Source organism: Leptodactylus fuscus, chromosome 1, assembly GCF_031893055.1.
Source record: "Leptodactylus fuscus isolate aLepFus1 chromosome 1, aLepFus1.hap2, whole genome shotgun sequence".
In the NCBI taxonomy this organism is placed as follows: Eukaryota; Metazoa; Chordata; class Amphibia; order Anura; family Leptodactylidae; genus Leptodactylus; species Leptodactylus fuscus.
In genome coordinates, this window is record NC_134265.1 from 337921338 (window position 1) to 337993426 (window position 72089).

General features: G+C 44.6%; 3 protein-coding genes across 4 annotated transcripts in view; 2 read left to right on the forward strand and 1 right to left on the reverse strand.

The window, feature by feature from the left end:
* The first annotated feature begins 801 nt into the window (after positions 1–801).
* On the forward strand, positions 802–36690 carry KLB (klotho beta). The gene is made up of 5 exons (XM_075266462.1): positions 802–1631; positions 13010–13520; positions 14873–15141; positions 17786–18929; positions 36106–36690. The coding sequence occupies exons 1-5, from the start codon at positions 897–899 to the stop codon at positions 36507–36509; spliced, it is 3063 nt and encodes a 1020-aa protein (XP_075122563.1). The 5' UTR covers positions 802–896; the 3' UTR covers positions 36510–36690.
* A 20609-nt stretch (positions 36691–57299) lies between these two features.
* Positions 57300–64527, reverse strand: RPL9 (ribosomal protein L9). 2 transcript variants are annotated; one of them, XM_075261383.1, is made up of 8 exons: positions 64507–64527; positions 63214–63260; positions 63023–63138; positions 62173–62268; positions 60983–61115; positions 59161–59241; positions 58216–58325; positions 57300–57359 (listed from the first exon to the last, which is right to left on the reverse strand). In XM_075261383.1, exons 2-7 carry the CDS (start codon positions 63257–63259, stop codon positions 58219–58221), a joined length of 579 nt encoding a protein of 192 aa, XP_075117484.1. In that variant the 5' UTR covers position 63260; positions 64507–64527; the 3' UTR covers positions 57300–57359; positions 58216–58218. The 2 variants fall into 2 exon arrangements, with proteins under 2 accessions (XP_075117484.1, XP_075117482.1); XM_075261381.1 differs by lacking the exon at positions 64507–64527 and adding an exon at positions 64402–64425.
* Positions 64528–65092: 565 nt separating this feature from the next.
* The window catches only part of LIAS (lipoic acid synthetase), a 14251-nt gene continuing 7254 nt past the window's right edge, over positions 65093–72089 (forward strand). The window contains exons 1-6 of the mRNA XM_075261393.1: positions 65093–65339; positions 66382–66548; positions 68209–68302; positions 68630–68710; positions 70893–71049; positions 71789–71846. Coding sequence (XP_075117494.1) covers positions 65289–65339; positions 66382–66548; positions 68209–68302; positions 68630–68710; positions 70893–71049; positions 71789–71846 — 608 coding nt within the window. The 5' untranslated portion in view covers positions 65093–65288. The remainder of the gene's footprint in view (positions 65340–66381; positions 66549–68208; positions 68303–68629; positions 68711–70892; positions 71050–71788; positions 71847–72089) is intronic.

Consider the following 72089-nt stretch of genomic DNA (forward strand, 5'->3'; position numbering starts at 1 on the left):
AAAGTGTATGAATCCCTTCTGTACCCCTTTAGTCATACTGAAGTGATCAAGGCTTCAATAGGATTTAGGCTTTATATAAAATGTTGCAAAATGTTTCTGTTATCTCACTCCTGTAGGTGGGGTCATCTCTAAACATAGTTCAAGATGCAGCAAATGTATCAATGTTGTGCAACATTTTGATAAATATTATCTTTTCAGCAATCGTGACGTCAAAAATACCACACATAATGTAAATGCACCCTAATGTTAACAATAATAAGCATTTCTGACAAAAGTTTCTGGGAAAGCTGTGTGACAACCAATTTGCCCTTTCACCAATCTGGGAAAGATTGTCCTGTTTGCAAAAGAGGGGTATATAAGAAAATCCTGCATTTTTACCAAAAGGACAGAGGAAAACCCAAAGCCTATTATAGATTTTTTTGGCTGATTTGTGTGAATGTGATCTGCCCAAGACTGTGGTTGGTTTATGCAAAATGCATATTTTGTATAAGGCTTGGCTTGTATGCCAGTTTTAGTCTGCAGTTGGAGTCTTCTGGCACCTAGAGGGTTAAGCAGTATTAATTCCAACAGAGGCATACAGTATAGCCTGAGCTCAGTACAGTGATAGGTAACATCTCAGCCCAATATAAAAGCAAATGAAGTACTCAATAGCTGGTGCAAGGACACACCACCCCCCTCCTTCAGCGACCCCTCCTGGGCTCACAGTTCAAGCTAATCATTGACAGGACTTTTACAATCCAGTTCTATAGAGCAGCTGAGATAAGACAGTCCTGCTCCTGGAGCACAAGACAGCTGGAGGAGCTCTGGGATCTCATCATTCTCCCTGCAGCAGCTGAATGGAAGCTTCTCCATCCTTACACATGAAAGGAACCCCATAGGAGATCAGGGGGGACATAATGGCTGAATTTTGGCTGAAGGGTTATTACTGGATTTTATTGATTTGGACAAGAGAAGTCATTGGAAGTCCTGGAGAAGGTATACAAGTCTGGGAAAGACTCAGCCAAGTGAACCCTTTAAATGAAAGTCAGCTGTTTGCCCATGGGACATTCCCTCCTGACTTTCTTTGGGGTGTGGGCAGCTCATCATTGCAGATAGAAGATGACCACTCCAATAGGGGACCTTCTGTGTGGGACCACTTTCTGAAGACCCAACAGTCTTCCAGAGGCATCTCCACCATGGACCCTCCTGCAGACGTCTCAGACAGTTTCTCAAGCAAGGAGATGCCGGCTCTGGAGTTTTTAGGGGTGCATTTTTACCATTTTTCCATTTCTTGGCCGAGACTGTTCCCACAAGGAAATAGTGACCATAGCGAGCAGGGTGTGCGCTACTACAACCGCACCATCAATATGCTGCTCAAGAAGGGCATTCAGCCAGTGATCACTCTTTACCACTGGGACCTACCTGTGCCCATACAGGAAAAGTATGGTGGCTGGGCAAACCAGAGTATCATCCATCTGTTTAATTACTATGCCAGGTTTTGCTTCCAAAAGTTTGGGGATCGGGTCAAGTATTGGATCACCATGCACAACCCTTATCTGATTGCCTGGCATGGATATGGCACTGGGATGAATGCCCCCTGGATTAAGGAAGGTGATGCAGCCGTGTCTAGAGTGGCCCATAACCTGATCAAGGTAAAGAACTGGGCGCATGCAATGAATGCTATCGTGTCATTATTGATCTGTAGGGAATCAATGTATCAAGTACTAAGTCTCTAAAATTAATCAGAAACATTTGCAAATATTTTACAGTAAATAGTATTATGTTATACCATCTAAATTGGCACTGCTATGACGTATATGATATTACCATATTGTAATCGGCCAGGGTTACATCTTATGTAGGGATGTCCGTAACCCTATAGAAATAAGCAGGTGATGACTTTGGCACTTCATTCCTTTACCCAGGGCTATCTGCTGGTCTAAGGTTAGAAGAATATTCAATATTATCATATGAATAAATCAGCTCACAGTTAACTTAATCTTTTATGTAATTTTTGTTATTTTTTGATTTTGTGCACTTTGATTTTAGATGGAGAAATGATCCCGCACATTGATAGCGTCGGATTTCCCTACAATAACTTTCTGTTCCTTGTAATTTCTATAGCTGGCCGTAAATCGCTAACAATGCAAATAGTTTTATCATCACTAAGGATAATTGCTTTGTCTGAGACGAATGGTTACAACCAATGGAAGACGTATGTGCAATATTTGTCTTTCACTCTTCAGAATTCTTCATGGCCTTTATCTTACTATTGTGCAAGAAAAATACGTATCAGCCAAAGCATGATAAATCACATGACGCAGACGATTTTTCATGGGAAAAAAAAATCAATCTTAGGGAACAGCCGCACATAGCGCATACGCTGTGGAGATCCCTGATTTGTGGATGGAAAATCTGCAGTTTAGTACAGAAGTGGATGACGTAAAGAAATGGATGAGGTTACTAAAAATGTAAAAAAATAAAAGTACAAATTATCAGGTTGCCAATCATATAAAATGCAAAACTTGCTAAGTCTTGAATAGAACATTACCTCTTATGTGTATACATATTGTGTGGTTATTGCAGATATCTGTACGTGCGCTCGATGCCAAGTAGTGCAATGTAGTCAAACATGCCAAATCCCTCTGAATACTGAAACTGCCCTGAAAGTGCTCAGTTTGGGATTTGCCGCTGTCTCTAAGGTGACCGCACTCGGCTATATATGTTGCATGCTTTATTTTGGCCACATTCTTGATGTATCCATTGTTAGTGTGGACAATAAGGACTAGCTGTCACAGGGTCATCCATCTCTGACAGTGCTCACACAAGCTGGGCAGGTGCGTAAACTGCTTAGGGTATGTTCATGAGATTGTGCCTGTCCAGATTTAGGAGATAATATGGTGTTATCCCACAGAACACTTATATTCTGCAAAGCATAAAATATGCATTTTTAAAGTTCATTTTGCAATATATAATAGATAGATAGATAGATAGATAGATAGATAGATAGATAAATGATAGATAGATAGATAGATAGATAGATAGATAGATAGATAGGAGATAGATAGATAGATAGATAGATAGATAGATAGATAGATAGATAGGAGATAGATAGATAGATAGATAGATAGATAGATAGATAGATAGGAGATAGATAGATAGATAGATAGATAGATAGATAGATAGGAGATAGATAGATAGATAGATAGATAGATAGATAGATAGGAGATAGATAGATAGATAGGAGATAGATAGATAGATAGATAGATAGATAGATAGATAGATAGATAGATAGATAGGAGATAGAAAGATAGATAGATAGATAGATAGATAGATAGGAGATAGATAGATAGATAGATAGATAGATAGATAGGAGATAGATAGATAGATAGATAGATAGATAGATAGGAGATAGATAGATAGATAGTAGATAGATAGACAGATAATAGATAGATAGATAGATAGATAGATAGGAGATAGAAAGATAGATAGATAGATAGATAGATAGATAGATATGAGATAGATAGATAGATAGATAGATAGATAGGAGATAGATAGATAGATAGTAGATAGATAGATAGATAAATAGATAGGAGATAGATAGATATTGTCTATTTTCTGCGCCACATTATCAAGAGAGAGAAAAGAGTTGTTATTTTTTTTATGTAGATTGTGAGCCCTATATAGGGATACACATATAGGGATCACAATGTACATTTTTTTCCTATCAGTATGTCTTTGTAGAATGGGAGGAAATCCACGCAAAGACGGGGAGAACATGCAAACTCCTTGCAGATGTTGCTCCTGGCGGGATTCGAACTCCAGTGCTGCATGGCTGCAGTGCTAACCACTGAGCCACCATGTTGCCCAAGAGTTGTTATATTTCCTGATTGGAGTGATCCCGGAAACAAGTTATAATAACATATTATATTATATTATATTACATACCAGTCAACCATAACATGACCGTTGACTACCTTGTGATAATGGCACCTTCCAGAAAGTGAGATATATAAGAGCGTGTTCACATGGAGGAATGTGATTGGGCTGAAAAAAATGTGCTTCAAGAAATATGTTCCAAAATCTGGTAAAAAGCTCCATTTCTGCTCCCATTCATTTCAATTGGAGCGTTAACCAGAATCGGCCTAAGGAATAAGCAAGGTGCTTTAAAAGTCTTTGAAGGGTAGGATGGTTGGGGGGGGCACCCCAGAATTATAGTATTTGGGTGCCTGAGGCACCTCATTCTGATACCAGCTGGGTAAGAGCATCTCCAAAATGGCAGGTCTTGTGGGATGTTCTGTGGGTAGGACCTGCCAAAAACGGTCCAAGCAAAGAAACCAGTAATGCTTGTGGAAAATGAAGGCTAGCCCATCAGGTCTGATCCCAGAATCTGTCCTGTACTACTGTCTGCACACGCACAGTCCTGGCCTGGTTTCCACTTACAAATCCTGATACAAAATGCCAACCGAATCCGCATTGTGTGAATGAGGCCTAATGTCTCTTTCTTAAAGGAATGCGGTATATGCCTTGTCATCTCTGCTTACATATTCCATTAATTATTACTCTTTTCAATACCCTGCAGCTGTTGTATCCTTGACTTTTGGATCTTGTATGTGCGTGTGTATGTGGGTTGTACTTACTACAGATACTTGTTCCAAGTTTGCTACGATAGGGCTAGCGCTAACCAGTCTCAGCTAAGACTAGTACGGATATAATTTTAAAGGGGTTTTCTGGGCTAAGCTGTTTGACGACCTTTCCTAATGATAGGTCATCAATATCAGATCTGTGGGTGCTTCACACCTAACACTTACAGGTCAGCAGCTGACTCTCAGAGAATGGAGCAGGAAGCAGACAGCAAGCAAAGGGTAGCTGATCTGCAATACCCTGTATGGCCACTACACAAGAGAAAAGAGCTGACCTCAATGACTTATAATTAGGATTGGTCATCAATATTTTTAGCCCCAAAAACACTTTAAGGCTGGGGCTACATGTGACGTCAACTCAGTTTGGCCACAGTGTTTTACACTCCCTGCTTTCTAGTGAATCCCATCCACACATTGCGGAAAAATATGTGTAGCGGAAATATGTTGCAAATATGTTGCGGTTTTGTTAATTGCAGCATGTCAGTTATACCTACGGAAAAATCGACGGCTTCCTTATTGGTGTAATGGAAGCAGAATATCCGCAGCGTGAAAAACTGCGATGTACAGCACAATATATGGACAGTGAGACTCAGGCGTACATCACTTTGGTCAGAGGTCTCTGCATCTGCCATACGTTATATACTGTTTCTGGGTTCTTCTTCTGGCAGAGGTTCTTGCTTCAAGTGACCGCTAAGGCCAATCAGCGGCCTACAGAAAAGACACAGGATATCACTCTGAGGCTGCTTATTGGCCTCAATGGTCACTTGAGGTGAGGACTTCTGCCAGAAGTTATTCTGCTTCTCTACTGGGCAACAGGATTCAGGACATTAGCCATTGGCATTCTGCTACAAGGTGGTTACACTAGTAAAACCTAGTAAGGCTGAGGCCCCAAGTTGCAGAAACGCAGCTTTTTTTTGTTGCATGGTTTTTTTGATCCAAAGCCAGGAGGGGATTGAGCAGATGGTAGAATGATAAGAACTTCCTAGATATTTCCCATTCCTTTAGTAGCCATTCTTGGCTTAGGCTCAAAAAAACACAACAGAATCAGTTTTTTTTTTCTTAATTATTCTTTTTCCATTTTTCTCTAATTATTTGCAGCTATTAGGTCTGTAAAGCAGACGACACAGAACATTCATCAGTTTCAAAGCCTCAGTCTTGTTCCTATATGTGTGTTACATGTTCTCTGCAGCAATGGCCTACAGGCTGCACCACTGCAAGCAAGATAGCTGGTATCTATGAACCTTGAGTGCACACCTGTCATATAAGAGACATTCTCATTGCAGTATGCGCTGTTCCTTTGACTCCAGGGGAAGTATAATGTTCCAAGGCAGTGGTTCACACAGGGTTTTTTGGTCCAAGTGGTTCACTTGGGCCTAATCTGGAACGAAATTCTGCAACTGGATGCTGGATCTTATGTGATAAGACAGATTTTGATTGTAAGTAAAGGTGTCGTTGAGTTTCTTAGAATAGGCCATCAATATCAGATCTGCAGGGGTCCAACACTTGGGACCGCCACAGATCACCAATAATGAGGGAGCACGAGAGAGCTGTGCAAACTGTAATGGCGAGTGTAGGTACAGCAGTGCTGCCCCATTGACCCCTACAGATCTAATATTGATGGCCTATCCTAAGAATAGGCTATCAATCTTAGAAACCCAATAACCCCTTTAACAGCAGGTAAAAAATGCAGATAAAGAATTGCAAGGATCTGGTGCCAGAACAGTTCCACTGAAGTTCATTTTCCCAGAGTAGATCATGGAGATAAGACGCTGCATTTTCTCTGCTATCGCTTTTTTCTTGTCCACATACCTTCCAGGCTCACAGCTGTCAGTCCTACATCACCATCTTTGTATCAAGGGGTTGTCAGTGAGCAATGGGCTAGGACTCCTGGCCTTCCCCTCACAGCTACATATGAAGGGAGGCAATGAGAAGATTCTTGACATTTCTGGACCCCTAGACGACCATGGATTATATAATTCAAGATGTTTCTACCTATACAAGGAGCAATGGATTTGAATTACTAAATATTTTAAAGCTGTTGTATGTGATTTTAAGAAAATTGCCAATGTGTGGATAAGTTGATAAAAAAACCATAAACTTACATATGCAATTCCCTGACGCTTCAGTGCCATCGCTCCTGTGGTCCCCAATGGTCTCTGCTTGTTCTGTAATGATGATGTTATATACTGTACATCCACCTTCTGCAACCAAACATTGACTATACTCTACATGCTAACATGCATGCCCTTAGGTGTTTCTGCAAACCAGGTGTTAATCTATAGGGAGCTACCTTCCAATAGATGACGTTAGGAGCAAATTCCTCTTTTTCACCAATGCGGTCTTATTTGTACTACTTACCCAGAATTCTTAGTAGGACATGCTTGACGTAATAAGTCCCTATACCAGTCTCTCCCTAATGACAAAAACCCTGGACCAATTCTTTAATAGCCATTTTCCCCAAAATCAAGTAATCTCCCGAAAAATGAGTCATTGATTTTTGTTCCTTGAAGTTGGTATATCTTACCTTTTATCTGTTTTTGGAAAATTTGGAGCGAAAACACATCCCTCCCACAATCCTGAATGGTATATTACATTGTAATAAATTTTTACTTGTTGACACTGAGTTTTTTTGCATGTAAAAAATATCAATCACTGTCTGCTGACCGTGCCTGAGCCCAATTAACATATTGGGTGCTGAAACTAATAACACAGATTGCTTAAGTATAGTGGGGGTTCGGCTGAATCCACACAGGGTTTTTTGGACCAGATTTTGACAGAATCCGCCTCAGAATCCTGCTCAAAAAAACGCCTCCCGGAATCCGCGGCGCGACACTCCCTCCTGACGAGGCCCATTCATTTGGGCCTAATCCAGAGCGGAATGCTGCGACTATCAGAATGCAACAAATGTCAGAATGCCGCGACTGTTGGAATGCTGTGACTGTTGGAATGCTGCGACAGTCGCAGCTAGCGGCGGGGGGCCTTTTTTGATCCAGATTCTGAGGCGGCTTCCCGCATCAAAATCCGGTCCAAAAAACCCCGTGTGAACCCAGCCACCCAGCCTTACAGAGAAAGTTACAACTGCACCAGAATCAGTGGACCAGAGACCATTAAAGAAAGCAAAGAGCTGGAGTTGGTGAAGGTGGTAGTAATGGAAAAATACCAGGAAACTTCCATACCCCGAGCATGCTGCAATACTAAAAGTAAACAAAACTCCAGGAAACACCAAAAACAAAGCGGCAGAGTGTTTACTGTATTTTATATCTCAAAATAAACTTTCATGTAATATCTGCCTGCACAATTTTGGGGTGATAAAACATTTGTAAACATATCAGGAAATACACCATGGAAAATGCAATATTTTTGCAAAAAAAAATTCTTCATTTATACTAGTATATTTGGTGGTCTTTATTCTTTTATGGAATACTGTGTATTCAATTTCCAAGTCTAGTAGGAAATTCCATACCCATAGCATACTGGGGGAATATTCATCAAGATCGGTGTATTCCTTTGCACCAGCGGAGGGCGCTCTTAATGTATGATGAGGGAATTAGGTACTTTTGTAGCATAATTATTAGAGATGAGTGAGTACTGTTTGGATCAGCCGATCCGAACAGCACGCTCGCATAGAAATGAATGGACGTAGCCGGCACGCGGGGGGGTTAAGCGGCCGGCCGCCGTCAAAGCGGAAGTACCAGGTGCTTCCATTCATTTCTATGGAGTGTGCTGTTCGGATCGGCTGATCCCAACAGTACTCGCTCATCGCTAATAATTATGGTCCCTCCCAGTTGGAGAAAAGTGCACAAAAACGCCACCTGCGACTATTTTGGTTGCAAGTGGCGTTCAATTGATGCAAATCACTGATTTTTTTTTTCTAATCACTACTTTTTGATGGAAGCGATTTGATGCATTTTCCACCACAGTATGTTTAAATAAATAAATTTTAAAAAAACACAACCAAAATGTCAAATTACAAATGAACGAAAATTGTGTTTCTCTTAAAATACTCTTTGTAAAACCAGCCACAATGTATCTTATCTAATTTAATTGTGATAGTAGATAGTGGTATATCCTACTACGTAGAGAACGTGATCGTGTGTAATACGTGTCAGTGGTTTTAGATTAACTACCAAACTCATTGGCAAAAGAAGTGACTCTACTGCAGGGAACATGCCAGCTGTAATGTCACACCACAGCCGCGCTCGCTATCGATCCGGTTTCTTTCAGGCAGGTAAACATTTAGCTTTGATAAGGAGAAGTGATATGGTAGGCAGTATAACTGATTATATAGAAAGCATTTACCCTTACCATTTGTATTTTTTTATGCTTTAAGTATTAAATTTTTTTGTAATGACTGTTTTTCTATTTTTCAACTTTCAAATTTCTCACAAATTTTTTTTTAAATCTATGTAAAAGACTACTTCTTTGAGTAGACCAACGCCTTATGCAGACCAGAATTTCCATATATCATATCATATTATTTTATGATTTAGGCTGGTCAGTAGGGGGAGCAATAGCTGGGGGGCCAATCTGCTGTTCTGGGTTTCTTCCAATCCCCATACTACACAGTGTATCGAGTAACAGATAGCTCTGTGCCCCATATAGTGGCTGGATACCTCAACTGTATCTTTGTTCCCACAGTGGAATAGGCTATATATATATATATATATATATATATATATATATATATATACATATATATATACAGTCCTATGAAAAAGTTTGGGCACCCCTATTAATCTTAATCATTTTTAGTTCTAAATATTTTGGTGTTTGCAACAGCCATTTCAGTTTGATATATCTAATAACTGATGGACACAGTAATATTTCAGGATTGAAATGAGGTTTATTGTACTAACAGAAAATGTGCAATATGCATTAAACCAAAATTTGACCGGTGCAAAAGTATGGGCACCCTTATCATTTTATTGATTTGAATTCCCCTAACTACTTTTTACTGACTTACTGAAGCACAAAATTGGTTTTGTAACCTCAGTGAGCTTTGAACTTCATAGCCAGATGTATCCAATCATAAGAAAAGGTATTTAAGGTGGCCAATTGCAAGTTGATCTCCTATTTGAATCTCCTCTGAAGAGTGGCATCATGGGCTACTCAAAACAACTCTCAAATGATCTGAAAACAAAGATTGTTCAACATAGTTGTTCAGGGGAAGGATACAAAAAGTTGTCTCAGAGATTTAACCTGTCAGTTTCCACTGTGAGGAACATAGTAAGGAAATGGAAGACCACAGGGACAGTTCTTGTTAAGCCCAGAAGTGGCAGGCCAAGAAAAATATCAGAAAGGCAGAGAAGAAGAATGGTGAGAACAGTCAAGGACAATCCACAGACCACCTCCAAAGAGCTGCAGCATCATCTTGCTGCAGATGGTGTCACTGTGCATCGGTCAACTATACAGCGCACTTTGCACAAATAGAAGCTGTATGGGAGAGTGATGAGAAAGAAGCCGTTTCTGCACGTACGCCACAAATAGAGTTGCCTGAGGTATGAAAAAGCACATTTGGACAAGGCAGCTTCATTTTGGAAACAAAAATTGAGTTGTTTGGTTATAAAAAAAAGGCGTTATGCATGGCGTCCAAAAAGAAACAGCATTCCAAGAAAAACACATGCTACCCACTGTAAAATTTGGTGGAGGTTCCATCATGCTTTGGGGCTGTGTGGCCAATGCCGGCATCGGGAATCTTGTTAAAGTTGAGAGTCGCATGGATTCCACTCAGTATCAGCAGATTCTTGAGAATAATGTTCAAGAATCTGTGACGAAGTTGAAGTTACGCCGGGGATGGATATTTCAGCAAGACAATGATCCAAAACACCGCTCCAAATCCTCAGGCATTCATGCAGAGGAACAATTACAATGTTCTGGAATGGCCATCCCAGTCCCCAGACCTGAATATCATTGAACATCTGTGGGATGATTTGAAGCGGGCTGTCCATGCTCGGCGACCATCTAACTTAACTGAACTTGAATTGATTGTCCAAAATGCCTTTATCCAGGATCCAGGAACTGATTAAAAGCTACAGGAAGCGACTAGAGGCTGTTATCTTTGCAAAAGGAGGATCTACTAAATATTAATGTCACTTTTCTGTTGAGGTGCCCATACTTTTGCACCGGTCAAATTTTGGTTTAATGCATATTGCACATTTTCTGTTAGTACAATAAACCTCATTTCAATCCTGAAATATTACTGTGTCCATCAGTTATTAGATATATCAAACTGAAATGGCTGTTATAAACACCAAAATATTTAGAACTAAAAATGATTAAGATTAATAGGGGTGCCCAAACTTTTTCATAGGACTGTATATACATATATATCCCGGACTACACCTGTAAGGCTGGTCTTACACGACCGTAATGATTCTACGGTCCGCATGTTGCTGATCAGCAACACTAGTTGCTGATCGGAACATACACTCCGCAGATGTCCGTGTCCTGCCGCACTCGCCCATAGAGTTCTATGGGCTAGTCCGTGCAGTGCCGCAATTCATGGGCATTACGGACATGTTCTAAAAATTGCAGACCACGGTTGCAGCCCGGCCACGCCACAGATAAAATATCCGGTGGTGTAAGAGGCCACATTGAATATAATGTGTCCGCAATTGAAAACCCTCAATTGCGGACTTACATTAAGGTCGTGTAAGACCAGCCTAAGAGGAACACCCCTTAGTAGAAAACTTTGCAATATAAGATTGGATGATTGTTTCAGAGATTTCACTGTGTCCACCCCTACTGTAGCTCAATTTTGTCTAAAGACTCCAATTTCTCATAAACCAATACAATATTACAATATATCAGCAGAACCAGTGACAGGAAGCAATGCACGACACATCCACATTATATGTATATATATAATAGACATCTTGTGACAGAGTATCACTCATTATTGTGTTTTGACAAGCTGATCACTTCATGACACCCATATCTGGACATGTCCATCCAAGAGGGAACGTTAGGAAGGACACGTCTCTATATAAAAAAGGCAAGAGGGTCTCCATTCTACACAAAGCCCACCCTACTACTCCATACTACAGAACCTAGACCCTCCATGTGCCATCATACCGCACTCTATAAAAAAGTACTCTAGAAACCATGATACATAATAGAGAATCCATTGGAGCATGGCACAGTCTTTCCCTAGAAATTTGATATCAAATTGACGCTAGGGTGCGCCATAGACTTCTCTTCTACAGCTGCCAGTGTGTATTGGGCCATAATATGATGTCCATTTTTTTCAGTATTTTGGGGGTCATCGGTTGTGGGACCTGGGCAGTCTCCTGCACTCTTAATGGAGGATATCTTCTAGTCATAAGCCTCTTACCCTTGTACATTACCATATTAAATCATGTGAGTTTTAATCTCGCCAGTAATATATAATAAGTCATGTAATAATCTGATTGTAATTGCCAGCACAGGAGATAATCGGCTTCCTTAGTTAATCCATGTGATTGTTTTTCTCCTGGAACAATAGAATATCAGATTTCTCATTATACCGGAGCTCTGTGACATTTTTGGCAGGCCTAATGTTTTGGTTGTTATTGCGATGAATGTCGTCATTTGCTTCTTTAGACTCATTAGTACTATCCTAGGACTTCCATACATCTCCATGGATATCTCTATGAGCTAGGCTATATGTACACAGCTTTATTATGTTATTGGTTAAGTATTGTCCTGTCAGTCTATTACTCTAGGTTCACACTAGCATTCGGGCATCCATCCCAGATTCTGCTTAAAGGGATTCTACCATTAAAACCCCTTTTTTTGTGGATAAGACGTTGGAATAGCCTTTAGAAAGGCTATTCGTCTCTTACCTTTAGATGTGATCTCCGCTGCGCCGTTCCTTAGAAATACCATTTTTTACCGGTATGTAAATGAGTAATCTGGCAAGGATGGGGGTGGGCCCAAGCGCTGAAAATGTGATGGGGGCGTCCCCACTGCAGCTTGAGAACACGATCCTGCGACGCCTCTATCTTCGGCTGGATCCTCCCCTTCTCTGTCGTCTTCCTCCTGCATCACCTCCGACGCCTACGCAGTTGGTTCTGCCAGTGAGACACCAGCAGAGCCTTTCTAAAGGCTATTCCGACGTCTTATCCACAAAAAAAGAGGTTTTAATGGTAGAATCCCTTTAAAATCGGCAGAGAGCTCCCCCAATTTCAGTATAAGATCGACGGAAACCTGGCTGACCCCATTATAGTCTCGGGGTCCGTGGGTTTCCATATGCAGATAGGGTTTCCATTTTTTGGGTCCCCAAGAGGACCCGAAGGCTGGAAACTCGATCCTTAGTCTGTTATTTCATTTTACCCAATATTGCACTATCCACACTATATACGGTTTGTATCTGCAGGTTGAGTAACAAAGTTATATTGTTGTTTCAGGCTCATGCTGCAGTCTGGCATACCTATAACACACATTTCCGGCCATCTCAGAAGGGATATCTGTCCGTGACATTGGGATCTCACTGGCTAGAACCAGATAAAAAACATATTGACTCGTCAACAATTAACCTGTGTCAAGAATCCATGGACAACGTACTTGGGCGCTTCGCAAAACCTATTCATATTGATGGAGACTACCCAGAAAGTCTGAAGAGAAAACATGGCCCCATCCTTCCCAGGTTTTCTGAGTCAGAAAAGGCTTATATTAAAGGGACAGCCGACTTCTTTGCCTTCTCCTTTGGACCTAATAACTTTAAGAGGTCAAATGATATCAGCAAGTCGGTCCGCGTCTTACTTCATTTAAGAGGAGTGTTGAACTGGATCAAGATGGAATATAACAATCCCAAGATCCTGATAATGGAGAATGGATGGTTCTCAAACAGCAACATCCAAACAGAAGATACCACAACAGTCTACATCATGAAGAAGTTTATCAATGATATCCTTCAGGGTAAGATATCCGCTGCCTTAATACCATCCATTGCATTCAATTTTATTTAAAGGCAACCTGCCTCAACTTTTTCCACCATGATATTATAAAAGGAAAGGTTATAAGTCTCCAACAAGCATAACATATTATTAAAGGATCCATATATGACCATTAAAGCAATGATTGATCTGTTTTCTAATAGATCCCAATGAATGCTAACATATCCCATTGTCTTATATTCATCCTTGCCAACTAAGGATTGGTCATGTTGAAATCCAACTACCCAATCTTGCCAACTAAGGATTGGTCATGTTGAAATCCAACTACCCAATCTTGCCAACTAAGGATTGGTCATGTTGAAATCCAACTACCCAATCTTGCCAACTAAGGATTGGTCATGTTGAAATCCAACTACCCAATCTTGCCAACTAAGGATTGGTCATGTTGAAATCCAACTACCCAATCTTGCTAATTAAGGATTGGTCATGTTGAAATCCAACTACCCAATCTTGCCAACTAAGGATTGGTCATGTTGAAATCCAACTACCCAATCTTGCCAACTAAGGATTGGTCATGTTGAAATCCAACTACCCAATCTTGCCAACTAAGGATTGGTCATGTTGAAATCCAACTACCCAATCTTGCCAACTAAGGATTGGTCATGTTGAAATCCAACAACCCAATCTTGCCAACTAAGGATTGGTCATGTTGAAATTCAACTACCCAATCTTGCCAGCTAAGGATTGGTCATGTTGAAATCCAACTACCCAATCTTGCCAACTAAGGATTGGTCATGTTGAAATCCAACTACCCAATCTTGCCAACTAAGGATTGGTCATGTTGAAATCCAACTACCCAATCTTGCTAATTAAGGATTGGTCATGTTGAAATCCAACTACCCAATCTTGCCAACTAAGGATTGGTCATGTTGAAATCCAACTACCCAATCTTGCCAACTAAGGATTGGTCATGTTGAAATCCAACTACCTGATCTTGTAAACTAAGGATTGGTCATGTTGAAATCCAACTACCTGATCTTGTAAACTAAGGATTGGTCATGTTGAAATCCAACTACCCAATCTTGTCAACTAAGCATTGGTCATGTTGAAATCCAACTACCCAATCTTGCCAACTAAGGATTGGTCATGTTGAAATCCAACACCCTGATCTTTCTTACCTATGACATCAGAGATGGGAGGCCCTATACATACAAGAAAATGCAGATACATAATACTGTATTAACATAAAATTGTTGCCATTTACTTTTTCGTATTTACTTTTTGAAAGCATTCACCGGTCTTTGCCAATGTAAAATTTCACATGAAATAACTGGAGCTTATTACTAACTAGTTCTTATCCTTAACTCCCAACAGCTATTAAATATGATGATCTAAAGGTCTTCGGCTACACCGCCTGGTCCTTGGTGGACAGCTTTGAATGGCAAGAAGGCTACAAAATAAGACGTGGCTTGTTCTACGTAGATTTCGCCAACAAGAACAAAGTGATAACTCCCAAGTCCTCTGCCTTATACTTTAAACAAATCATACAACAGAATGGGTTTCCAGATGAGGCGCCAGAACCAACATTTCAAGGACAGTTTCCATGTGACTTCTCCTGGGGGATTACAGATTCAGTGCTAAAGGTAAATATAGCGACTGATGATACCATGGTAGCTCGTACAGTAGTAAACCTATATCCATACAGATGAATTAGGTAACACCTCTGGCTTACAGCTTTAAGCCTATAGCAGTACAATAGAATTGTCATCGACTCTGCCTCCCTGTAATGATAATGAACAGAGATGAGCGAGCGGCATTCGATCGGATATCAGGCTGTTCGAGATGATCGATTCAAGTCGAACACCAGGTGGCATACTCACCTAAAATTCGATTCCCCTCCCACCTTCCCTGGCGCTTTTTTTGCACCAATAACTGCGCAGGGGAGGTGGGACAGGAACTACGACAACAGAGGCATCGAAAAAAAATCGGAAAAAGTAATTGGCTGGCTAAATCAGGTGACCTCCAATTTATACAAATAGTGGATTTAATATCCGGTTCATATGAGACTGTGAACTATGTGACTGTGAGACAGGGATAGATCTACAGGAAGGGTTAGCTAGGGATTACTTTTATTTAGGTGGGAATGTCACTCACGCAGCTCTTTGGGACTCTATCTGGTCGGGATCCCTGTCAGCTTGCGATATGCACGAGTTGACTTTTTCCCATAGGAATGCATTGACCAGCGTTGATTGGCCGAATGCCATACAGAGTACAGCATTCGGCCAATCAACACTGGTTCTGCCGGAGGCTCGTTTGTGAGGAGGCAGAGTCTAAGATCAGACCAGAATGGAGACTGCTATGGACCTGCTGTTAGATTCTGCCTCCTCCGGCAGAACCAGCGTTGATTGGCCGAATGCTGTACTCTGTATGGCATTCGGCCAATCAATGCTGGTCAATGCATTCCTATGCCGAGATGTAGCAGTGCTGGCTGTGCGCTCAGCACTGCTACACCGGAGATGAAGCAGAGCTGAGTGTGTGCTGAACCCTGCTGCACACTCAGCTCTGCTGAGATGCAGCAAAGCTGAGTGTGCAGCAGGGTTCAGCGCACACTCAGCTCTGCTACATCTCTGATGCAGCAGAGCTGAGTGTGCAGCAGGGTTCAGCACATCTCTGATGCAGCAGAGTTGACTGTGCAGCAGGGTTCAGCGCATCTCTGATGCAGCAGAGCTGAGTGTGCAGCAGGGTTCAGTGCATCTCTGATGCAGCAGAGCTGAGTGTGCAGCAGGGTTCAGCGCACACTCAGCTCTGTTACATCTCTGATGCAGCATAGCTGAGTGTGCAGCAGGGTTCAGCGCATCTCTGATGCAGCAGAGCTGAGTGTGCAGCACAGTTCAGTGCATCTCTGATGTAGCAGAGCTGAGTGTGCAGTAGGGTTTAGTGCATCTCTGATGCAGCAGAGCTGAGTGTGCAGTAGGGTTTAGTGCATCTCTGATGCAGCAGAGCTGAGTGTGCAGCAGGGTTCACATCTCCAGTGTAGCAATGCTGGCCGTGCGCTCAGCTCGGGTGCATCTCCGGTGTATAAGAGCTGAGTGCACAGCCAGCACTGCTACATCTCGGCATAGGAATGCATTGACCAGCGTTGATTGGCCGAATGCTGTACTCTGTATGGCATTCGGCCAATCACCGCTCGTCAATGCATTCCTATGGGAAAAAGTCAGCTCCCGCATATCGCAAGCTGACAGGGATCCCGACGTAATACAGTGACTTGGGCATGTTAGATGCCCCCAGACATGCTTCCCCTGCTGTCCCAGTTGCATTCCAGGGTGTTAGCATCATTTCCTGGGGTGTCATAGTGAACTTGGTGACCCTCCTGAGTCGAATAGTGGTTTCCCCCTAAATGAGTATTTATTCCCCATAGACTATAATGGGGTTCGATCAGGGGTGAACCTTCCCCTTTCGCCGCCCGAGCTAACTGCAGAAAGCCGCCCCCCCCCCCCTGCCGGGAGGAGGGGGCGGATCGGGGCGTGGCCGGGTGGATCGGGGGCGTGGCCGAGTGAAGGGGCGGGGCTTAGCCCCGTTCGCCGGCAGAGAGTAGGCCCGGAGACTGCCTGCTCTCTGCCTGAGCGTGAGGGGAGGCTACCGGAGCAGCGCTGCTTCAGTGGCCTCCCCAAACCACCGCTCGGTGATAAGCCAGTCCAGGACAGCTTGTCCTGGACTGGCTTAGGTTAGCAAAAATGCCGCCCTCCCTGAGGCCCTGGCATAGTGCCGCCTGAAGCGCTCGCTTCAGGTCGCCTCATGGGAGGTGCGGCACTGGGTTCGATCGAACAGTCGAGTATTGAGCGACTACTCGAATCGAATTTCGAACATTTCACTGTTCACTCATCTCTAATAATGAAATGACTCCCAAATGTTCAGGCCAAGTGGGTTCCAATTTTTTAACATAAAGCATGCAAATGACGCATGGATGATGTCCAAGTGTCATCCAAGTGTCTTCCATACTCCTTTATTTTGAAATGGCAGGTTCAGATATGTTTCAATCCATTTTCATGGGACAAGATAGGACTTGCCCTGTAACTATCGGAACCTCATGTTCAGGAGGTCTTAGTCCATTCTGTCCCCATCTATGCAAGGAAGTGTACAAGTGAGTTACAGAGTGAAAACAGTTATATTGCACATTTTGGTTTTCTTTATGCAGATAGAAAACGGGCATCAAAATGTAAAAAAATATATATTTATAATAAACGCCTGATTTAGAGACTGTATAATGTTGTGTGATTCTCTTCACAGGCAGAGCAGACCCCATCATCTCCTCAGTTTGTGGATCGTAAATTATATGTATGGAACGTTACAGGCGACGGCATCCTGCATGCAATAAAAGGAGTAGAGCTAAAGACTCGGGCGGCACAATGTACCGATTTCATCACCATCAAAAAGCAACTAGCCCTACTGAAAAACATGAAAGTCAATTATTATAGGTTTGCTCTCAACTGGTCATTGATTATGCCAAAAGGTGACTTGTCCATCATTAACCGAGAAGTTCTGAGATATTATCGTTGCATGATAACTGAGGCTTCCAAACTCGGAATCCAGACCATGCTAACCATGTATTATCCAACACATGGGTCTTTAAGTCTTCCTGGGCCACTGGTAGGACATGGAGGCTGGTTAAACAGAACCATTACCCAGGCTTTTAGTGACTATGCCAAGCTGTGCTTTCACGAATTTGGTGATCTGGTAAAACAGTGGATTACCATTAATGAACCAAACCGTCTAAGCCAATATTACCATAACAGCAGTAACAACAGCTACCAAGCGGTGCACAATGCACTCCTAGCCCATGCCACAGCATGGCATTTGTATGACAAGATCTATAGACCCCATCAACATGGTCAGATATCTGTATCTTTGCATACAGACTGGGCTGAGCCTGCAAATCCCTTCCTACATTCCCACACCGAAGCTGCAGAGAGGTTCCTGCAGTTTGACATTGCTTGGATTGCCGAGCCAATCTTTGGTTCGGGTGACTATCCTAGGCTCATGCGACAATACATTACCACCAAAAACCAGAAGGGAATGTCTAAGTCTTTTTTGCCCTATTTCACAGAAGAAGAAAGAAAAATGGTGAAAGGTACGGCTGACTTTTTTGCCATGAATCATTTCACCACTAGATTGGTGATTCACGAGCCAAAGAATGATAGCAGGTTTGAATCAGATCGCGACATTCACTTTCTGTCAGATGCGACATGTCTAATGTCATTCAACGGACTTGCAGTTGTACCACATGGGATAAGACGACTCCTGAACTGGATCAGGAAGAACTATGGAAACATTCCAATTTATGTTACAGCAAATGGAGTGGACGACAAAGCAATAGATAATGACGAACATAGAATATATTACCTGCAGAAATATAGCCAGCAGGTATTACAAGGTGAGTGGTCTTTGCAGTTATACTCTCAATAACTAGACAATATACCAAGTGTCAGCTATAATACTTATGCCTCACATTCTGGTACATACCATTCTTCTATCATCTTGTAAGAACAGAAGAGGATAGTATACCTAGGTACAGAGATGGGGGAGGATAGTATACCTAGGTACAGATATAGGGGAGGATAGTATACCTAGGTACAGAGATGGAGGAGGATAGTATACCTAGGTACAGAGATGGAGGAGGATAGTATACCTAGGTACAGAGCTGGGGAAGGATAGTATACCTAGGTACAGAGCTGGGGAAGGATAGTATACCTAGGTACAGAGATGGGGAGGATAGTATACCTAGGTACAGAGATGGGGAAGGATAGTATACCTAGGTACAGATATGGGGAAGGATAGTATACCTAGGTACAGAGCTGGGGAAGGATAGTATACCTAGGTACAGAGATGGGGGAGGATAGTATACCTAGGTACAGATATGGGGGAGGATAGTATACCTAGGTACAGAGATGGGGAGGATAGTATACCTAGGTACAGAGCTGGGGAAGGATAGTATACCTAGGTACAGAGATGGGGAGGATAGTATACCTAGGTACAGAGATGGGGAAGGATAGTATACCTAGGTGCAGAGATGGGGGAGGATAGTATACCTAGGTACAGATATGGGGGAGGATAGTATACCTAGGTACAGAGCTGGGGGAGGATAGTATACCTAGGTACAGAGATGGGGGAGGATAGTATACCTAGGTACAGAGATGGGGGAGGATAGTATACCTAGGTACAGAGCTGGGGAAGGATAGTATACCTAGGTACAGAGATGGGGAGGATAGTATACCTAGGTACAGAGATGGGGAAGGATAGTATACCTAGGTACAGATACGGGGAAGAATAGTATACCTAGGTACAGAGCTGGGGAAGGATAGTATACCTAGGTACAGAGATGGGGAGGATAGTATACCTAGGTACAGAGATGGGGGAGGATAGTATACCTAGGATAGGATAGTAGGATAGTATAGGATAGATAGGATAGGATAGTATACCTAGGTACAAAGATGGGGAAGGATAGTATACCTAGGTACAGATATAGGGGAGGATAGTATACCTAGGTACAGAGATGGAGGAGGATAGTATACCTAGGTACAGAGATGGAGGAGGATAGTATACCTAGGTACAGAGCTGGGGAAGGATAGTATACCTAGGTACAGAGATGGGGAGGATAGTATACCTAGGTACAGAGATGGGGAGGATAGTATACCTAGGTACAGAGATGGGGGAGGATAGTATACCTAGGTACAGATATGGGGGAGGATAGTATACCAAGGTACAGAGATGGGGAAGGATAGTATACCTAGGATAGGATAGTAGGATAGTATAGGATAGATAGGATAGGATAGTATACCTAGGTACAAAGATGGGGAAGGATAGTATACCTAGGTACAGATATAGGGGAGGATAGTATACCTAGGTACAGAGATGGAGGAGGATAGTATACCTAGGTACAGAGATGTAGGAGGATAGTATACCTAGGTACAGAGCTGGGGAAGGATAGTATACCTAGGTACAGAGATGGGGAGGATAGTATACCTAGGTACAGAGATGGGGAAGGATAGTATACCTAGGTACAGATATGGGGAAGGATAGTATACCAAGGTACAGAGATGGGGAAGGATAGTATACCTAGGTACAAAGATGGGGAAGGATAGTATACCTAGGTGCAGAGATGGGGAGGATAGTATACCTAGGTACAGAGATGGGGAAGGATAGTATACCTAGGTACAGAGATGGGGAAGGATAGTATACCTAGGTACAGAGATGGGGAGGATAGTATACCTAGGTACAGAGATGGGGAAGGATAGTATACCTAGGTACAGAGATGGGGAAGGATAGTATACCTAGGTACAGAGATGGGGAGGATAGTATACCTAGGTACAGAGATGGGGGAGGATAGTATACCTAGGTACAGAGATGGGGAAGGATAGTATACCTAGGTACAGAGATGGGGAGGATAGTATACCTAGGTACAGATATGGGGGAGGATAGTATACCAAGGTACAGAGATGGGGAAGGATAGTATAACTAGGTACAAAGATGGGGTAGGATAGTATACCTAGGTACAGATATAGGGGAGGATAGTATACCTAGGTACAGAGATGGAGGAGGATAGTATACCTAGGTACAGAGCTGGGGAAGGATAGTATACCTAGGTACAGAGATGGGGAGGATAGTATACCTAGGTACAGAGATGGGGAAGGATAGTATACCTAGGTACAGATATGGGGAAGGATAGTATACCAAGGTACAGAGATGGGGAAGGATAGTATACCTAGGTACAAAGATGGGGAAGGATAGTATACCTAGGTGCAGAGATGGGGAGGATAGTATACCTAGGTACAGAGATGGGGAAGGATAGTATACCTAGGTACAGAGATGGGGATGATAGTATACCTAGGTACAGAGATGGGGAGGATAGTATACCTAGGTACAGAGATGGGGAAGGATAGTATACCTAGGTACAGAGATGGGGGAGGATAGTATACCTAGGTACAGAGATGGGGAGGATAGTATACCTAGGTACAGACATGGAGGAGGATAGTATACCTAGGTACAGAGCTGGGGAAGGATAATATACCTAGGTACAGAGATAGGGAGGATAGTATACCTAGGTACAGATATGGAAGAGGATAGTATACCTAGGTACAGAGATGGGGAGGATAGTATACCTAGGTACAGAGATGGGGGAGGATAGTATACCTAGGTACAGATATGGAAGAGGATAGTATACCTAGGTACAGAGATGGGGAGGATAGTATACCTAGGTACAGAGATGGGGGAGGATAGTATACCTAGGTACAGAGATGGGGAGGATAGTATACCTAGGTACAGAGATGGGGGAGGATAGTATACCTAGGTACAGAGATGGGGGAGGATAGTATACCTAGGTACAGAGATGGGGGAGGATAGTATACCTAGGACTGCACAGACTAAACAGCGTAAAGCAAACCCTAACCTTATGCTCATCTTCAATAAAAACACCACACACGGAAGTTAAACTCAAATAGTTTGGTGGACGGGGTCGGCCACAGCTCTTTATTGATAACAACCTCTTAACGGATATCAGTAAACGTAAAGCGGTATCTCTATATATATATTACCATCATATATATATAAATTAGCATATATCTAAGCAGGCGTGGCGTGGTATGCCAGCCGTGAGACTCCCCACGAGCATGTCACCTCCACTCCCATATACACAATAAACCGCCAAGGAGGAGGCCAGTGTTTACACTGGGCTCCGACCCCCCCCCAAAAGAAACAGAGCTTGCTCGACCCCGTCTTGAAGGCCTGACAAAAAAATATCTAAACCAATGTCGTTTAGGTGCACGCCATCGGATCGCATCAATCTACGATTGTCGCCTTCCAGTTGTCTGTGGCGCACGACTACCCATCCCTTAGAACGAACGAAACGCGATAGCCGGGCATTAACTGTTCTACGCGCCTTTTCTACAGCAGCTGCATCCCTGGCACCCTGCCATGTAACTCGGGAAATCATTTCTGACCAAACTAGGATGACCTCCGAAAAATAACTAGCAATCCTTTCCATATCTGCCCTCATTAGAGTAATAAGCTCAGCAACTCTCATAACGCAAAGATCGTTCCCTCCCGCATGAATTACAAGAATCACAGGAGGAGGAGCTACTTGACCTATCGAAATGGCTTCCGGCAAGACCTGACACCACTTCAATCCACGGATTCCTCTCCATTCGACGTCCATTTCACGAAAGCCAAGGGACTTCCCCCCGGGTCTGACTTCCGCCCTCTGGGCCGCCCAAAAAACGTAACTGTGACCTAGAAAACAAATGTGAGGCCTCCGAAGACCTGTAAAGGGGAGGGAAAAATCACAACAGTTAAACCAACAATTCCGGACGAACATACCCAGCGTAGCAAGAAGACCTCCACCTGCCTATCCTCTGGACAGATTCGACTGACAAACCCGCTCTAGACGCCTCAGTGGCAGCTCCAATTCGAAAAGAGTGGGTACCATACTCGCTAGGATCAGCCCCCAGAAAAGATAAAGATTTGTTAAAGACAGACCGAAACTGAAAAGAAGTAACAGGAAAACCGGACTCGTGGACCAGAAAAGAAGAACCCTGAGCCCTCCGAGATAAGTAGTCACTAACAGACCGTACAGGACATACATCGCCGTCGACCCTCTGTAGAGGAATCCATGCTCCCTTACCTAAAGAATCCGTCTTCGATCTCCTGATACGGATACGAAGAGAGTCATTACAAAGAAGGACGTCCTCAAAAAGAAGCCCACCCGGGCGAGACCTAGAGGAAGGGACCAGCTCACCTAAACGAAGGGCCCCGAAAAAGGCCAAAGAAAAACAGGCTCCAAAAACCAAGGACTCATAACTAGAAGAACATATGCTTGGAAGAGCAGAGACAAGACGGCACAACAAAGCATACGACACCGGACGACGTGAATCCTTACAGACTACTTCCCTACGCCAACCCTTAAGGGCCTGCCGAAGAACAAAGGACTGAAACAAATTACCCCAACCCCGAAGTTGAAAATGGAAATTTAAACCAGAAATACGGCGGGACGCTACCGCAGCTGAAACACCCGAGTCACGCAACATAGACACATAACGATACACAACTTTCCACCTATCCTCCACAGAGACATCCACTCGTTCAAGATCGACACAATCACACCATTCTCTCCACGCCTTACCATAACCCGCCCACGTAGCTGTAGCTACTGAGTTCTGGACCAAGGACATCATTCTCTGGTCGGGATATCCCATAGGTAAGGGGGGCACTCCAAACCCACCTCCGATGCCTCCGGCAACAGCTCCCGAAATACCTGCCAATTAAAGCGAGATAAAGCGTCAGCAACGTTGTTCTTGCAGCCCGGGACATGACGAGCCCTGAACCAGATGTTCATCTCCAGGCATCTTAGGACCATGTGCCGGAGAAGGGACAGAACTGGGAGAGAAGAAGAAGTAAGATTGTTAATGGCATGTACTACGCTTTCGTTATCGCACCAAAAGGTAACTCGCCTATCGCGAAGAAGCGGACCCCAAAGAATGACAGAAACTACAATCGGGAACAGCTCTAATAAGGTAAGGTTCCTACATAAACCGGTTGCCGCCCACTCTGGCGGCCAAGACGAGGCGCACCACTCCCGGCCTAAAATAGCACCGAAGCCCAGGGAACCCGCGGCATCTGTATACAAGGATATGTCCTGATTGGACACTTCCAGAGATTGCATGCAGGTCCGACCATTGTATTTCTCCAAGAAGCTCAACCAGACAGATAAGTCAGATTTCAATGACCGCGTTAAACGAATTCTGTGATAAGGGGAAGAAATACCCCTAGTAGAAAGGGATAATCTGCGGGAGAAAACTCTACCCATAGGCATGACTCTACAGGTAAAGACCAATAAACCTAGCAGGGACTGCATTTGCTTCAAAGTGACCTTGGAGACCGCAAGAAAACCACGAAGCAAATCAGATAAGCGTTCCAGTTTGTCCCCCGGAAGACGGAAAACCATCGAAACGGAATCCAACTCAATACCAAGAAAAGAAAGAACAGTGGTAGGGCCAACCGTCTTCTCAGGGGACAAAGGAACACCGAAACGGGACATCAGGGACCTAAAAGAATCAAGGAGAAACTGACAGCGGGAATCGAAAGCTGGGCCAACAAAAAGAAAATCGTCCAGATAGTGTATAATGGATCTGGACTTGGTTTCATATCTCACCACCCACTCGAGAAAAGAGCTGAAAAGCTCGAAAAAGTGGCAAGATATGGAACACCCCATGGGAAGGCAAGAGTCGAAATAAAATTGACCGTCCATAGAGCAACCCAAGAGATGGTAGCATTCCGGGTGGACCGGGAGGAGACGGAAGGCCGACTCGATATCCGATTTTGCCATAAGGGCACCCGGACCCGCCACCCGGAGCAACGACACCGCCCGGTCAAAGGACACGTAAGAGACCGATGCCAAAGACCTGGAAATGCCGTCATTGACCGAAGACCCTTTCGGGTGAGACAGATGATGGATAAGACGGAATTTACCACTCTCCTTCTTGGGAACGATACCTAGGGGGGAAACTCTTAGATTGTGAAAAGGAGGAGAGGAAAACGGACCAACAATCCTACCCAAGCTAACCTCTTTATAAATTTTGTCTCGGAGAACCGACGGCAAATCACGGGCAGATTTGAGATTCCTAGAGAAATATGGCTGATCAGAAGGGATAAAAGGAATGAAAAAGCCAAAAACGAAACCATCACTCAGGACCGCGGAAGCTTCCCTGTTGGGGTAAAGTTCTAGCCATGGCTGCATCGCGGGGACGCTCACTGGAGTCTTTCCCTTCAGCGGTACCTGGAGATTTCGATCCGGGCTTGACCGGACGAGTGCATCGCAAAGCAGAATGGGCTCCTCCGCAGTGCGAGCATTCGTGCTTGTATTTACACAAGCCGAAGAACCGGCAGTGGCCTTCATTAAAAAGCCAGCAGGCTCCCGGCTTGCGAACGGCCGCCGAGCCGTGAGGAGAGGAGGGTCCGGCGGCCCCAGACTGAAAGGGCTGTTTCTGAGAAGTCATAAGGCGAAGCCAAACGTCAGTGGCCTTCACACCCCAACCCAGTGATGGCTGGAGAGCAAGGCGGCGACGGAAATCTTCGTCATACTTCCACCATGCGCTCCCTCCATGGGACTTAAATGTACTATAGATCGTGTCCATGTACAAAAATAGCTCGGAGCACCGCTCCGGATGACGCTCACCCATGACACAACCGAGGACAAAAAACGCCTGCATCCAGTTGTTCATAGTGCGCGCCACCTTTGGCTTGCGCTCTACAGGGCGATCAGAAAAAGGTCGCCTCTCACGGTCAATAGTATGTTGATCGGTAGAGATTAGCGACCAAATATCAACGAATTGATTATCCCAAATTTTTTGCTTAATTTCCATATCTAGGTGAGCCCCTAGCGGACTAACACCACAGTAAAAAGCGTCCTTGTGCAAAGCTGCTAGAGGGGGAGGGGGAGGAGGCGGAGGAGCGACCGCAGCACCAGGAGCTGCTGCAAGTAGGGCCTTAAGGGCCGGAGCAGCAGCAGCAACCTCCGAACCCGCCCCCCAAGCCCCAGCAAAATTAAACTCACCAGTAGTCTGCGGCGAAGGAGCAGGCGCAGGAGGCGGAGCAACCGCCGTGGGCACTTCAGTAACCGTGCGAGAACGACTCTCCCCACGAAACGGCTGGACAGCCGAGGAACGAGGCTCCAGCCTATGATCCCGACTGCGAGACAATCTACTGTAGCCACCAGAGCTGCAAGAGTCCTCACTTGATGACGGTGAACGCCAGCGGGAAGGCCGTGGTCTCCTCGAGCTGCGACTGTGTCGTGATGCACGCGAGCTGTGGCGAGAGCAGTGTCTATGACACCCAGCGGCTCTGCGGCTTCTATGCCCGTGCGAGCCCTGGGAAGAGGTCCCCGAGGATGACCTGGAACGGCGCACTCCACGAGACCTCTCAATAGCACCTTGGCTGGCAACCGGCGATGAAACGCCACCTAGGGAAGGATGAGCAACAAGAGCTGAAATAAGAGGGGGACCCACACCCATACTAGGGGCACTAGAATGCGCAGCATCCGCAGTAGCGGAAATTCCCTGCGCCATATGCAGCGCCGGCGGCGGCAGCTGAGACATAATAATCCCCGTAGTTACAGCAGCACCGGAAACTAACGGAGGAGCAGGGGCCATGCTGCTCGCGGGCACTATCCCAGAAGCCTCCCCCCCTCCCCCTGCAGCCTGAACTACAGGCAGCTGGCCGGGCACTACAGAGGCCGAGTTAACCCCATGCACGCCGGTTGCAGGATCATCCACCCCCGAAGAGGAACTATGGTGGCCACCCATCCCGCCGCGCACACTGCCCGGGGACGCCGACGATTCAAATAATAGAGGCGAGCCCGCGTGGACCGGAAGGCCTGCGAAAGCCCGCGAACCGGAAGTGACGTTTACGTCACCAGCCGCGGCCGCGCGCGCGCTCCCAGACTGGGAGCCGCGCGCCTCCCTAGCAACGGACAGTGCCGGCCGAACCCTGGAGGCCCCGGCTCGTCTATTACCGCAGGTAAGGGGAGAAGGGCTGGGACTAAGTCTAGCAGGGGGGCGGGACACCCGGCCAGAGCGACGCTCAGGCCGGGAACACTCACCAGGAACCGCAGGCGTCGGATCAGGCGTGAGCTGGGCTACCAAGCCCTGCAACCACCCAGGACCCTCGGTATTCATCCTGGTTTGCAGAATATTGACCAGGCTCTCGTCCGACATCCCTCAGGACACCACAGCCACAGGCAGAGAAAAACTGGAGGAAGACACTCGGTCCAAAGCTCTGCAGGGAGTCAAAGAGGCCAGGTAAAAATTAAACATAGTCTCTTATACATCAGGCTGTACCATAAATCAGCCAATTAGCAGCAGGGGGAACAGAACATAAAATAAACAAAACACAAACTCTAGTGCAAGGAGAAATAAACCCATATCCCCCACATCTCTCTTTCAAGTGGAATGCTCCAGAACAGGCTGAAGATGGCTAACAGAAGTAGCATAAAGGGGGGTTAAAATTACCAAAAAGGACGCTGTACAGTCAGGAACGCCGGCCCTATTCGGATTGGCGTTCAGTCAGTACAGAGATGGAGGAAGATAGTATACCTAGGTACAGAGATGGAGGAGGATAGTATACCTAGGTACAGAGATGGGGGAGGATAGTATACCTAGGTACAGAGATGGAGGAGGATAGTATACCTAAGTACAGACATGGAGGAGGATAGTATACCTAGGTACAGAGATGGAGGAGGATAGTATACCTAGGTACAGAGATGGGGAGGATAGTATACCTAGGTACAGAGATGGAGGAGGATAGTATACCTAGGTACAGAGATGGAGGAGGATAGTATACCTAGGTACAGAGAGGAGGAGGATAGTATACCTAGGTACAGAGATGGGGAGGATAGTATACCTAGGTACAGAGATGGAGGAGGGTAGTATACCTAGGTACAGAGATGGAGGAGGATAGTATAACTAGGTACAGAGATGGAGGAGGATAGTATACCTAGGTACAGAGATGGAGGAGGATAGTATAACTAGGTACAGAGATGGAGGAGGATAGTATACCTAAGTACAGACATGGAGGAGGATAGTATACCTAGGTACAGAGATGGAGGAGGATAGTATACCTAGGTACAGAGATGGAGGAAGATAGTATACCTAGGTACAGAGATGGGGGAGGATAGTATACCTAGGTACAGAGATGGAGGAGGATAGTATACCTAGGTACAGAGAGGAGGAGGATAGTATACCTAGGTACAGAGATGGGGAGGATAGTATACCTAGGTACAGAGATGGAGGAGGATAGTATACCTAAGTACAGACATGGAGGAGGATAGTATACCTAGGTACAGAGATGGAGGAGGATAGTATAACTAGGTACAGAGATGGAGGAGGATAGTATACCTAAGTACAGACATGGAGGAGGATAGTATACCTAGGTACAGAGATGGAGGAGGATAGTATACCTAGGTACAGAGATGGAGGAAGATAGTATACCTAGGTACAGAGATGGAGGATGATAGTATACCTAGGTACAGAGATGGGGGAGGATAGTATACCTAGGTACAGAGATGGGGGAGGATAGTATACCTAGGTACAGAGATGGAGGAGGATAGTATACCTAGGTACAGAGATGGGGAGGATAGTATACCTAGGTACAGAGATGAAGGAGGATAGTATACCTAAGTACAGACATGGAGGAGGATAGTATACCTAGGTACAGAGATGGAGGAGGATAGTATAACTAGGTACAGAGATGGATGAGGATAGTATACCTAAGTACAGACATGGAGGAGGATAGTATACCTAGGTACAGAGATGGAGGAGGATAGTATACCTAGGTACAGAGATGGAGGAGGATAGTATAACTAGGTACAGAGATGGAGGAGGATAGTATACCTAAGTACAGACATGGAGGAGGATAGTATACCTAGGTACAGAGATGGAGGAGGATAGTATACCTAGGTACAGAGATGGAGGAAGATAGTATACCTAGGTACAGAGATGGGGGAGGATAGTATACCTAGGTACAGAGATGGAGGAGGATAGTATACCTAGGTACAGAGATGGGGAGGATAGTATACCTAGGTACAGAGATGGAGGAGGATAGTATACCTAGGTACAGAGATGGGGGAGGATAGTATACCTAGGTACAGATATGGAGGAGGATAGTATACCTAGGTACAGAGATGGGGAGGATAGTATACCTAGGTACAGAGATGGAGGAGGATAGTATACCTAGGTACAGAGATGGAGGAGGATAGTATAACTAGGTACAGAGATGGAGGAGGATAGTATACCTAAGTACAGACATGGAGGAGGATAGTATACCTAGGTACAGAGATGGAGGAGGATAGTATACCTAGGTACAGAGATGGAGGAAGATAGTATACCTAGGTACAGAGATGGGGGAGGATAGTATACCTAGGTACAGAGATGGAGGAGGATAGTATACCTAGGTACAGAGATGGGGAGGATAGTATACCTAGGTACAGAGATGGGGAGGATAGTATACCTAGGTACAGAGAGGAGGAGGATAGTATACCTAGGTACAGAGATGGGGAGGATAGTATACCTAGGTACAGAGATGGAGGAGGATAGTATACCTAAGTACAGACATGGAGGAGGATAGTATACCTAGGTACAGAGATGGAGGAGGATAGTATAACTAGGTACAGAGATGGAGGAGGATAGTATACCTAAGTACAGACATGGAGGAGGATAGTATACCTAGGTACAGAGATGGAGGAGGATAGTATACCTAGGTACAGAGATGGAGGAAGATAGTATACCTAGGTACAGAGATGGAGGATGATAGTATACCTAGGTACAGAGATGGGGGAGGATAGTATACCTAGGTACAGAGATGGGGGAGGATAGTATACCTAGGTACAGAGATGGAGGAGGATAGTATACCTAGGTACAGAGATGGGGAGGATAGTATACCTAGGTACAGAGATGAAGGAGGATAGTATACCTAAGTACAGACATGGAGGAGGATAGTATACCTAGGTACAGAGATGGAGGAGGATAGTATAACTAGGTACAGAGATGGATGAGGATAGTATACCTAAGTACAGACATGGAGGAGGATAGTATACCTAGGTACAGAGATGGAGGAGGATAGTATACCTAGGTACAGAGATGGAGGAGGATAGTATACCTAGGTACAGAGATGGAGGAGGATAGTATACCTAGGTACAGAGATGGAGGAGGATAGTATACCTAGGTACAGAGATGGAGGAGGATAGTATACCTAGGTACAGAAATGGGGGAGGATAGTATACCTAGGTACAGAGATGGGGGAGGATAGTATACCTAGGTACAGAGATGGAGGAGGAAAGTATACCTAGGTACAGAGATGAGGAGGATAGTATACCTAGGTACAGAGATGGGGAGGATAGTATACCTAGGTACAGAGATGGAGGAGGATAGTATACCTAAGTACAGACATGGAGGAGGATAGTATACCTAGGTACAGAGATGGAGGAGGATAGTATACCTAGGTACAGAGATGGGGGAGGATAGTATACCTAGGTACAGAGATGGGGGAGGATAGTATACCTAGGTACAGAGATGGAGGAGGATAGTATACCTAGGTACAGAGATGGGGAGGATAGTATACCTAGGTACAGAGATGAAGGAGGATAGTATACCTAAGTACAGACATGGAGGAGGATAGTATACCTAGGTACAGAGATGGAGGAGGATAGTATAACTAGGTACAGAGATGGAGGAGGATAGTATACCTAAGTACAGACATGGAGGAGGATAGTATACCTAGGTACAGAGATGGAGGAGGATAGTATACCTAGGTACAGAGATGGAGGAGAATAGTATAACTAGGTACAGAGATGGAGGAGGATAGTATACCTAGGTACAGAGATGGAGGAGGATAGTATACCTAGGTACAGAGATGGGGAGGATAGTATACCTAGGTACAGAGATGGAGGAGGATAGTATACCTAGGTACAGAGATGGAGGAGGATCGTATACCTAGGTACACAGATGGAGGAGGATAGTATACCTAGGTGCAGAGATGAGGCAAAGATAGTACACCTAGGTACAGAGATGGGGAGGATAGTATACCTAGGTACAGAGATGGAGGAGGATAGTATACCTAGGTACAGAGATGGAGGAGGATAGTATACCTAGGTACAGAGATGGGGGAGGATAGTATACCTAGGTACAGAGATGAAGGAGGATAGTATACCTAGGTACAGAGATGAGGCAAAGATAGTATACCTAGGTACAGAGATGGGGAGGATAGTATACCTAGGTACAGAGATGGAGGAGGATAGTATACCTAGGTGAAGAGATGGGGGAGGATAGTATACCTAGGTGCAGAGATGGAGGAGGATAGTATACCTAGGTACAGACATGGAGGAGGATAGTATACCTAGGTACAGAGATGGGGAGGATAGTATACCTAGGTACAGAGATGGAGGAGGATAGTATACCTAGGTACAGAGATGGAGGAGGATAGTATAACTAGGTACAGAGATGGAGGAGGATAGTATACCTAGGTACAGACATGGAGGAGGATAGTACACCTAGGTACAGAGATGGAGGAGGATAGTATACCTAGGTACAGAGATGGAGGAAGATAGTATACCTAGGTACAGAGATGGAGGAGGATAGTATACCTAGGTACAGAGATGGGGGAGGATAGTATACCTAGGTACAGAGATGGGGGAGGATAGTATACCTAGGTACAGAGATGGGGAAGGATAGTATACCTAGGTACAGAGATGGGGAGGATAGTATACCTAGGTACAGAGATGGGGGAGGATAGTATACCTAGGTACAGAGATGGGGAGGATAGTATACCTAGGTACAGAGATGGGGGAGGATAGTATACCTAGGTGAAGAGATGGGGGAGGATAGTATACCTAGGTGCAGAGATGGAGGAGGATAGTATACCTAGGTGAAGAGATGGGGGAGGATAGTATACCTAGGTGCAGAGATGGAGGAGGATAGTATACCTAAGTACAGAGATGGAGGAGGATAGTATACCTAGGTGAAGAGATGGGGGAGGATAGTATAACTAGGTACAGAGATGGAGGAGGATAGTATACCTAGGTACAGACATGGAGGAGGATAGTACACCTAGGTACAGAGATGGGGGAGGATAGTATACCTAGGTACAGAGATGGGGAAGGATAGTATACCTAGGTACAGAGATGGGGAGGATAGTATACCTAGGTACAGAGATGGGGGAGGATAGTATACCTAGGTACAGAGATGGGGAAGGATAGTATACCTAGGTACAGAGATGGGGAGGATAGTATACCTAGGTACAGAGATGGGGGAGGATAGTATACCTAGGTACAGAGATGGGGAGGATAGTATACCTAGGTACAGAGATGGGGGAGGATAGTATACCTAGGTGAAGAGATGGGGGAGGATAGTATACCTAGGTGCAGAGATGGAGGAGGATAGTATACCTAGGTGAAGAGATGGGGGAGGATAGTATACCTAGGTGCAGAGATGGAGGAGGATAGTATACCTAAGTACAGAGATGGAGGAGGATAGTATACCTAGGTGAAGAGATGGGGGAGGATAGTATACCTAGGTGCAGAGATGGAGGAGGATAGTATACCTAGGTACAGAGATGGGGAAGGATAGTATACCTAGGTACAGAGATGGAGGAGGATAGTATACCTAGGTACAGATATGGGGGAGGATAGTATACCTAGGTACAGAGATGGGGAAGGATAGTATACCTAGGTACCGAGATGGGGAAGGATAGTATACCTAGGTACAGAGATGGGGAGGATAGTATACCTAGGTACCGAGATGGGGAAGGATAGTATACCTAGGTGCAGAGATGAGGCAAAGATAGTACACCTAGGTACAGAGATGGGGAGGATAGTATACCTAGGTACAGAGATGGAGGAGGATAGTATACCTAGGTACAGAGATGGAAGAGGATAGTATACCTAGGTGCAGAGATGAGGCAAAGATAGTATACCTAGGTACAGAGATGGAGGAGGATAGTATACCTAGGTACAGAGATGGGGGAGGATAGTATACCTAGGTACAGAGATGAAGGAGGATAGTATACCTAGGTACAGAGATGAGGCAAAGATAGTATACCTAGGTACAGAGATGGGGAGGATAGTATACCTAGGTACAGAGATGGAGGAGGATAGTATACCTAGGTGAAGAGATGGGGGAGGATAGTATACCTAGGTGCAGAGATGGAGGAGGATAGTATACCTAGGTACAGACATGGAGGAGGATAGTATACCTAGGTACAGAGATGGGGAGGATAGTATACCTAGGTACAGAGATGGAGGAGGATAGTATACCTAGGTACAGAGATGGAGGAGGATAGTATAACTAGGTACAGAGATGGAGGAGGATAGTATACCTAGGTACAGACATGGAGGAGGATAGTACACCTAGGTACAGAGATGGAGGAGGATAGTATACCTAGGTACAGAGATGGAGGAAGATAGTATACCTAGGTACAGAGATGGAGGAGGATAGTATACCTAGGTACAGAGATGGGGGAGGATAGTATACCTAGGTACAGAGATGGGGGAGGATAGTATACCTAGGTACAGAGATGGGGAAGGATAGTATACCTAGGTACAGAGATGGGGAGGATAGTATACCTAGGTACAGAGATGGGGGAGGATAGTATACCTAGGTACAGAGATGGGGAGGATAGTATACCTAGGTACAGAGATGGGGGAGGATAGTATACCTAGGTGAAGAGATGGGGGAGGATAGTATACCTAGGTGCAGAGATGGAGGAGGATAGTATACCTAGGTGAAGAGATGGGGGAGGATAGTATACCTAGGTGCAGAGATGGAGGAGGATAGTATACCTAGGTACAGAGATGGAGGAGGATAGTATACCTAGGTGAAGAGATGGGGGAGGATAGTATACCTAGGTGCAGAGATGGAGGAGGATAGTATACCTAGGTACAGAGATGGGGAAGGATAGTATACCTAGGTACAGAGATGGAGGAGGATAGTATACCTAGGTACAGATATGGGGGAGGATAGTATACCTAGGTACAGAGATGGGGAGGATAGTATACCTAGGTACAGAGATGGGGGAGGATAGTATACCTAGGTACAGAGATGAGGAGGATAGTATACCTAGGTGAAGAGATGGGGGAGGATAGTATACCTAGGTGCAGAGATGGAGGAGGATAGTATACCTAGGTACAGAGATGGGGGAGGATAATATACCTAGGTAAAGAGATGGGGAGGATAGTATACCTAGGTGCAGAGATGGAGGAGGATAGTATACCTAGGTGCAGAGATGGGGGAGGATAGTATACCTAGGTACAGAGATGGGGAGGATAGTATACCTAGGTACAGAGATGGAGGAGGATAGTATACCTAGGTACAGAGATGGGGAGGATAGTATACCTAGGTACAGAGATGGGGGAGGATAGTATACCTAGGTACAGAGATGGAGGAGGATAGTATACCTAGGTGAAGAGATGGGGGAGGATAGTTTACCTAGGTGCAGAGATGGAGGAGGATAGTATACCTAGGTACAGAGATGGGGAAGGATAGTATACCTAGGTACAGAGATGGAGGAGGATAGTATACCTAGGTACAGAGATGGGGAGGATAGTATACCTAGGTACAGAGATGGGGAGGATAGTATACCTAGGTACAGAGATGGGGGAGGATAGTATACCTAGGTACAGAGATGAGGAGGATAGTATATCTAGGTACAGAGATGGGGAGGATAGTATACCTAGGTGCAGAGATGGAGGAGGATAGTATACCTAGGTACAGAGATGGGGGAGGATAATATACCTAGGTAAAGAGATGGGGAGGATAGTATACCTAGGTGCAGAGATGGAGGAGGATAGTATACCTAGGTGCAGAGATGGAGGAGGATAGTATACCTAGGTACAGAGATGGAGGAGGATAGTATACCTAGGTACAGAGATGGAGGAGGATAGTATACCTAGGTACAGAGATGGAGGAGGATAGTATACCTAGGTACAGAGATGGGGAAGGATAGTATACCTAGGTACCGAGATGGGGAAGGATAGTATACCTAGGTACAGAGATGGGGAGGATAGTATACCTAGGTACCGAGATGGGGAAGGATAGTATACCTAGGTACAGAGATGGGGGAGGATAGTATACCTAGATACAGAGATGGGGAAGGATAGTATACCTAGGTACAGAGATGGGGGAGGATAGTATACCTAGGTACAGAGATGGGGGAGGATAGTATACCTAGGTACCGAGATGGAGGAGGATAGTATACCTAGGTACAGAGATGGGGGAGGATAGTATACCTAGGTACCGAGATGGAGGAGGATAGTATACCTAGGTACAGAGATGGGGAGGATAGTATACCTAGGTACAGAGATGGAGGAGGATAGTATACCTAGGTACAGAGATGGAGGAGGATAGTATACCTAGGTACAGAGATGGAGGAGGATAGTATACCTAGGTACAGAGATGGGGAGGATAGTATACCTAGGTACAGAGATGGGGGAAGATAGTATATCTAGGTACAGATATGGAGAAGGATAGTATACCTAGGTACAGAGATGGAGGAGGATAGTATAGTAACATCTGTATGATGTCTATATTACTTAATAACCTTAGCCACTAGACAGTGGAGTGGTTGTAGTAACTTGCCATATATTGGTCGTGTATAGTCAAAACACGGACTAGTACACCATTTAGCCAATGCCTTTCATAATAGTTAAAACATTTGTTCACGTCAGTTTTACAAAAATCTGATTAATACAACAAGAAGAGATGGATGGTATTTTGACTGCCAAGTTCCTTACAATTTCTATTCCTACGACCTAGTACTAATTTGGACCTTAGATGACCTAAAAGCACTTTAGCACCATGTACTACTATTGACCGCAGCAGGATCAACGCGTCTCTCTACCTTGGTTCAGTCCAATCTTTTCATTGTACTTTATTAATCAGATTTTTCAAAACCTGTTAAAAAGATGATAAAATTTGATACATCTAAAAACATCACACAAGATTATAAAAACTGATATGTCCAAGTATGGAAAAGTGGTTTCACTTATCCCATTCTCTCTGTGATTTGTTTTCTAGCCTACCTACAAGACAACATCAACCTGAAGGGATACTATGCATTCAAACTGATGGATAAAACCAAACCCCAGTATGGATTCTACAACTCCCCTATACACGACATGAAAGCCAAGGCCTCGGTGGACATATACCGCTCAATCATTACCGCCAATGGCTTCCCACTGGACCAAGTTAGAGATTCCTGTAAAATGAGTGAAGAGAAGTCTTGTTCGTTCTGTAAGTTCCTCGAGCAGAAGAAACCTCTCATCTTTTTTAGCTTCTGCTTGTTTTCCACGTCCACTCTTCTAATAACTGTTACAATAATCCGAAAGTACAAGCGGAAGAGGAGAAAACTCCGCTCGGTGAAACACCAGCATAACGCTTGCTTCCTCATCAAAAAGAAAGATGGTTTCAGCCAATGCTGATCTGGATTGCACCTCAATGGACTAGTTTACGATAAATTCACTCCATTCATTCTCTGAAGTCAAAGACATAGAAACTCTCAGATGTTCTTGAGCACATTCTTACAGGCGCGGCATCGCTTTGTCATATTTATATCTCTTTACTTGTGATACTAGCACAGGACCCTGATGTTGTCATGAGCAGAAGCTATACGGAAATTAATTTATGAACTCAAATTCTATTGTAAATTTTTCATTATTTAAAAAGAAAAAAAACTACCTTTCCAAATTCTTGGTATTTGTTTGACTGGTCTCTTCAGTTTTTACAGATTGGTAGCACTTTTTATGTACGTGGTGCGAATGCTGCTGGACTCGTGACTTGAGATATGAAGCACCTTAAAGGGATCCTATCATTTAAACCAAATTTTTTTCTGTTTATCAGGTTGGAATAGCCTTAAGAAAGGCTATTCATCTCCTATCTTTAGATGTCTTCTCCCTGCTGCCATTCTGTAGAAATCCTGTTTCCGCCGGTATGCAAATGAGTTCTCTCACAGCACTGGGGGCGGGATCCAGCGCTCAAAAAGCACTGGAGATGTCCCCAATACTGCGAGAGAACTCTCCAGCGCCACCTCCATCTTCTTCAGAAACGGGGTCCTCACACGTCTTCTTCCAGGGGTTGGCTTCAAACTTCTAGGCCTCGGGCCTAGGGCAAAGCCGACTGCACGTGCCTGACGGCCACAAGAAAATGGCCACTTACAATACTGTGCAAGCGACCGTTTTCTTGTGGCTGGCGGGCATGTGCAGTCGGCTTTGCCCTAGGCCCGAGGCTTAGAAGTTTGAAGCCACCGCAGGAAGAAGACACAAGGAGAAGGCGTTCCAGAAGAAGATGGAGGCAGCGCTGGAGAGTTCTTTTGCCCCCAGTGCTGTTTGAGCGCTGGGGTCCACCCCCACTGCTGCGAGAGAACTCATTTGCATACTAGCGAAAATCGGGATTTCTATGGAACGGCGGGGTAGAGAAGAAATCTAAAGATAGGAGATGAATAGTATTTCTTAAGGCTATTCCTACGTGATAAGCAGAAAAAATTTGGTTTAAATGATAGGATCCCTTTAATTATAGGGTTAATTATAAGGTGGGCAATAACACATACACACTATTTAATGGGCTGTTATTCCATTAATTTGTGTTTCTCATCCATTTCAAGCCAAGCACACCCTCATGAAAAAATTTACAACCAAATACCCCAGTGGACGAATCCTGCTCCCGTTCTCAAGTGGGGAACAACAAAATAGTGTGCATAGTGCAACAAGCAAATCTTTTGCACCTGTGGAAAACATAGAGTGAAAGTTCTGATGATCTTTTAGCTTCTATCCAGCTCAGATCATACAGTAGATCAGTAGTTATCTGTCAATTCAGCACAGAATGTGTGCTGCTATAACGGAGATCCGGTCTGTTAACCCTGACCCAATATCTTCCCAATATGTACCTGCCTATGTTTTGCAGCCACTGCGCTGCATTATTTGAAGATGGTAGGTGGTAACACTAACCGCCAGGAGCCTCAGACACCTTAGAATTCGCTACATGTGCCACTTTCAGAGCGCTGTTTATCAGCCATGGCACGTACCCCTTAGAATGTGCAGTGTACCCCTAGGAGTACACATACCACAGGTTGAGGAACATAGTGTTAGACTGACTATACACATCAGAGCACCGTCACCCAAACACTCATTTAGCCAACAACTGCTCCTTACAGTCACCTATGCACATGTATACTCAGGCCTGGTTCACATCTGAATTTGGTATTCTGTTGGGGAAATCTGCTTTGGGAATGGAATCCAATATGCATTAAAAAGCGGTTAGCTAAGAAACCACATGAACCCCATAGACTATAATGGGGTCCATGTGGTTTTTGCTCGGTTTCCTCACAAAACATGCAGAGAGAAAAGTGCTGCTTTTCTACACCTATTCAGAACATACAGTGACGAGCAAAAGGGTAACAATGTTTTGAACTTGTGACTTTCAGGCTCCATAGCTCATGATCCACTACAGCTTGGAACGCAAGACTACCATCATTTTATAGACAATCCCCTTGGCTATCTCATACATAAATTTGACTGACAACTATTTAGCATAGGATGAGTAAGGGTGCATTCAGACTACGTAACGCCGGGCGTGTATGAGAGCCGTACACGCCGGCATTACGGCAGACTGCCGAACACTTCCCATTCACTTCAATGGGAGCGCTCGTAAACGCCGCTGTTACGAGCGCTCCCATTGAAGTGAATGGGATGTGTTCGGCAGTCTGCCGTAATGCCGGCGTGTACGGCTCTCATACACGCCCGGCGTTACGTAGTCTGAATGCACCCTTATACAGATTATTGCCATGTAACTGCATTGTTACTGACTTGCTCCTAGTGATGGCAGAATCTTTTTCTTCTTGTATACTACACATTACACCCTGTTCTCACATTCTCTAATAGCCTGGCGTGGTTTTATGTTGATTCCCAAGTGGTTCAAAATAAGGATCAGCCATAAGGAAGATTTCCCAAGAAAAGAGAAACTGCATCATCTGGCTCATTGGCCAAGAAAATTACAAAATGACCTCATGTGAGTGCCATTAGAGTGGGAAGAATATGAAATGAAGTCCGTCCATAGAGGTGGTCGCCCAGGCAAAATATCAGAGTCAACAAGTCAACTCTTCACAAGTTCTATTAGTTCTGGCGCAACAAACAAAGTAGTGGTGGTGGGTTATGTGCTTTGTAATAGTAACAAGCACCGTGCGACACCCATTACACAGGTCTCGAATGGTAACCAAGCAAGAGCTTCTAGGAGCTTATACTCAACTGAGGAGAGATGAGCAGACACAGTTGATGAAACACTTGGTGTCCTTTAAGGTTTACCCTGTGATATAACTTCTCTCCGGAAACAAAGCCAGTGATCATTCAGAATCAGTTTTATAATAAATGGTATGTGGGTTATTTTATTCTTTGTTAGTGTCCGCTTGATGTATAGGCCCCAAGAAAAAAATATTCTGTGTACTTTTAAGGGTAAAATAAAACATCTAAATTCTAATCATTTCCACAGTCTGATCCTTAGCTGTGTTGGAAGCCATGTCAAAGGATCTTGAAAACTCTTTAAGACATAACTATTAAAGATGAGCGAACAGTAAAATGTTCAAGGTTCGATATCCGTTTCAAGTAGCCCCTCAATATTCGACTACTCAAATCGAATATCGAACCCTATTATAGTCTATGGGGGGAAAATGCTCGTTTCAGGGGTAGGCAACATTCGATCAAATTATACTTACCAAGTCCATGAGTGAGGGTCGGGCTGGATCCTCCAAGAAGTCTTCTCCGTGCAGCGTCCCTGCGGCATCCTCCGGCTCTTCATTCACTCTACCAGGCATCGGGCCTGGGCAGAGCCGACTGCGCATGCCCGCACTACAAGCACTACAAGCGGACATGCACAGTCGGCTCTGCCCAGGTCCGATACCTGGCAGAGTGAATGAAGAGCCAGAAGAACCAGAAGACGCCGCGGGGACGCTGCACGGAGAAGACTTCTAAAGCTAGAAGAACCAGCATTGATTGGCCGACTGTATAGCATTCGGCCAATCAATGCTGGTCCTGCATCGAACTTTTACATTCGAACAGCGAGTAGTACTCGATCGAGTACGAGTATTTCGAATACTGTAGTATTCAATCGAATACCTACTCGATCGAGTACTACTCGCTCATCTCTAATAACTATATTTAGTCTTATTGTAGTCTTACTCAGGGGCGCAGCTATAGGGGATGCAGAGGTGGCAATTGCTACTGGTCCGTGTAGCCTGAGGGGCCCAGAGAACTCTGCCACATGGTACACAAAAAAACAAATTTATTTATTTTATTTTATTTTTTTATTTTTTTTTTTGGGGGGGGTCTATTACCAGCTGCAATAGTAATGTATAGAATCTCCCATAAAATAGTTAAAAAAAAAAGAAGCTTAAAAAAATATAATAAAAAAAATAAACTAAATAAAAGTTGTAAATCCCTCCTTTCCCTAGAATACATATAAAAGTAGAAAATGACTGTGAAACACAAACACATTAGGTGTCCCTGTGTCTACTGAATATAGGGGATCTGCAGTGCTCCTGATCTGTCAGGAAAAGGTTAATAGGAGCACTGCAGATACCCTATAGTCAGCCAGACTGAATTCCAAGTGGGGCAAAAAAAAAACAGTCCTCAAGCTCAGGGAAGGGGCAGACAGACAACCAAAACACCCCCTGCCCTTCCCCAGCACCTACTGCACCCAAAAACTCCCACCATTTTAATTTTTGAAATTTTCCAGTAGCTGCTGCATTTCCCCCCCTCGGCTTATACTCGAGTCAATAAGTTTTCCCAGTCTTTTGTGGTAAAATTAGGGACCTCGGCTTATATTTGGGTCGGCTTATACTCCAGTATATATGGTAACCAGTCTATATTAGCTCGTAATGACATCTATTTTGTCCAATTTTGTGTCTCCAACAAGAAGACACCTCATGCACGGTATCTTAAAACGCCTCCATGTAAGGAACAAGGCTGCAAAATAGAAAATCAGATGCAGTAACTATAGGGATTTATATTCCCCTTTTTGGAAAGAACTTTGTCTTTGTACTTAGAGACTGTCATACAACATCCTTTAAAACCTGAATGTTTTTACTCCTCTTTTTTTTTCCAATTTTCAATTCCAATTTAAAGTAAATAAAACTTTCCTTGACTCTAATTTTCCCTTCTTTCTTACTCTTTTGAGATGGTGGAAGTTACGGTAAATAAAACAGCAAAACACTGTAGGGATTGTAGGGTTATAGGTTGGACTTGATGGACTCATGTCTTGATCCAACCTCATCTACTATATAAAGTCTATTTTATGAACTGTACTGTATTGGATGAGCCAAGTTACTGAAGCCGGGAATGTAAATGTAATAGAGTGACATGTGCATAGTTGTGATAACCTTCCCAGGTCATCTCATCTGATAACACCACCTACTGGTAGCAGGCCCATTGCAAACATCAGGAGAGATAAGATAAGTCCCCTGTGGCAGTGCACAGGACAGTAAAAGGTGGGGACTGTATCTCTCCATCATCTTCTAGTCAAGAGAAATTCCAACCAGGGCCACCAACAAATCCATCTCTGGTCTGTCGGTGTGACATGGTCCTTGTAGTCCAGTGATGTCTGCTGGTCCTACAGCTATAGAGCTGTATCTGCTCCTTGTCATGGCAGAGATTTATTAAAGGTCTGCCTCAGTCATAGCATAAATTTTTTGGCTGATGGGGTTGTAAATTTCCTGGGTTGACTGTTGGAATTCCACTTTAGGTATATGTCCCAGTGACATTCCATAGATAAGGAGGATTCTAGATAACATTGTGCTTGGTCCTCTGAGGTTATAGAACAAAAGGTGGACTGCTTACGTACATAGTATAACTAAGAGTAAATGATTCCTTAGCATGGGTCAGCTCTCACCTCTCTCTGCAATGTCCATGGATCTCGCTCTTTTTTCTCATTATACATTGGGTCGTGGTGGACTTATTTGATGCTTTGGTTGTCAGTGACATATATATGTTGCTGGTATTTCAATCTGTCTGTCTCCTTGTAACCTCTCTACTATATAGTGTCCTCTTTTGGTTAGAATCAACTGTTCTTCCCAACATAGCCAAAGCAAAATATTCTGCTCCTCCATGTCCTTTGGTTGTCCATTTATGGTCCACTTTACATAGCCAAGAGGGCAATGATCTGATCCCCATGTGCCGACAAACAGTAGTTTATGGTGTTACCAGTGCTTAAATTGATAAAAAAAAAATCTAGGGGGAACTCTGGAATAACAGATTCTTCCCCCTCCCGCCGAAGACCTTGACAGATCGACCAACGACCCCCTCCCCTGCATTCCTGTAGGGCGGCTTTTCCGTAGATATAATTGTAACAGAAAGTCAGCGGAGGAAAACTCTGTGAACTTTCTGTTCAAAGCTCTGTGGGAAGAATTGTGATGCATCCCGATGCATTTTTCCTGCAGTGCTTTAGTGCTGCTTATCGTCCTGTGGGGCCTTAGCTTGAGTCTTACTCCGCAAAAACCTGCTCCAAAATTGTCCCATGTCCTAACATCAAGGTTGAGCCTTGGGTTTGTGGTGCAGTTTTGCACACAATATTAGTCTCATACAATGGGTGAGGCTGCATGCCATTGAATCTACTGCAGAAACCATGGCAAGATTGTCACGGGGCTTCTTTTTGTCCATCACTGCTTCCCATTGGAAACAAAGACAGGCACATTAGGGCCAATTTTTGGAAAGTATTTTTGGAGTGGAAGACCACTTCAAAATTCTTTGCAAAAGCCACTGTGTGAACATGCCCTTATACTGCTGCGGGCCAGTGAATGGCAGCAATATGGGCATGCATTTACATCATTGTAAGTCTGCACTAGGGCAGACTAGGGCAGACCCCCGAGTATAATGATCGGCGGACCGGGAGAGGTAAGGGAACGTAACAAACACTGTTACTTACCTCTCCACGATCCTGCCAGGCCTCTTTCATACTTGTCTGACGTCTCTGATGTCACATGAACCCGGCCTGCGTCCCGGGTCATGTGACGTCCGACGTCATTAAAGAAGGACGAGAGCGGCGGCCGACAGCATAGGAGCCGGGGAACAGGCAAGCAACTGTTTTTTTAATGTTTTTATTCCCCCGGGTCTCCGATTATTATACTCTGGGGTCTGAAAAGACCCCAGAGTATAATGATTGTTTATGGGTGTCCAAAGTGGGACATAATACTGTGTGCAGGGGCCACTATAGGGGATAATACTGTGTGCAGGGGCCACTATGGGGGATAATACTGTGTGCAGGGGCCACTATAGGGGATAATACTGTGTGCAGGGGCCACTATGGGGGATAATACTGTGTGCAGGGGCCACTATAGGGGATAATACTGTGTGCAGGAGCCACTATGGGGGATAATACTGTGTGCAGGGGCCACTATGGGGCATAATACTGTGTGCAGGGGCCACTATTGGGGATAATATTGTGTGCAGGGACCACTATGGGGCATAATACTGTGTGCAGGGGCCACTATTGGGGATAATACTGTGTGCAGGGGACACTATAGGGGATAATACTGTGTGCAGGGGACACTATTGGGGTTAATACTGTGTGCAGGGGACTATGGGGCATAATACTGTGTGCAGGGGCCACTATTGGGGATAATACTGTGTGCAGGGGACACTATGGGGGATAATACTGTGTGCAGGGACCACTATGGGGCATAATACTGCGTGCAGGGGCCACTATTGGGGATAATACTGTGTGCAGGGGACACTATAGGGGATAATACTGTGTGCAGGGGACACTATTGGGGTTAATACTGTGTGCAGGGGCCACTATGGGGCATAATACTGTGTGCAGGGGCCACTATTGGGGATAATACTGTGTGCAGGGGACACTATGGGGGATAATACTGTTTGCAGGGGACACTATTGGGGATAATACTGTGTGCAGGGGCCACTATGGGGGATAATACTGTGTGCAGGGGCCACTATGGGGGATAATACTGTGTGCAGGGACCACTATGGGGGATAATACTGTGTGCGGGGGCCACTATGGGACATAATACTGTGTGCAGGGGCCACTATTGGGGATAATACTGTGTGCAGGGGCCACTAAGGGACATAATACTGTGTGCAGGGGCCACTAAGGGACATAATACTGTGTGCAGGGGCCACTATGGGGGATAATACTTTGTGCAGGGGCCACTATGGGGGATAATACTGTGTGCAGGGGACACTATGGGGCATAATACTGTGTGCAGGGGCCACTATTGGGGATAATACTGTGTGCAGGGGCCACTAAGGGACATAATACTGTGTGCAGGGGCCACTATGGGGGATAATACTGTGTGCAGGGGCCACTAATAGACATAATGCTGTGTGCAGGGCTTACTAAGGGACATAATAGAGTGCAGAGAAGGGTGTCGGTCGAGGTTTTCGGCGTCGGTGTCGGTTGGGGGGGGGGGGGCGCCATTCCTAGCTACGCTACTGCACTGGGGCATAATATATGGGTAGATAATATTATTTTACAGCATTTCCACTGCAACACCCTTTTTTTTTTTTTAATACCTTTTGCAATTTTGTGATCAGCTTAGAAAACCCCATATCTGCACAAAGATCTCAGACAACATTTGATACATCACAGACATGAATATTAGCTTAGTCCTATCTAGTTATTCGGAGTTAAAAAAAATCAATATGCTTATAGAAGAGACCGGGCTATGCCAGGAAATGAACAATTACGTGACTTACTCCCCCACAGATTTTATTGCCAATTAAAGTTTTTACACAACTTCCTTCCTTCCTTCCATGCCCTTAAAGCATGGTTGCTACGATCCCGTCAGCATGTAAACTGTATCTCACCTGACCTGCAGCTTACCTTGCCATTTCAATATGTCACATACTAATCCCAAATCCATGGAAACAGATACGCAGCCGGGATGTGTAATGGAAAAAGTCGAACACGATATCCCTGAAAAAAAATTGCTTTAATCTGAAGAAAAATGGTGGTAGTGAGTGTTAGGGTGAATTCACACTGAGTAAACGCTAGCTTATTCTGAACGTAAAACACGTTCAGAATAAGCGGCGTCTAAAGCAGCTCCATTCATTTCTATGGGAGCGGGGATACGAGCGCTCCCCATAGAAATGAATGGGCTGCTTCTTTCACTCCGTGCAGTCCCATTGAAGTGAATGGGGAGTGCCGGCGTATACGGCAAGCTCTGCTCATGCCGGAGCGTACACGCCGGCACTCCCCATTCACTTCAATGGGACTGCACGGAGTGAAAGAAGCAGCCCATTCATTTCTATGGGGAGCGCTCGTATCCCCGCTCCCATAGAAATGAATGGAGCTGCTTTAGACGCCGCTTATTCTGAACGTGTTTTACGTTCAGAATAAGCTAGCGTTTACTCAGTGTGAATGCACCCTTACTAATGTATTTGTCTGATGCCCTGTAGCAGAGACCCTTGTCTAACACAACATTGATTATATCAAGTGTAATGATGAGCTTGTGAAGTCTCGCCAGTGTTCACATTGCAGTAATAAAACCATGGTTATATGTACAACCTAGATAAAGCAGGACAAGATCTAGTGCCATATAGGCAATGTAACTAGTGGGCATATGACATAGGGCATACAGCTGGAAATGTAATAAAGATAAGCTTTGAGGTTTAATGGCCCGAAGTTTTGTACATAATGGGGCCCATTAGATTATTATTATTATGTTTATTCTATCTTAATCTCCCTAAGAGGAAAAATTGCTGTAAAGTAAGAATGTTCTCAAAAATAGAAGTGGTAATTAGGGTTGAGCCGATCTTGACTTTTCAGGATCGATTTTAAAATCTGATTTCCGATCATTTTTCATTCTAACCCGATCTCGATTCCAATTCCAATCTCAATGCAAGTCAATGGGATTTTTTTATTAATCGGAGATAGGATTTTGAAAGCAATCCTATTCACTATACAGCATGGAATCTAACAACTGAATGCTTTAATTGTTAGAATCTATGCTGTGTAGTGAATCACTAAGTAGCCAGAGGATTTTTTTTTTAATCCTCTGGCTACTTAGTCCCCCCTAGTGTCCACTTACCTGCAGAGATGGCTGGTCCGGTGTTCTTCTTTGCCTCGCTGCCGCTCCTCGCTGCCCCCTGCCTCCCAGGTTAGGAGAGTGTGGGCGGGTACTGGGAGGGGAGACATCACGTCTCCCCGCTCTGTACCTGCCCACACTCGCCCAAACTAATACGCAAACTACAAGCAGTAAGTGACATCACTTGTCCTATCTCTCAGGTCCATGGTTATGGTAACATTGTATAAACAATGGGAGGAAGCAGTTCACATAGCAGGCAAACAAAGCAGTATTCTTAAAGCAATATATTTAGGAAAAGTCTTCAATTACATAAGCTACCAGTATAGATAGGATGCTTGAGATGGGACAACCCCTCTAAGGACAGGCACGGAGTGTAAAACAACGCACCCGATCTCCATTTAAATGAATGCAAAATGTCACGGACACAGCTAGTGTCCGCTCCTAATGTCCGTGCAAGATTTTGAACAGACATTAGCAGCAGACACTACCTGGACACCGATGGTATTGTGAACGCCCCCTAACATTGAAGATCTTAGGATAGGTGATCAATATTAGTTCTGCAGGGGTCCGACACCTTGGGACCCCCTTCCATATCACTAGTAACCAGACAGAGCTGTACAGAAGCCTCCCAGCTCTCAGCAGATGTCATATGTCATGGGAGATAAGGATCAGGCTGTTGGATTTCATCTGCCCAATCTTTTTGTTCCAGACAGGTCTCTCAGCTGCTTTCTTCCCTCTCAGAGCTCAGTACACATGCACAGCTCAGCGAGCGCTCTTATGTATGGCAGCATTTGGCACGATAGCGGTCGGCCGAACAACCAAACAGTTATCTAAAGTGTATGTCCAGCTTTATTGTTGCCCTGCTGAACTGACTTGTGTTGTTTCCCCGGTCTACAGGACAGGCTCTGGTCTAATAGCTCTGTCCGTCTCATGCCGTTATTGATCTCTAGGACACCGGTAATCTCATACGTCAGCAATGTTATATAAAATCACTGCTAATCCCTGCAGGGAATGTTTTCTGAGGCACACAAAAGCTGAGAACATTGTGTTTACAAGGCTTTACAGCTCCGCGGAGGTACATCGTGTCCTGCAAGGCTGCAGGTGATCTTCAATTATTGGAAAAACAAAAAACATAAAACTACACCATGCAATTTCAGACCCGTGATATCCCAAAAAGATGGAGACATTGAAGATGACTACGAGCTGAGCTGCCGTAACCTGGCATGACCACTATACAGTGTAGGGGCTATCTGCTTCCGATTCTGTACACTGTATTGCTGGCGCTCCAAAATAAAAGAGAATAACTGATCAGTGGGGAATGGGTGTTGGATGATGTTGATAAATGTGAAAATCGTATCCTGATTGATGTGTGTATTATGATGTTCTGCAGCAGCTGAGGTGTGCAGTGTGAGCTTCTGCAGAAGCTGAGCAGTGGAGGCGTCTATTACAATGTACTGCAGTAGCTGGTGTGTAGTATAAGGTTCTGCAGCAGCTGAGGTGTTTAGTATGAGGTTCTGCAGCAGCTGAAGTGTGTAGAATGAGGTTCTGCAGCAGCTTAGGTGTGTAGCATGAGGTTCTGCAGCAGCTGCGGTGTGTAGTATGAGGTTCTGCAGAAGCTGAAGTGTGTAGTATGAGGTTCTGCAGCAACTGAAGTGTGTAGTATGAGGTTCTGCAGCAGCTTAGGTGTGTAGCATGAGGTTCTGCAGCAGCTGCGGTGTGTAGCATGAGGTTCTGCAGCAGCTGTGGTGTGTAGTATGAGGTTCTGCAGAAGCTGAAGTGTGTAGTATGAGGTTCTGCAGCAGCTGAGGTGTGTAGCATGAGGTTCTGCAGCAGCTGAGGTATGTAGCATGAGGTTCTGCAGAAGCTGAAGTGTGTAGTATGAGGTTCTGCAGCAGCTGCGGTGTGTGGTAGGAGGTTCTGCAGCAGCTGAAGTGCGTAGTATGAGGTTCTGCAGTAGCTGAGGTATGTAGTATGAGGTTCTGCAGCAGCTCAGGTGTGTAGCATAAGGTTCTGCAGCAGCTGAGATGTGTAGTATGAGGTTCTGCAGCAGCTGAGGTATATATTGCAATGTTCTGTAGTAGCTCAGGTGTGTAGCATGGAGTTAGGTAGAAGCGGTGCCACTGATGAAATATTGAAAAACTGCACCTAAAAATGGTGGACCAATTACTGTAAAATTTTCCTCAAAATAAAATTGCAAAGACTTTAAATACTCCACCATCTACAGTACAGATCTATTCCCTCTCCTGGGACCTCTTCCCCTCCATAATGCTCTCTCCTTTCCCCTATATGCTTTATATCGGTTATACTGTGTTATTATTGTATATGTTATACATCGCATGCCGCTGCGTCAGAAACGCCTCTACGCCCCTTCCTCATCCGTTTTTACTCTTTTTTTCTAAACTCTCCTACTGTTGTCTTCCCACCCATTCCTAAATCTACCCCCTTCCTTATTTTTTCTGACCGGATCTACCGTCCACAGTTTTGGTTTATGAAAAACTTTAAAAAAAAACTTAAAACTTAAAAAATTTTCTAATGAAAAATAGAAAAACTTATAATTTAATTCCATGGCTGCTTTAACTATAGTGCAGACTGGGCCCTATGGTAGCTTTGGGTGGGATATGTTTAGATCTTCTGATGTTCATGCGGAATTTTGATCTCTTGTTCGTGACTAGTGGTGAGTTGCGCATGCGTTTTAGGAGAATAAGACGGGTCTGTTTAATGCGTGCTAGGTGGACAAGATGGGTACAAGGTCGTCAAGTCACTATAATACTTACCTTGGTGAGATATGTCTGGACCTTTGAGCATTCATTCAGAGTTTTTTGATCTCTTGTTTGTGACTAGTGGTGAGTTACGCATGCGTTTGAGGAGAACAAGACGGGTCTGTGTAATAACCACATGCATGTGTGTTAGGTGGATAGGTTGGGTTTGTATAACTAGCACACGCATGCGCAATTGGGACTTTCGTCGCTTATTCGGCCATCTTTGTTCCTGGCAGAGAAGTTGTCTAACATAGGTCTATGTATATTATTCCGTGCAGGCTTTGGTAGTATCTATTATGCGCCTTGGCTCCTTAGGTGGGATCTTACATCATACGGATCCACCTGGGATCCAATGGGTCTTTAGTATGAGAATATGTTTGCATTGAATTAATTAATGTGGATCACGCAGCATTATGTGAATGCCAATAGTAATATCTATAGTTGGTTTCATTTAGGAACGCATGCGGCTTAAGCATGCGGTTTATGAAATCTCCATTATGCGATTTTTGTAATGAGATGATGTATGTCATTTAACCATGTTTCGTCAACAGTTATAGTAATGATATGCTATCTTTGTTGTTTGGTCCTCTATGTTTTATTTAAATTATGTGTTTTACGTGTATGTTCATTCAATCAATGTTTATTGGTCTCAGTTGTGGTTTTGTGATTTAAAGGGGGTTGGGTGTAGCATACGATCGGGCTATGACTAAGGCACGCATGTGCTGAAACGCGTCAGCCGACGTCATTTCTCTTTTGGTGTGTTCGGGGGTAGGGAGTGGTGTTCACTGATCGCATGGACAAAACTTTTTTAATGCTTCCAAAATAAAGTATCTGAATTTTATGTACGTGGATGCCGGATTCTTCTTTTCTGCCTATGGTAGCAGGGCCTCCTTGGGACTGTCTATCGTTTAGCGTGCAATGGGTCCACGCCATCGACTCCAACTAACCGGCGACCTCTGGGCAAAGATCAGTTGAATACAATGGTGAAGCAGTGAGTCGTCCATTCCCCGATTCACCATTCAGTCTGTCTGTTGCTTCCCATGTCTTGTAGCGACATCACTTACATCACGCCCGTTGCTCCCTGAAGTCTCCAGCAGCACTGACTGGAGGGGACCAGAAAGGAGACATGAACTGCGGGGGCAACCAGAAGGGGGACATTATAATATAATGTCTGAGGGGCCACAGGATGGGGGGGGGGAGCCAATTTAATGTGTAACGGGCCATTATACTGTATAGGACTGCTGCAGAGGCATTGGACTGTGTGATAGGACACTGAGGGACATTATACAGCAGTGTGTAGGGGCGTTACAATTTGTGCAGGTCGCATATGTCTAATGGGTGGTGATGGGGAGGTCCAACAATGTGAATAATTCCCACTGACCTTGGGAATAGGAGCAGCACTAAATTTGAGAAACAGGTGACCACTACATGGGAAAACGCAAAGATCTGAACCAAAACATTACCAACACCCCATTTATGTATTCTGTGGAATGTCAGGGTTTGATTTGTCCAATTGTTGTTGCAGAATAAGCTTTATTACAACACAAAAGAATACAAACACAGATTTTCTAGCTGTGTTCCACAACATTCCCTACAAGCACCCTCTGGTGACCATACATGCCTCCTCTACCGAAGTGCAATAGGAACAGATATAGACACATTGTCAACCGGCAGCATGTCCCCCAGTAATTGGTATGGAAGCCATGGACATTATGTCCTGTGGACTCAAGAGGAGATGGACCATAATCCGGCTTACCAGCTGCATCTCTGATGGTCCAGGGTTGCCTCAGTGCCTATGTGGCATGGGCAGCTTAGATGTATTGAAAAGGGGTTTTCCAGCCCCAAACTGCTTTTTCATACTGATGACATACAGATCATCTGCTGGAACAGCCTCCAAGTACCAGAAGCAGCTGATGGACAAGGAGCGCATGCAGTACCTCTCCTAGAGACAAAAGGGGAGTGATTCGGGGAAATTGCAGCACCGCTCCAGGTGTTAGACCCCGACAGTCACATACTGAAGACCTTTACCTATGAATGGGTCGTCAGTATGAAAAATCAGTTTGGGGCCAGAAAATGCCTATAGGCTGCATTAATATTCTCTTGCAAATTCAGCTTAGACTAGATTCACATCTGCACCAAGCCCTCCCCTAGCAGACTCCAATGATGGAGAGAGCTGGACTACAAATGGTCCCCCCCCCATTGACTATATTAGGGTCCGTCTGGTGTACGCCATTTTCATATTGAAATGCATGTAGAGAAGTCCTCCGTGCAGGACTTTTCTCTCTGCAAGACTCCGCCACAGATGTGTACTTGGCCTAATAGACAAAAAAGCTTTGTATCTTTCAGCATGGACCACTATGATAAATCTGCTGCATTTTTACACCTTCTAGTCTAAGTATACACTGAGTATTAGACCTGATTAGGATCCATTCTCTAAGTATCAATGAATTTTTTTATGATCCTAAAATATACAGTGTGAAGCGTCCCATGCTGTATACAGACTGCATTCTTAAAATCTACCACTGGATGTCAGTGTTGTATCTGTTCCAAAGTTTCAGCAACACAATCGCACCAGGACTGGCGGTGACCGCAAAATCCACAGATATAACATTGTCTGTAATCGGCAGTGGACTGGTGCACCGCCACTCACGTGCCAGTCAAACATCTTGGCTTGTCTTTTGGCATTGATGTAGGGTTTTTGTATTGCATATCTGACCAGACAATCCTAGTAGGTCTCTTTTGGTCTTCCAGACTATGGTTTTGACATCAGATTCCCTTCCAGGCCATTTCACAGACAATTTGAGTTCTGGATTAATATCTGATCAGTACTTAGGATAGGTCATAAATATCAGATCAGTGGAGTCTAACAGCTGTCCAAAAGAGACCACAACAATCATGTGAGTGCTGTGTCCTCTTTACTGAATACTAAACAAAGTGCCACAAGGGCCAGCTCTGTCCTGGGGGGCCCCCTGGACCCAGTACAGGTGGTGGGTGACAGAAGGACACTGTCTGTGGTGAGCTCCATAAGGGAGAACAAATCCCACCCCATGTATGAGACTGCAATAGCACTGGTCAGTATTGTAACTGCTTCACCCCAAGTGTGAGAAGGAGCTATCGCAAGTCCTTCCTTCCAACCGCGATCAGGCTGTATAATCTACATCAGACCAAGCGAAGAGAGCTAAATGATCCTGAAGTCTTCTTTCTTTTTCTTCTTAGCTGCTATGGACTCCCAGTATATCTTCTCCTCTCAGCATATGTGTGCCTACGTCTGTATTATATTACTGTGTATTATCCTGTATCTGTATTACTATGCTGCTGTAACATACTGAAATTTTCCCACAGTGGGACTATTAAAGGATTATCTTATCTGTTGCGTTGGGGCTGAGCTTGGTATTGGAGCTCGGCCGCAGTCACTTGAATGAGACATAACTGGCCTATGAAGCTAAAGCAGCTCACGCCAAAGTACCACTGCCAAGTCGTGCTGCTGATATAATTATGAGATACTAGCTTTTACCCGCGACTTCGTCTGCGGTGATTTGAGAATTGGGCGGACACAGACGTGTGAAACTGTAAAAGTGCTTTAAAAAGTTTGGTGGGCTAGCAAATGTGATGTGTTATATTGTGTATGTAGTGATACAGACAATGTGATGTGTTGTATTGTGTATGTCGTGATACAGACAATGTGATGCGTTGTATTGTGTATGTAGTGATACAGACAATGTGATGCGTTATATTGTGTCTGTAGTAATAGACAATGTGATGCGTTGTATTGTGTATGTAGTGATACAGACAACATGATGTGTTGTATTGTGTATGTAGTGATACAGACAATGTGATGCGTTGTATTGTGTATGTAGTGATACAGACAATGTGATGCGTTGTATTGTGTATGTAGTGATACAGACAATGTGATGTGTTATATTGTGTATGTAGTGATACAAACAATGTGATGTGTTATATTGTGTATGTAGTGATACAATGTGATGCGTTGTATTGTGTATGTAGTGATACAATGTGATGTGTTGTATTGTGTATGTCGTGATACAATCAATGTGATGTGTTGTATTGTGTATGTAGTGATACAGACAATGTGATGTGTTGTATTGTGTATGTAGTGATACAGACGATGTGATGTGTTGTATTGTGTATGTAGTGATACAGACGATGTGATCTGTTATATTGTGTATGTAGTGATACAGACAATGTGATGTGTTGTATTGTGTATGTAGTGATACAGACAATGTGATGTGTTGTATTGTGTATGTAGTGATACAGACAATGTGATGTGTTGTATTGTGTATGTAGTGATACAGACAAAGTGATGTGTTGTATTGTGTATGTAGTGATACAGACAATGTGATGTGTTGGGACAATGTGATGTGTTGTATTGTATTGTATGTAGTGATACAGACAATGTGATTTGTTATATGTAAATGTGAGTGAAGTGAAGTGTAGTGAAGTGTAGTGGAAATCTATATGTAAATGTGAGTGAGTAGAGTGAGGGCTACTCCTGAAGTGACAGTAAGGAGTGTGCAGGCAGGTTGAGGCAGGAAATGCCAGGCAGTGTGTGTGAGTCTATAGCTGGGGCTAGGAGTCCTGCTTATTGTGTATGTAGTGATACAGACAAAGTGATGTGTTGTATTGTGTATGTAGTGATACAGACAATGTGATGTGTTGTATTGTGTATGTAGTGATACAGACAAAGTGATGTGTTGTATTGTGTATGTAGTGATACAGACAATGTGATGTGTTGTATTGTATTGTATGTAGTGATACAGACAATGTGATTTGTTATATGTAAATGTGAGTGAGTAGAGTGAGGGCTATTCCTGAGGTGACAGTAAGGAGTGTGCAGGCAGGTTGAGGCAGGAAATGCCAGGCAGTGTGTGTGAGTCTATAGCTGGGGTTAGGAGTCCTGCTTTTGTGAGTCTCCTGCTAGGAAGCCATGTTATTTAGTGGCACCAAAAGTAGCCTGTGACTCAATCCTAAGGGAAAACTGTGTTTGTGGAAAATTGCACGCAAATCCGTCCAGGCGTTTTAGCATGATTGAGGAACAAACATCCAAACTCACAAACTTTCACACTAAGGGCTAGTTCACACGTGAGTATAAGGGGAGGTTATTGACAGCGGATTTCGCGTCCAAAACCTCCCCTTATAATGGTGGTCTATGGAGACCGCCGGGCTTCTTCTCTCCGCTAGCGGCGTGCTGCTGCTAGCGGAGAAAAGAAGCGACATGCTCTTTCTTCAGGCGGAAGCCGCACAGGCTGCGGCGTACGGCTTCCACCCGGCTGCAGCACCCTCCATGTTGGCTCATTCATTTGAGCCGACAGCGGAGGTGAAAGCCGCGACGGTCGCGGAGGGCGGTTAGTTCACGTGTGAACTAGCCCTTATAATATTAGTAGGATATAAAAATATTATGTAGATATTGTGTTTATTAGACTCCCTAGGGGTCTTGAACTCCATAGAGCAGCCTGTCATACAAATTAAAGCCAAACAAGCCTGGGAACTTCCAATAGTCTCACAAATTGTCATGTCAATGGATCACCAGCGACAAATCTTGTTCAGGGAGCTAGGGATCCCACCCAAAATGCTGATGCCCATGGCACCTCAGTCACCTTTGACAGGGGTACCAGCAGCCTTAATTCTCAATCATTGTGGGCACTGACTTCGGGCATTAGTGCCAGGTCTCTGCTGTATAATGCAGCAGAGACCCTGTGGCTATGGTGGCCCCTCAGCTCCTGTTTCTACAAAGCTTGTGTGTACCTAAAAACAAATAAACCCACAGGAACCTGGACACTTGCAGATTTTAATTGCATGTAGTTTGGGGGGGTTTTTTTGTTTCCAATTCAGGCTACCATCACCTGTACATACTTCGCCGTAGTACCAGTCAGTAACTTTTCTGACTCCACAGCCCTGTTCATACACTGGCTTAGGAAGGCAAAACTGTCAGACCGTCTGATTAATCTGCTAGTGAATTGCATTCGGCTTGCTATTTAGTATATATACATATCAGCTGGAGAACCCAAGAAGTCCACTTTCAAGAAAAACAAATGCAAAATTTTATCCCAATTAAATAAAACAACTAAATCAGTTGAAAATTATTCACCCTGTCCATAACAGTCCCTGGTTGAATAGTGTGGGTACAGGCCATCTACAAGGCAACAGTATTAAAGAGGAACTTTCATGTCCTTGGGCACATGCGGTTTTATACACCACTAGAAAATTGAAATTTTGAAAGAAATATGCCATTTCGGTGCCCAATACGTTGCACTCACTTTGTGTTGTCAGAGACCTGCACTCCTAAAACTATTAAGGGGCCATCCCAAGGGGCACAAATGTGGGTGTAAACTGCTGCTTGGGCACACAGCAGGGCTCAGAAGAGAAGGAGCAGTGCGCTTTTTAGCTTTTGGGGTACAGATTTAGAGGGACCCTCTGGGCGCCATGATGTTTTTGCAGAGCCCTGGAGGTGACAGTAAACTGGAATTCCCCAAGAAGTGACCCCATTTTGTAAGGGCAATTTTAGAGTCTCTGGAAACGTGACATGGTGTCCAAACACCAACAATCTAAATCTGCACTCCAAAAGCACATAGCGCTCCTTCACATCTGCGCCCTGCTGTGTACCCAAATGGCGGTGTATGCCGACATGTAGGACACTGGTGTACCCCGGATAACGGACTTAATGCCATATGTGGATAGAAATGGCTGTTTGGGCACAGATGGGAAGGAGCGCGATTTTGGTTTTTGGACGTCACTTTTGCAAAGCCCCTGAATTGCCAATAAAGTGGAATCCAAAGACGTCACCCCCTTTTGGACACTAGCCCACTGATGGGATTTATCAAGTGGTGTAGCGAGTGTTTTTAACCCCTGAGTGTTGCATTTATTTAGTTTCCAGAAATGAAATCACAACTGATGAGAAGTTAAAAATTTTCCAAAGATTTGCCATTTCAATGCGCAACATGTTGTGCTCAACTTATGTCAGCAGAGACACTCCAAAAACTGGTAGGGGGTATCCCGGGCACAACAGCTTTTAGAGCGTTCATCTCTGATACAAGTCGGGCACAACATGTTACGCACAGAAATGACGGATTCCTGGAAAAATTGTCATTTTCACCTCTCACAATCAGCTTCGTATTCATTTATGGATAACTATCTTCTGCCTGTGACTTCGTCTGCGGGTTGTTGTTAACGATGAGCCGCTTATAATTAGGCAAATGTGGTTGGTGGTGATGCACCTGCGTCCGCGTGTCAGCTCTGCTACATCTGTGGATATGCGCAGCAGCCCCAGCTGTATGCACATCCGTATGGAGAGCAGAGGAAGTTGTGGTAACGCGCTGCCTCAGCTCGGCTACATCAGGCAATATGGAGCACAGGGGTTGTGTTGTCTGAGTGTCCTATCAGTGTCTGTGTTAACACTGTATACAGTAGTATATAGTGTTCTAGCAACACTTGGGGGTTAAAAAAGCTCTGTACCCCTGGATAAATCCTTCAGGGGTGTAGTTTCCAAAAAAAGGTCACATCAGGGGATTCCACTTTACTGGCGTTTCAGCTCTGCAAAAGTGTCATGGCATCCAAAAACCAAACTGTCTGTGCTCCAAAAACCCTTCTGTGTCTGGCTGTGCCCTAATATCAGTATATACCCACATATGACATTACGTCCGTTATCCTGGGTACACCAGTGTCATACATGTGGCATAAACTGCAGTTCGGGCGCATAGCAGGGCGCAGAAGGGAAGGAGCGCGATGAGGCTTTTGGAGTACAGATTCAGATGTTTGGTATCTGGACGCCATGTCATGTTTGTAGAGCCTGTAAGGTACCAGAAAAGTGGATTCCCTAAAGGAGTGACCCCATTTTGAAGTGAATTTTGGGTGTAGTGAGTATTAGTATCCCGGACGTGACTGCACAGCGGATGGTGAAGAGGGAATATATAAGCTGTGCGGAGGACATTGCAAACACCACATTCCCTACTATGTCCCAGGAGCTCCTATAATTGGTGGAGTCACTCCGGGGGTCACTTCTGGTGTCTTTTCCATCATAAGCTGTAAATCTGGGGTGTCCACTGATATTCGCTCCCACAGCTTATATATTCCCTTCCTGCTTCAGCCAGTCGTGTTCTAATAATTTGGCGACACCAACGCCAGCACCATCACGGGGGAGCAGGTCTTAGCTGTCAGATACAGCTATGTTCTGCTCCAATTACGTCGGCACTGACTGGGAATCCCGACGTAGTTTTACTATAGGGCAGTCAGGAAGGACCTGTCAGTGCCGACGTAGTTTTCCTATGGGCCGGTCGTTAAGGGGTTAAGGTATCTGAATAACCTGCTTAAGGCAATGTGACCTATGCATGTTGCCAATTCTTTACTCCATACTAGGCACCATTACTTATAGGGTTCTATTAACCAAGAATAGAACAGAGAGCCACAGACAAAAGTCTTAGATAAATTGTCTTTATTGTTGAATGCAGCACACACTTCAGATATCAGAGGACAATCTGTAAGACGGAAAAAGAGAAAGTCAATACAGTGACATTAGTAAATCACCACCATTTTGCACACTTAATACTACGTTACTCTACATGGATAGTTTAACCTGTGGTACTACTGAATACAAGTAACTCTCAGCCTGTCCACCATTACCTACAGATCAGAATCAAAACCACTGACTGCTTTATTATCACAACCAAATGCCTCCAAATTGGACTAGCTATGCCGAAATAAAAGCGGATGACATCAAACCAACCGCAAACCTTTACAATCTAGAAGTTGGTGCTGGCGATCCCAGCAGGAACTCCAACTAAAGGGGCCGATGGTTGTCAGCCGGCCACAGATAACTGAATAAAATGCAACTTTTCAGAGGACCTTTCAAGTTGTCTGACACACAATCTATCATATACCGCTGAAAAGATAACTGTGCGCCGGATTCATTGCACTGACGGCTTTGACGGTACACACCCAGGTACCAGTGGTTTCGGCACAGATATTCCTTCATCATTAGAAGGGCGAGTCTTACAGATCGGCGACATCGCTGGGCGGTAAAGAGCGCAATGCAACCCCCCCCCCAGTACAATGCTATGAAATGCTGGGGGGGGGGGGGGGGGGGGATGACGCCGAACATTAATGCCCACCCTTCTTACACTGGAGAGCCACTGATGTTGAAAACTAACATGTCCTGCACCCAGGTGCACATCAGGAAAGCTGACAGGGCACTGAATTCAGCGGACTCTCTGCCTTCTAGCAGTATATAATACCATGGGTGCCAGAGGACGTGAAAGGTATTCTTTATGTTTCGTGTCAATGCAGACTGGCCATTGCACCTGTACAAGTCACTTTATGAAGTTACCAACTCACCTTTTATTCCTCTGCCTGCTGAACTGTTCCCTTCTCGGAGACATAGATACCATCCAAGAACTTTCTGATATCCTTGTTCTTTACTGTGGTGGCTTGCTGGATCAGAGCGGCTAAAAGCAAAACATGAACCAATTAAAGCCATGCAAAACCATTACTGGAGAGACGTATGCGGCAAGACTTAGCGATCGCCATCCAGCCGCAACGCAATACAGCGACAGCCTCCTCTTAATGCTTCAGAAACTCATTCTCACCCTCTATACATCTATAGCAGGGGTAGGGAACGTACGGCTCTCCAGCTGTTGCAAAACTACAACTCCCAGCATGCATACTCACTCTGCTGTTCTTGGTACTCCCATGGAAGTGAATGGAGCATGCTGGGAGTTGTAGTTTCACAGCAGCTGGAGAGCCGAAGGTTCCCTAATCCTGATCTATAGTATTAGAACTGCCACAAAAATGATTAGATGCATAAAGATTGGTCTAAACTACGTTGAACTGACAAAACTACATGGAAGATATAAAATGGGAATTTTCAATAACCTTTTTTCAGACTTACAAGCTTTAGATTACTGAGTTACACCTGTCTAGCCCAGAGCTGTATTCACAATTCAGCTGCATGCAGTGGACACCATCAAACGTTCCCTAAAGACAACCATAGCCAGGAGATGCGTTCTGCCCATGGGATGGAGATTGTGACCATACATAACTCCTCACTGAGACTTTGCAATCTGCAGTTGGTGATGAATTACCTAAAGATCATCTACAGGTCAAAAGATCCAGCCAGTGAGGTTTTGTATAACTGTTTAATAGCTAAGGCTGCATTTTCTATTTGCATCAGGATTTCAGTTTCTCTCTTCCAATATAGAAAAAAGAAAACTGAAATACAGAGTAGAGTCTGTGACAAAATCCCACCTTCGCTGCAGGGTCTGCACATCACATACAACTTACCAGAGTTTGACACAAGCTCAATATCATTGCCTTCAAGAATGAGTTCATCCTTCTGGGCTTGGGACAGTGAACAGACCACACCTAAGAGGAAGGAAAACCAAGATATTATATTATATGTAGATGCTGCCGGAGAGGTTTGGAACGTACAAGTCAAATTCTGAAATAAAGTCATATTCATAAACTGCTTTCATACTGGTGTCATATCACCATGATGTTGTGCCAGATCCATTGTACAACAAAGTCTAATCTGACAGATACAGAATTCGAGTTAGGTCTGGAGTTTAAGCAGAAAGTGTGTCACGCTAACATAAATAGAAGGTCACATTTCAAGTTTGAACGGAGAACAAGTGCAGCTTTTAAAGATCTTCACAAGCCCTAAGAGTTTATAAATAGGTTTCCAACTCAAAGTATTGGCAATTCATTCTCAATTTTTGCATGATCTTCTGCAATTACACAGATCATTGCCGCATGGGGATGAACAAATTCATTCATATAATGTGTGCTTTATTTATGACCAGCACAAAGACAGGACATAAAGGAGAAGTCTGTTAGACTATTCCTAGTTAGACAAGCATTCACCTAGTTATTGAGAGCTACAACATAGAGTTAAAGATTCCAAACTTTGAATAAACCCATAGTACCATTGTCCGACTTGGATTTAGGTTTCCCCTTTTCTGTTCTCCCTGAGCTGCTGGTGGAGACTACTACCGGTATTAGTCTCCCATACACGCCACAAGTAGAGGACAATCAACGGTAACCCTATAAGCAGCAGCACAGAAAAGTACTAACCTGTACCGAGGTTTATAAGATTATGGGGATAATGTCACTTCTTAGGGAGAGACCACCTTCTCAGGTGTGTGGAGACTTATAGCCATAGTTGCTCCACTGCAAGGGAACATGGGAAGAATATGCAAATCTGTCTCCCAAGATGTAAACAGGGAGATAGTGCCTCTGTTATGAGAGCAGCATAACAGAGGCACTGTCTCCCCGTTTACATCTTGGGAGACAGATTTGCATATTCTTCCCATGAGGTCTATAAGGCACTTATGAAGACATACTAGATATTTGCCTCCAGGCTCTGCATCTCTCGCCTCCCCCTCTTACATTTCTAAGCAAAGCTGCAATATGATAAGTTAGGTGCAGTCCATCACTAGCAAGACTGATAAGCAGAGATTTCAGAGTGTCAGCTTAGCAGGCGAGAGCAGGAAAGAGGCATTGAGTGAGAAGACGTGTTACAAACTCTTTCACCTGTAAGCTGATTTTTGCCAAGTTTTACACTGGGGACTATTTAGTTTACTATCTGCAATAGTGGACCCCTTCTGATCAGCTGCTTGAAGTGGTCTCGGCACTTGTGTAGATGTGTGAGTTGGTCAGATGGCACAGCAGCACCTCAGTTCCATTCAAAAGAATGGGACTGAGCTGCCAGAAGAAATGCTGCCCCTACGCAGCATATGGCAGGCACTAAGTGTGATATTCCATGAAAAGCCCACAGTGCTCACCTGAATGTTGTGGCCTCTACATCAGGCTGCTCTGAGGCATCCTGTGTTAGACCTCAACCAATCATGTACAGCCTAAGGATAGGTCATACAAAACTCAGAGCACTGAAACCCCAAAAAGCTGTACACCTAAGTGTGCTCAAAGGACTTGGTCTGACCGTTGGTAGCCCCCCTTCCCACAGAAAAAAGGGCCATTGTTCCCCAAACTGAATGGAGTGGGATTGCAGATTGTCATCTACATGTAGCAGAGAATCATCTCACTACAGCGAGACCCCACCATGATCAGCGATCGTTTCTGCAGGACTAAGCGACAGTTTGACACATACCTGTTCTCATGCGCACCCTGCGGATGTACTTTTCACCCAAGAAGTTTCTGATCTCCACGAGTGCTCCAGCCTCCTGAATAACTACGTTAATGGGAAAGTGAGCGTACACAGATCTCATCTTGTAACGAAAACCCTACAAGAAACAACCACATGGTAAACATTAAATTGGTGTCAAAAAACAAAAAAACAAATCAGGTAGGGCTGAGCGATCATGACCCAAATAAAAAAAGATCAGACATTTGATCTCGACTACGATTATTTGGGTAACACCCTTTAAACTAGGCCCCTTTTGGTGCACAAACCCCACAAGTTTCGTAAAGAGCGCCTGGCCTTTGGACCAAACACTGCCAAACTGAAACGGCTATTATACTGACCACAAAGTATAACAAATTGAGCGCCAGGGGACAACTCCCTGCTGTCTTAGGTGCTACTGGCTGACGTCAGAACCGCTTCGGCATTATGTGGTGGGACACAGACGTACACAAAGCCATGCCAGAACCCAGGAGATGAGTGAGGCCTGGTTCACATCTGTGTAGGGTTTTTCCGTTTGGGGAGTCTGCTTCCCCCAAACAGAATACCAGGTGCATTAAAAAGTGGTGAGCAATGAAAGCACACGGAGGACCCTGAACCATGTGGAGAGAAAAGTGGTGCTTGAAGAACTTTTCTCTCCGCATGACTCGTACAGACGGACCCCACTATAATCTATGAGGTCCGTGTGCTTTCATTGCTTACTGCTTTTTATTGCGTTCAGTATTCTCCCTGAACGCAGATGTGAACCAGGCCTAACACTGTTTTATCACTTCCCCTCCCCTTATTACACTGGGGTCTGATGCAGTTTCAGTTCGGCCATGTTTGCTGCTAACGAAACAGCAAATGTTGTAATAACCTACATTAACAAAATCATGTCGTTCTCCAGGTTGATGTTTAGGTTTTTTTTTTTTTTTTTTTAATGACTGTCAAGCTCCAATCGAACCGTTTGTGCAACTAAAAAGTGTGTCTTACACAACAAGAACCACTTGGCAGCCATTGGCAGGAGTATTTGACCTGCCAGATTTAATGTACACATGGGCAACATTACTGGGTATTTCCATTTGAAATTTAGGGCATATGCACAGAATATACCATCGATGGCCTTGGTGGAATAGTCATTTTCACAGCATACAATGTATTAGTGACAGAAGACAACTCACCAGAGTGACACCCTTGATCATGTTCTGCACATGGCTGCAGATTGTGCGCACTGTGGCCAGCTCCTTCCTGTTACCCCACCATTTGTCAACACGGAGCTAAAAAAGAAAAAAAAAAAAAAACATGCAAAGTGTCAATATATGCAGGATAAGTACCAGAGGGGGGAAAAAACCTGACAATTACTACTGAGTTTTTCATGTCTCCAGCAAAGAAGGTTACAAAGTCATGTTGAGGCATCTTAAAGAGGTTATGCATCTTAAAAATGAATGGCCTTTTCTTAAGACAAGCTATCAAATGTTAGATCTGGATCTGATTGTTTAGCCCGTAGATCAGTTGTTTCCTGGAGAACGCTGATCCCACCATGTCTACATGCAGAGTGCCATGTTTCTCACTTGGTGTACTTTCATTAAAACGATGGTTATGGGTACTGCAACCCCACCCCTTAGACATTAATGGGACTCTGCTGCAGTACCCATAACCACTGCTACTAGAAAGTACAAACAATGCTGTTCCATGCTCTGGGAAACAGCTGATCTGGAGGTGTCCTGACAGATCCTAGGCCAATCTCATGTTGATCAGTGGCTGCTAAACATGCTGACACTGCTTAGCGGTAGGCGCTGCTGTGGAGAAGGATGTACCTGACTGGCTGTCAGAAACGCCCTTTTGACCGTAAAGCGCTACGGTACCGGAACCAATAGCGCTTTACCCGGGGCACAGATCAGGAAAGCCGATGTCAGCTTTTCAGCAGTATATAGAACTGCCTGTGCCCAATCTGATGAAAGGTCCTCTTTTAGGTGATATCCTAACTAGAGGATGACAGTAATCTCTATAGTAATCTCTCCCAATACTCACCCTCCTCTTCTTCCTGCCCAGTAAGCACAGTTCTACATTGATGTGGTTGAAGTTTTTCCGCAGGCTTCCTCTGGGTCCCTTCACAGTAACTGTGCGGCCCTTCAAGGAAATTTCAACTATGGAGAAACATATGTCAGTCAGATATCGCCTTCATAAAAGGGATCATTCTCATAATATGAAGTAACACTCACCCTTGTCAGGGATGTCAACAGTCTGGTTGCTGAGAATGGTCTTCATTCTGGAAGAGAGCAAAGTAACTGAGTAAAGCGCACAACAGAACATTGTATCATCAGAATAAAGCAAAATATCAATACTACGGATAACACTGAAGAAAACATGGCCATGAGTTACAGCCCGGACCTACAGGGGGCACCGTCATAGCTGCACATAACTTCTTCACCACATGTATAACAACTGGTTGCGATGGGGAAATCAAATTGCTTGACTTATTGGGGTATCTGCTTTCAAGATTAAGGTCAGAAATGCTAGCCCACCATTAAATAGTCTTGAACACTGCTACACAGAGAACACCCCATGTCCATAGGTAACAACGTCCACAAACCGTAGTATGCACAGTCCCACAAATAGAGCCTTGCCTGCACAATGACAACGGCCAATGCTTCCCTCCATGCTTACAAGCCTAGGCAGTGGCGACCATCTTTAGAATCTGCAGAACTCCTGGACACAGACTTAAGGATTACACAGTCCATTAGGTCGTCACACAACACCGCATGTCGTGTCTAGGACTTGGATGGAACGAGGACAACACCTTTAACCAGCAACATCAAGTCATATCCTAACTGTATACATAAGGAACACATTGTACACTGGTCTACAAGCACAAGGACCATTGCAGGGATTGTCCAAACCTTCTCCCCAACAACAAAACTCAGCTTTTCCTCTGCCCTGACCGTCCATTGTGAATGTTTTGCACCACCGGCCTGGACTTGGCCACCTACTCACATTTTCCATTGGGAAGTTTAAGTCCTGGGACACAACATGAGACAAGATCCTAGTAGTAAGACCACCATAAGCATGGGCATGATTAGAGGGGTCACCCAGAACCCTCAGAGACCTATGTAATGTACTAGAGAACCTCAATACAAGGGGCAGGCCGTCTACACTGATAGTCTATGGAGTCAGCACATACAGATGCAGCACTATAACCCACCACTATATGCAGGGGGCACTATAGCACTCACACACAGATAAATAGCACACTAAGCATGAAGTTACTGGCACAACACATGTACCCCAGCCTAGGCCAGTGAAGCTGCAGCAGCCATAGGCCCCACTAGGGGAGGAGACATGATCACACAGTAATCCAGCGATCCAACGCAGACAACAAGCCAATATATCAGCCATCACTGCCGGGACACCTTAAGGGATCGCCTCGTTATGTCGTTACACGCAGCGGCCACTGAATTCCCCCGGATGGCGACAGATTCCAGAGCCGAATCATCCACCGAGCGCCATATCCTTACCTCGCTGCTGACACAGAAAAGGGAAGGCAGATGTCGTCATCACGTTTATATACTGCCGGCGGCGTTCATCTAGGCCCCGCCCACAAGTCTGATGCGTAGAGTGCGCAGCCGTGACGAATCGATGGCCGATGTGATACCAATGATATGTTAGCCGCTTAACCCCAGTAGGCGAAAGGACCTTTGGTGACGTCATAAGCATGTGATAGGACTCTTCTGTGGGCGGGGCTTTTCTGGATTGTACAGAAGGTACGGCCTGTTTATGTGAGCTGGCCAAATACTGCTGCAGTTCAGGACTTGACCGCTAGGGGGCGCACACTGAGCCGGCTATTTACTATAACCCATATGGAGCAGGTCCTTACAGAGTCCCTGCACCCTGCACATCTCTCCAGGCTCCTCCACTGCACAGAATAGCATATTTCTTCATGAGCAAGGACCTTCTTATAAGAGAAGACACGCCTACCCTGTCATGTGACCTGATGACGTCAGCAGGTCCTTACAAGTATAGTCGTTGGCCTTTATCCTTCCTTAATATCGTACAGATTTCTAAAGTACACAAACTAGTCCTAGTGTGACATCACGACAGGTTGTGACGTCACCGCTATGGTGACAGAAGAACATTCATCTATTTAACAAGTCATGTGGACTTTGTTACGGGTGCCTGTAAGTGCCAAAGTTTTCGTGGAAAATGTTGATGGCGAAACGACACAGGCTCGATTAATCGATCGCCGAATAGCTAGGTGTCCTTACAAACCAGCTGCAACTGGGAAAGTGTGCGGGGCAGAATGAGGCTGATCGGGCTGAAGAGGGGGGCAGAGCTGCTGCGGATGTCAGGGGTGAGCTGTGCTCTGTGTATCATGTGTCAGCCATAGCTAATACGTATAATGCATGCTATACATAGGGATAGACACTCATGTTTGTTACCAGTCCTGCTTCTTGTTCTTTCTATATAGTCTACCTACAGGTGAGTGTGTAATGCTTCTATAGTGACAGCTTACCTGGAAGACACAAAAGAAACGTCTTGTGTGTGGCAATGTTTGCATTTGTAGTATGTGTGTCTTCCCCTTTAGGGTATGTTCACACAGTGGAAAATGGATTCTGCGTGTGAAGTGCGCGGCTAGCTGATGCTGTGCACCGGCATCCCGTCACGGCATTCTGCTCCGGACTAAGCCTGGATAAATGGGCCTAATTGGGAGGGAGTCTCGCACTGCGCGGAATCTGCTGCAAAATAGGGCACGTCGCTTCTTTTTTCCGCTAGCCATTTTGGCAGGCGGATTTTGAGGTGGATTCCGCGTCAAAATCCGCTGCCAAAAAACTCTGCATGAACTAGCCTTTAAAGGTACTGTTACCCCCATTTTTACCTTTTTGATGCTAGAGGACTTGTCCTACTATAGACTCAGGATACGGGATAAGTGTCTGGAGGATAAACTGCTGGAACCCCCATCTATAAAAAGAACACTGTTTTTTGTAGGCAGATTTTGACGCAGAAGGCGCCTCAAAATCCAGCTGAAAAAACGACTCCCATTCATTTCAATGGGAATCGCTAGCAGTTTTTTTTCCTCTAGCAGTTTTTTTTCAGCTAGTGGGGAAAAAAAGCGACATGACCCATCTTCAGGTGGATTCTGCCTAGATGGTTTCTTAACTGCACACACAGCTCTGCTAACTCCATGCTCTGCCCACACCTACAATTCTGCTATGTTCATCTTTCCTCCCTGCCCTCATGTCCCCCTCCACACCTAGCACACACACATCCATATGTCCCCACACACACTCAGCGCTGTTCCTTCAAAATCCGCCCTTGACTCTGATAGGAAATTTAGATAGTGTGCCCCACTTGGGACAGTGATGGTAATATCTCTGTAAAATGCTTTTTTCTAGTTGGCGGAGTATCATACATCTTACAGAGTATTGGCCGGGTTATCGGATGACAAGAAGGACCTCATTCAAAATGGACCAGACTTACAAGATTTCATATCTGGGGACCTGACGGATAAAAATGTGTGGTCAGACTATAAAGGCAGCCTAAAGCGCCAGAAGGGAGAGAGGTGTGAAAATCTGTTGTTCTCATCCATATTTTTGTGATCCATTGAGGGGGGGGAGTTTAAGACTCTCATTTTATACATCAGTCTCAATAAAGTCCAGGCTGCTCCTGAATTGTTCAGAGGCCAGAATCTCCTATGCACAAAAATAAAAGTATACACCGGTCAGGAAGTGGCGCAAGTTTCGGCTATAGCACCAGATTTTTGGTGTGAGATCTGATAAATTTACTGGGATGAGGTGTCTGTGCCCCAGGCCTTCCACTTTGGTAAGAAGGGACGAGTGAGACATAGAAGGAATAATGTAGAACAATTTACACTCGTACAGATAACTGGCATAGATGGGTTAGTAAATTCCTCCATTGTATTTCTGCACTGTTTGTGCAATAGTACTTCTAATAGTAGGGGGATAATTCCAATAGCTCCTTCAGATGAACAGGGCGGAGAGGGGTTGCAGCAAAATGTGTATATTAAAGGGGTATTCTGCCCCCAAACAGAAATTAGTTGGTCAGGTAAAAGGTTAAAATAATAATAAAAAAATTAAATAAAAGTCCTCCACACCTGATCTCTGTCCCAGGCACAGCTCCCTGTGATCATGTGAATGCTACTGTAAAACCTTCCCTTTCCCCTCCCAACATGGCTGCTGATTCACCTACATCATTGCTGCAGAGCCTCAAACTTTGTAATGATGCACCCAACTGCTGCATTGACCACTGAGGTCAATGTGGGGGGTGATGGATGTCATCACTGAAGTGCCACCATGTATCCCTCTACATAGCAGACTGCATAATGTCATTCTGTGCTAAGTTCCTCAGCCCAGATCTCCGACCTCTCCTGAAGTTTGAAGCTTTTCGAAGCGGAAATCCTGTTTGACTTCTGTTTATTTTATTTGTATTTTCCATTTTAAGTTTCAAATATCTTGAGGATAAGTCAGGGAGAAGAACATCCTGCAGCCTGCTATGTCGTGTTATACATGGAAGCCACTGGAGTTGAATTAAACAATATATTTTTTTTAGTTAAACCCAATTAGAAATGTTTTGGCACGAAAGCCATATGCAGTTTATAAAAATAGAATGCAAAAAGGAGTCCATAGCCTTTACAAGGGGTCTCATATTTTAAGTACTTTTCATTAGAGATGAGCGAACAGTAAAATGTTCGATATTCGTTTCGAGTAGCCCCTCAATATTCGACTACTCGAATCGAATATCGAACCCTATTATAGTCTATGGGGGGAAAATGCTCGTTTCAGGGGTAGGCAACATTCGATCAAATTATACTTACCAAGTCCATGAGTGAGGGTCGGGCTGGATCCTCCGAGCAGTCTTCTTCGTGCAGCGTCCTCGCGGCATCTTCCGGCTGTGAATTCACTCTGCCAGGCATCGGGCACTACAAGCGGACATGCGCAGTCGGCTCTGCCCAGGCCCGATGCCTGGCAGAGTGGATGAAGAGTCGGAAGACGCCGCGGGGACGCTGCACGGAGAAGACTTCTAAAGGTAGGAGAAGAACCAGCGTTGATTGGCCGACTGTATAGCATTCGGCCAATCAATGCTGGTTCTGCATCGAACTTTTACATTCGAATAGCGAGTGGTACTCGATCGAGTATGAGTATTTCGAATACCTACTTGATCGAATACTACTCGCTCATCTCTACTTTTCATCTATTTTTCAGATTACGGCTCCCCCCTTGGGCAAAGACTGAAATTCCAATGGGAAAGAATTACAACAAACTGAAAAACACATTAAGAAGCCTGAATCTCCATACTGTGAGTCTAGAAGAGATAACAGAACACACCAATGATACACCCCGCTCTTGTAGTACTGTGTCATGGGCCGATTTACTGCTCAGGATATTCGGAAGGTTGGGGGCAGGAGATGGCTGACACTTTCCTTTCCGAAAAAAGAACTGAATAGGAGACTTTACTTATGTGCTCTTATATTATGCGGGAGTATATGTAAGACTATATACTGTATATACTCGAGTATATACGGTACCTAGTTACACAATTATAACTCATCTGCTTTTTCACATCCTTGAGTTTTTTGAAAAGCAGCCATATTTGTGTCTATAAGTGGTTGTCTTTGTTGAACAGGTGTGTGAAGAGGCCCGATGCCCTAACATTGGAGAGTGCTGGGGTGGTGGAGAATATGGAACTGCTACTGCAACAATCATGGTGAGTAAAGGCATACAGTAAGTGCCACGTCTGTATCTCATTGCATTCCACCCTATCATTCTGCGCGGCCACTTCCTTCTGGTCACAGACATGATTGTCTATGTTTGGTGGCTGCTGACAGGAAAGGTGACAGGACAAAGTCCAGCTACCTTCATTGAAGTTTTTTGGAATGGGGAGATTCTTGTCTGTTTCTGAAACTCACATAAGCCACAATATAAAAAGCTACGTTCATGCATGGTCAATCCTTTCTAGAGTGTGAATGGGGTAGAAGGGGACTCCCATACTCCCAGTTATTGGGAGGCCAGGTCCTATTAAACAGTTAGACTTTGATAAAGTGTATTTCCAAGCCTCAGATATTGATAAACTATCCTTAGGCACCTCCACCAGTCCGCTGTTTGACGAGACCTCAGATTTCACCAAGTGCTGCAGTCTCTTCATTGCTCACCAAGCACAGCACCATCTATGTTTTTGCAGCAGTGCTTTACATTACAGCTCAGCCCCATTCACCTTAATAGGACTTAGCTGCACACTGACCTGTGAAGCTGGGGTGGCGATCACTGCGAGCCAATGTCACGAAAACCAACTGATCTGTGTGCTGGGTCCACTGAATACATATTAATGACTTATTCTAAGGATGTTTTTAAACTCGTTTTATTGAAGAAGATATAACAAAATAAACAATACAGTCAGAAGAGAGCATATACAATACAAAATTTAGAGAAATAAAAAGGGTTCCAAACAAACAGACAAAGAACTGCCACAGTGCCACCCCAACCCAGGGCCGACCATTTCACGCAAAAAGAAGAAAGACAGAAAAGAAACACCTTGGTGTCGACATTCACAGAGAAACCCAGCATAAGGGGGGCTACAGTTTCACGCAACGAGTCACTTCTCAGGGCTCAAAGGTGCCCAATGCAGAGCGCATCAAGGGGGCAGAATACTGGGTAAGAGGAGAATCGCACCACGCTCCCCAAACCTTGACAAATTTCTGGGGGCAACCCCTACCTTTATATATAATCTGGTTGAACGGGAGGACCGAATTAATTAATTTCCACCATTGAGACACAGACAGGGATCGTGAGGCCATCCACCGTAAGGCGATGCCTTTCCTGGCGTAAAATAAACTCTCCCGAAGGAAAATCCGGGTATGATGCTGCCATATCTCCTCATCCAGTACACCAAATAAACAAACTTCAGGAGAAAATGGGACAGGGCAATTTAGGACAGCTGTTAGGAGGTCTACCACCTCACTCCAGAAGTCATGTATGACCGAGCAACTCCACATCATGTGCCAAAAATCTGCTCGGGGATACGGGCACCTAAGACAATTCGGACTCGCCAGCCTACCCATCTTATGAAGACGGGCCGGGGTCAAATAGCATTGATGTAGAATGAATATTTGGATCAGTTTGTTATTGGCCGAGGGTAAGATACAGGGGAGATTCCAAAATGTCCTGGAACGTCTCATCCGTCAGCTCGGGAATATTGGTGTGCCAGCGTGTCAGAGCCAGGGCCTCAGATATGGATACCTTGGCTCATAGAGAGCAGAAATGAGGCCCCCAGCACTCAGCTGGGTGGGGAATAGAGAGGAGAGGGCATGGCGTATTTGAAGGAATCGAAAAAATTGGTGGCGCTTCTAAGGATGTTTAAATCCTGGAAAACCCCTTTATTGTATCAGATTGGAAAACCTCTTGGACCAGAAAAAATGTCTATATAATTAACAGCACAAGGGGGAGAAGTTCATGATGGCACTGCCACCAAAGGTATCCATGGGTCAATCCAATGTGTCATTCGGTAGTGCTCAGCAGAGAAGTCATAGCTGAATCCAGTGAATAGAAGGTACAAGCGGCACTCACCGGCTAAACGTCCAGTGCTTTATTTCATGGTTGCAGGAACATACAGCCGGTGTCCAGCACATCTAATATAACATGTATTACACTTCTTCAGGCCTATTTAGGTGTGATACAAGCAAAACCACCACCTTAGCTGTGCCAGCTACCTGCTGTACATTCCTACTACCCTGAAATAAAGTATTGAAGATCTTACTGAAGAGGACGGGTGAGTATCATCTTATCACCAGAATAGCTTGCACATCATCCTTAGATTTAGTTGTTTTGTTTTTTTTTCAGATTCCCGAATCTGTAGTAGTCACACCGGTCATTTTCTTCTGTCTTATTCTCAGTTAATGGGAGACACTTGCACCAGGGGCTGCCGCTTTTGTTCCGTGAAAACTGCCAAAAAACCTCCTTCTCTAGATCCAGATGAACCGTACAATACAGCTAAAGCCATAGCGGATTGGGGACTGGACTACGTGGTCCTGACTTCAGTTGACAGAGATGGTTGGTATGCGCTGTCGGCCACGTTCTTCATGTACATAACTCTATACACCCAACAAGTTCTGTGCTGCTTAGTTTTACCTCTTTGCTATTGATTTTATTTTTGAGGGTTGGAAGGTGATATGTGACTGTGCAGCGTACCTATACAGTCATATTCCATAGCATGGCGTGGCTATAGAACAGGACTAGGGAATGTACGGCTCTCCAGCTGTTGCAAAAGTACAACTCCCAGCATGCATACTTGCTCTGCTGTTCTTGGAACTCCCATAGAAGTGAATGGAGCATGCTGGGAGTTGTAGTTTCACAGCAGCTGGAGAGCCGAAGGTTCCCTACCCCCTGCTATAGAAGGATCATAATAATAATAATGATAATATTATAGTACTGCTATTTTTGATAGTACCTAAGCAATGAGTACAGGTAGTTTTGGTGCTCTGCAATGTCAGGCAGGAGCAGGGAATGGGGTGTGATTCAGATCTCCATTCAGAGGTATACAGTGTCAGAAATCAGAATCCCTTCCCTTGCCTGACACCTGACAGTGCAGAGTCTAAATAGCATATGAGGCACCAAAACTAACAGAATGTATTGCTCGGTGGGGATTAGAGGAAAATTTGCAACTGGCAAGGACATATATATTACTGAAGAAACCAGTGTTGCCATGCAGCAGATCTAACCGCTGCACCTTGCTTCTGCCCTTTATTATTTTTCTGTCTGCCCTTTCAGTTGTTATTTTGCTCTTGTCTAGATCTTCCCGATGGAGGAGCCGAACACTTTGCAAGAACAGTGTCTCTTTTGAAAGAAAGGTATATAATAATAATAATAAATTTTATTTATATAGTGCCAACATATTCCGCAGCGCTGTACAATTTGTAGGGTTCAAATACAGACAGAAAGATACATTACAAAGAAAGTCATTTCACACAATGGGACTGAGGGTCCTGCTCACAAGAGCTTACAATCTATGAGGTAGAGGGGGTGACACAAGAGAAAAATGTGCAGCTATTCACATAATGAAAATTGACCTCTATCTCAGTACAAGCAAAATT

What these genes read in the sequence shown, in the direction of transcription:
- KLB (XM_075266462.1), top strand. Translation starts at nt 897, where the DNA reads ATGGCTGAATTTTGGCTGAAGGGTTATTACTGGATTTTATTGATTTGG. An exon ending in TGGCCCATAACCTGATCAAG is followed by an intron (nt 1,632 to 13,009) that starts GTAAAGAACTGG and finishes TTGTTGTTTCAG; the next exon opens with GCTCATGCTGCAGTCTGGCA. An exon ending in TAGCCAGCAGGTATTACAAG is followed by an intron (nt 18,930 to 36,105) that starts GTGAGTGGTCTT and finishes TTTGTTTTCTAG; the next exon opens with CCTACCTACAAGACAACATC.
- RPL9 (XM_075261383.1), bottom strand. Translation starts at nt 63,259, where the DNA reads ATGAAGACCATTCTCAGCAACCAGACTGTTGACATCCCTGACAAGG. An exon ending in TGTTGACATCCCTGACAAGG is followed by an intron (nt 63,139 to 63,213) that starts GTGAGTGTTACT and finishes GTTTCTCCATAG; the next exon opens with TTGAAATTTCCTTGAAGGGC. An exon ending in TGAGCTTGTGTCAAACTCTG is followed by an intron (nt 58,326 to 59,160) that starts GTAAGTTGTATG and finishes TTTTGCTTTTAG; the next exon opens with CCGCTCTGATCCAGCAAGCC.